Raw genomic sequence first — 70,764 nt, forward strand, 5'->3', positions numbered from 1 at the left:
TATACTCCCAAAATACAACATGTCCATATTATTCTTATAAAACTGAAACTTTTGTCACAAAAAATCTTATTTATTCCTTTTAATTCTTTATTTCTTTTGTTCATTATTTTTCATTCTTTATTTTATTTCTTTTGCTTATTTTTTTTCTTAGTATTATCAATGATAAAGCTAAATATTATAAACTCATCAGAAAATCAATTTTGTAGTAGTGTTAATTGACAATATGATAATTACTAATCAAACATACAAATTATATCATACACGATCCTTTAATTTTAGACGATAATAATATGTAATATAATATATATTAAGTATTAATATTTTTTTAGTTTATCTTGATATTATTATTAAGATATATATATATATATATATATATATATATATATATATATATATATATACATGTATCTTAATATGAAATATATTATTACTTATAATATCTGATCTTAATATATTAGTACAACTATCAGCCTTCAAGTCTTAAACACTAATAAAAAAAATCAATAAATAACAAATTTAATTATTATAAACTTTTAAATTTATCACCTAATTAATTAACAATATGATAATTACTCATTAAATATAAAAACTATATTATACGTATCATTTAATTTTAGAAAATAATAATAACATGTAAATATAATATTTACTTTAGCTTATTATTATTAATAAAATATATATATATATACACACACATAGAAACACTTTTTATAAATATATGTTCTTTGGATACTTCTCGGTAACTCCAGTATTTGTCGATAAACCATGTCGGTAACGATAATTTCATAGATATAATTTATCCTTACTCTAATTAGATATTCCAGTAAACTATTGATATCTTCCACTAACCCAGCAAAATTTGAGTCTCAGTACGATAACGATAACGTTATTTCGATCCTACTATCGACATATTTCTCTATGTAAACGGAGCGGGGTTGAGAACTATATATTCGCTAACTTCATTAGATCTCTCTCTTCCCCTACACGCTTTTCTTCCAAAAATAAAGTGTATGTCGTACGGGATTCAGGTCCAATAATAACTACAAACGTTCGATATTTCTACAATATAGATCTTGTGATATAGTTTTGCAGTTTTTAACTAGATACTGAGCACCCAAGAAACCAGTCGGCATGGACAACCCAAATTGAGACCACGTCTAAAGTACAATTCTGGACCATACATGTTCGTCCCAAAGTCAATCTAAGATCATGGAGATTAAAAGGCCTATATTACGAAGTCGTCGATGAGAGATCATGTTGCAACTGTATAACAAATTCGGAAAATGCACATGTAAATTTGGAACTGGTAAGAGGCTTATATAATATAGCAAACTACACACGACAACTTACGTGGTCCCTCATTCATCATAACTTGAGGGGAAAAAAAGGTTAAATTAAGATCAACCGTATAATGTTCATCTAATTTAGTTGCTCTACTGAAAACGACATTAAGTTTCCATCTCCCTTGAAATCTACAGTTGGAAAAATCATTATTTGATGGTACATCAAATACGACGTATTGGAATCGACTTGTAATGAATAGTCACATGAATGTGTTTCCTAAAATCAGCTCTAATACGAACAAAAAAGCGTAGTCAGCGAAATTCTGACACTTAGAACAAAACCCAATTGTGATCACAGTACTTGAAGAATGTGCAATAGAGCCCAGTGTGTAATGTAATCCACAAGTTGACAGATCTCTGTCTTTCACTTTCATCCATGTGCCACACTTGATCTTTAAACTGGCCTCCTTGATTATTTACTGCTCTTGTTTTGGCTAGTCACATCACATCTCTTTATCTTCGACTTGAATGCTAGAAATCACGACGTAACTCAACTCCTTTGCGAAAAATTTGTTGGATACATTATTATTGGAATTTAGAATACAAGTTAACCACACAATAGGTGTGAGCGGAATATATGAATACTTCATATATTCTTAATTTAATGATTAAACAAAAAATAAATTTAAGTAAAATTGAGACTGCCAGTTCATTAAATTCCGAAAAGACTTGGTTAATATGAATGGTACCTCTTGAGAGAGAGAGAGAGAGAGAGAGAGAGAGAGAGACGCCAATTCCGTTCCTTGTCAAAACAAAATGTTCCGGCCTTGCCAGAACTAAATTCCCATTACAAAAATTTAAAAAATCAATTTTTATATGTTTTTTAAAGGATTAATTTGTTAAGTTCTTTTTTTAAAGGGTAAAATTGAAATTTGGATGATAAAGAAGATGTTGACGAATTATTCTTGGGCTCGTCTTAAATGAAGAAGCCAATATTTTCTAACTGTAAATGTCTCGACCATTTTAGAGTTTAAACTGCATCGTCTATCATTGATAATGCGACCCGAGCTACTAAACGTGATTTGGTATAAAATAGTTGAGATTGGGATAATGAGTATTTCACGAGCCAATTTTTACAAGATCTTAAACATATTTCGGTGTTATGTTTCCGTGTTGCCTCTACCATGCCAAGATGTGAAGATTTCCTTGCATCATGGAACAAAATTGTTGCGAGCCGTATACTGTGATCTCAACATAGACATTGAGGAACTTCCCGTATATTGGAGATGTACTCATACCATGTACATAGTCGTGTTACATCCCATGACTTGTTGATTATTTCATGGTGGGCTCGACTCGGGAGACGGTGCGATCCTCGCTTGATATAATTCCGGAAAATAGCATCAAAACCTTCTACCACCCTACTGTGATCTTGTGTAGTCCTCTCCAGTAAAATCTTATAATAAGTACCATAAAATATGTAGATAACCCTCAAATTGAGCCAATCTCAGTAGAATTTGAAATCCTACCCAAACCTAGTGGTTGAATTCTTCTATAGAACTTCCACTTGGACTTGGAAATCCCACCAATCATGATCAACCCTTGGAATCAACTATCTACAATTATCTCCTCGTGATCAGATACTATTATCAAATAAAGATGCCTATCTTATGCTTCAACATCTTATCGTGGACAGCCACACTATTGAATTGAAGTCCATGATGGAGCAAGTAATGCTCATCCAGAATTTTTCTCAGCTTCTTCATTATCCTTAAAAATCTAGAATTTTTCTCAGCTTCTTCATTATCTTTAAAAAAAAAAAAAAAAACAAACAAACAAACAAACAAAAAAATAGCTAACTAAGCCACAAAATCTCTAGCAATTGCGAGATAGCCAATTTTTTGTAAATTTTTTGTAAATAGCCATTTTGGTGACGTGACATCTTTTTTCAACTTTGTGATTTACACATTTGCCCTTTTCCCATTATCGGTTCCAAATGTTACATACGGCAATTTTGTTTTTTAATTTGAATATTAATTTCAAAAATTTTACTAGCTAGGCAAAAAAAATTTGAAATTTAAAATTTTAAATCGATTGTTTATGTTTAAAGATTTCTTTTATATTAGGAAGTTATAATTGATATTTAAAACTTCCTTATATATTTGAAAATTCTTGTAATGTTGAAATGTGATTTTAATAAAAGATAATTTCCTATTTATTAGCAATTAGTTATGAGAATCAGATTACATTGATTTTCTTCCTTAATTGTGACTAAATTAATGATTTTGTTGCTTGTATTTGTGTGATATCGAAATTCAAACTAGATGACGCTCATTTTTTGGATTCTTTCATTTTTGTTCGATTTTTCATGATTTTGAACAAGAAAATACGTCCTAATTTACATTTATGTTGTAAATTGGTTGTAAATATCCACCGGAATACTGATTTCAGCTGGTTATAATAGATATTTAAGTAATCCTTCATTGTTGTGCATAAGTAATTTATTTCACACACGCACACATTTTAAAATTCAACACAATCAAAATGTAAATATCTAACCAAATTCAACACATTTTGAAATTCAACAGATACAACATGTAAATATCGTTGGTGCCTCCAACCAGTCTTTGTAGCCCCCTTTTGTTTCTTGAGTATGTTTCCTTCCTTCTCATCTGAGATACAATATATAAATTTTTGTAAATATAATGTAAATTTATTTACAAATATTTACATATCATTTTCAACATATCTACATACGTAGTAAAATGAATTACACATACATATTACAAAATATGCAATCAAAACCCAAAAACCCCAATTTTCTTAATCTCGTAAATAAAGCCTTAAAATCAAGAAAAAATTGAAAATTCCAAAAACTCAGTATCATCAACACAAAAATATAGTCAAGAACTCCATTTCAATCTCCAACAACAAAAATTAACAGATTGTTTGATTTACGCATGCCTTCAAAAACTCATAAACCCTAAATATACATAACATTTTCACATAGACGAGATTAAATCTAAATAACACAAATTTACACAACATTCAATTGATTAACATAACCTTGGCTATAAGGTTTGGACAACAACTTTTGGGGTAGATCCACATGGAAACATAAAACTGAGTCCAAAATGAAAATTAAATCCACATGGAAACATGAAACTCAGGAAGAAGAAAAAGAGAGGCCCAAAATTGAGAAGCGTTACCGTTTCCATAGGAAGCGAAGCGTTTTGAATCGCTGCAGGGTTTCGAAATCATCATCATCCTCGGCCGCGGCGTCATCGGAAAAGCCTCCAGGTGGGGGAAGAAAGTAGAGGGGTTGGGGCAAGAGTTGGTCGGAAAAGGTCGAGAATTGGCAATCGTTGTTGGTTTGTTTTTTTTTTCAGTTTCAAACATGGGTTTTTATAGTGTGTAAACGGTTATTAGTAGTTCGACAATTTATCCTCATTTTCAGGATTCTAATTAATGCACGATTTTTTTAATATTTGGGGTGAAAATGCAAGAGTTATTTGAGATCATTCAAGTTTTTTAACATGCTGTAAATAGATTGTTGTGGCTATTACAAGGAAATTAACAGAAAGTTGGCTAAAATCAAAATCTCTATATCCGTGTGGCTATATACGGATATACCTATATAATAAAAAAAAAATGACACTTTTATCCAAAAAAAAAAAATATGACACTTATTTTCGTCACTCCATATTTTTCCCCTCTACAAAATTTTTGAAGTTTCTGTAACTGTAAATTTGATAGGAGTGCGTGTGTGCAACTTTCATGTATAACTGCAACGAGAATCATAGTCCGACACAAAATGTCTAGTTGGTAAGCATGTCTCAAGCCATTTAACAGCACTTTTGAAGGCACATTGGGATCGTATCTAAACTCACATTGCCAAAAGCATAGCAGAAAGTAAAAATAAAATAAAAATAAAAAATATGGTTTTATGAACAGAATTATACATTTCGTAGTTGGTTATAATCGTCTCAATTTCTTTATAAAAGACAATTACATAGCAATGGCCTAAACCTAGCCTACATTAGTTGATGGAAGAGAATGTTTTGAGAAACGAAGCCAAGTAAAAATAAGACTATCTAGTTGAGATTGTGCTAACATTGCAGTATTACAAAAAGACCACACAAGCAGCAGATACATAAAATTAATAGTTCTCTAGCTGTTCCACATCTGGTAAACTTTCTCAGCCAATGAGAACAAGGATCCGTAACTCAGGTTCTGGGGTGTAATTCAAGAACCGGTGTCGTTTTCTTGGGGCAATAGATCAGTGTCCTCTGGGAACGGCGAGTTCAAATCAACTCGATCTCGTTTCGGCGGAGCGGAATTCGCCCCCGGCGATTTGGTTTCCTCTGGACCCATCGACTCCACAGTGTCCTTCATAGTGGCAGGAGCGGTTTCCATTTGATCCTCGGCGGCCGGAGAGAGACATTTCTGAGTTTTCTGCTCGGCGCTTTCGTATTCCGAAAGAAGATCCAAAAACTCGTTCAGTAGTCGCTGGACTTTCCTATTTGTCGCCATTGCCGGAAGGATATCGTCTCTCAAGAGTTTATGCTTGTTCATACCCTGCGGAGAGAATCGCAGCATTCAATGAGAACCATTTTTATTTCAAGTCAAAGACGGGAAAAAAAATAATTTTTTTTTTTATAAACACAATCTCACAAGAGCAGAAGGATCCCAATCCAAATGATTTGAAACTAAAGAGGCTTCTTCAGCCGTCCAAGTTGGAGGTCCGAGAAAACTCTCGCAAACTTCTCGTAACCGAGACTCGTCCGCCTCTCTGAAACGAATGCACACATAAAACATAAAAGTCAACTCATACCCAAGAGAAAGGGAGAATGGAAATTGTTCAGTGATTCAGCTTCAGACCATCTTGATTGTAAAAGCCAAAACCCGCGTTTGGAACATTGTTTCTTCTAAAGAAAACAGGGATATAAACATCTCAAATGGGAATTACAAGAAATAAAGCACCTTGCAAGGAAGCGGATGTATGAGAGGAGACACTGTCGATATTCACTAGGAGACTTCAAAGCCAATGCAGACGCCACTTGAGCTTCCAAATGAGCTCGTGTCTGAACTCCATCATCGGTCACCCTGAAGAAGCATGTAACATAAGATGTGATACAGAGTTTTGAAAGAAATCCACAAAGGTCATAATAAATAGTAAATACAATTCAAAGCCACAAAATGTAAATTGAGGATTCTTTAATAGACCACCCCTTGAATTTGTTTAGTCTACTCGCCAAAAATAATCACACATCGTTGATGGTATAATAAAAGCTCTTTCGGGAATCGTGAAAAAGAAAAGAAGCAGACACCATGTAATCTGTAAATACAGACCTACTCCAACCAGGCTTTCTGGCCAAATATTTCCTAACGTCAATTTGCAAAGCAGCCAGTTCGCCACTCTGAATTGAACTTAGATTCGAAGAGCTTGCAAAATTTGATGCCGGGAAACAATCATCGGCAACCCTCAGCCAACATTTGAGGCTCATGTCAAAAAGGAAGGCGTGGTGAGTGGCAAGAACAACAAGAGGCGATCCAGATCTTGACAATTTCGCAGATATGACCTTTATTGACCCTGAACGGAAAAAGAAATATCAATGTAATCCAAGAATGATACCCCTAAAACACTATCTTTTAGTTGACCAAAAAGTTCCGAGCTTTCTGAGCTACCTGTATCTTTGGTTGCCGCATTAGGGTTAGCTGAAAGCAAAGATGCTAATGAATCGTGAAGAAGACAGTTTCGGTTGCACAGGTCCCATAGATATAAAGAACCTTTCTTTGTGACCAACAACAATTTCCAGCTCTCATCGCAATCTATAAATGTTGCTGCCGAACCCATCATCATGGTTGGCATAGCGCGTCTTCCACATTTTGTGTACACCTTCTCAAATGAAAATGGAAAAATAAATATGGAATCAAATTTCCAAACAGTTGCATTTTTTTTCTTTTTCTTTTTTTACGGATTCAAATCAATGAATACTTACTACGTATAACTACTTCTGGAGTTAATTTTCAATTTCAATTTGCAGAATGCTTATCCAGATGCAATATACCATTAATTACACTTAGCCTTATAACTTGAATTTATTTTCAGGAAAGAAAGTTGTCGTGTGACTCCTAGAAAAATGTGAGAAAGACTTCTGCCACGTGCAATACTTAAATCTTTCAAATCCAAATCAATTTATAAATCATTTAAACAATTAGTAAATCTTGTTTTAGATATCCATAAACCAGCTAAATGACGGGTGGTTAAATTGGCTTTTGTTACGAACTCGTACTCGGAAATTGCAATTATTCTAACTCTAAAAGAAGACAAAACAAAAAAGAATTCGGTGGCATACCTGAACGCACCCATCTTCACACCCGACAGCCCAGAAATTGGTGTTTCCAGCTAACACATTTACTTTACCAGAGATCCTATCGGACCAAAGAGTTTCGGAACCCCTTTTGCAAGTAATATCTGTTTCCTTCAAAACGAATGTCTTTCCCATTCCAACAATGTCATTCATAGAGTGCTCTCTTGGAGATGCTTCTAAGAAGGTCGGGACTGTGCTGTCCCCTTCTTTCTTGTCGAACACTCTGATCAAAAGAGTATTATTGTTAGTAGAACCACAAGCCGCCATGCTTCCCGACTGTTCCACATTGAAGCACCCATCTCTACCGGCGGCAACAGAAACCTTCTCGATTACAAGGCTATCTATGATCGTAGCCCTGGCAGTGGCCCCAGATCGCTCATTCAAGCCGGAGCTTTTTGCTAGCCTCGCGGAATTTTCTCTAACACCGCCATCAGCGACAACCAGCATATTATCTTCGTTTCCGTTTACGGAAGATGCACGAGGAAATTCAGTTGCTTGGGAAGAAATGTTTTCCTGCTGAAGAGGCACTCCAACTGCTTCGGGAATAATCCTCTTTCTACCGTCGGGGCGTCTGTACTCCCTCTGTTTCACGGGACTTGTGACTCCAGAAGATTTCGGGGCTTTATTTAGCCCGTCACCGGAAGCGGCGAGTTTCTTTTTATCGTCAACTTGAGTCTCGGAAGCTTTGGACGCACTGGCGGACGGTTTTGGGGGCATCGCACTCTGCTGAACTTCGGGAACTGCTTTCTTGCTGGGAATTTGCTTGGCGGAAGCCGCTTCCAGCAATAGTTGCGCAGGGCTTTCAGCTAAATTTGCTTGCCTTCCTCCTCGTACATCACCATAACGACTCTTTTTTAACTCATCCAACTCCGCTTCTGTTAGCCTGGTGCCAAGTTCTTTTGCTTCGAAATGGAAAGTGGCCACTGTACCATCCAGCGAACAAGCGAAAAGAGAATACCCATCGGGACTCCTGTATTCGAATGGGGAAATAAGGGGACATCAACAAAACCCCCCTTGAGAAGATAAATTCACAGTCAATAAGAATATGGTACAAACAGAGTGGCGTATATCCACCACACTTTGACATACCAAGACAAGTCAACCACACTTTGACTGAAGAAATGCTTCGCCACAAAGAGAGGACGTGGACTGCCAGTAGTCCAAACTGTTATTGTCCGATCCTGACTGCCAATCGCAATTACGTTATACGGCTGAGGTTCTTTGGCCCCTGCCTTCGAAGCCTTGTTTGCCCATCCTGCAGATACGGCTTTCAAATCTTGAGAATTGGTGACAACCCTTCTGAACATTGAGTGATTGAACTTCACAACAATTATCGGGGCATTGTGTCCCAGAAAATCAAATGTGGCAGACCACTCTCCCCTCTCCAGAACCGGCGCAGAGTGCCTAGGCTTCTGGAATCCATGAGTTGTTGTGATAAAGTGACCACACGGAGACCACCCTAGTCTCCTGAAAAAAGTAGATCCCAGCTGAGAGAGAGAGAGAGAGAGAGAAGAAGAAGAAGAAGAAAAAGAAAATCGTCAGAGAGCTTTACATAAACGTCATTTCTTCTTAAATGGAAAAATAAAACAGCAGTATGATATAAAATGCATACTGATTTCGCCCAATGGCCATCAGTCCGGTGAGCAAGACTCCAGTCACTCGTCCGCCAAATAATAACTGTCTTGTCGTCTGATTGGCTTGCTATGAACGAGCCTATGGGGTCCCAAGTCACGCCTTTTACAAGGCTAGAGTGACCCCTAAGAACAGCAGTGCAAATTCCATTGGTCATATTCCAAATATGTACCGTGTTGTCGAGGCTCCCGCTAGCCAATGTGGAATCATCCGGGGACCAATTAATATCCACCTACTTCAGGCACGCAAAGAAAACTCCGAGTTAGACAGTACCCACAAGGAATAAAACATTAAAAACAATATAGTGAACTAAAACAAAGTGTCATCACCACATCCGCTGTGTGTCCTCTTAGAGTGAGAACCACTTTCCAATTCTCAACATCGGGCGGTTCTCCGCTGCCAAACTCAGTCGTCCCAGAGCCAGGCTTCCTCTCGTGGACTTGAATCACTTGATCATCAGACCCCGACGCGAGATATCTGCCGTGCTTGGCCCACCTAACACAGTTTACCGATCCAAAATGATCGCGCAGAGTCGCAAGAAGCCTCTGTAACGTGTCTTCATCCTCCAAATTTCTGCCAAGAGATTTCATATTCCATATTCGAACCTGAAATCAACGATGAGACGTTGGTCCTTAAGCAATAGATCGATTCAGTTCAAGGATGTAACATAAACCCGATCAGTCTGACTAAATTTGTTCTAAGAAAGTATATACTCATTCTTATTACGAATCAAAAGCAGGCAACTTCCGTTGAAATTTCTCAACAAACCAAGAAAACTAAAATACTGCCATTCAAAAATAAAATAAAAATTACTTAAGACGCTAGATATCAAACTAGCAAATCAAAAAACCAACTTAACCTCAAAACAGTCGTTCAGAATAAAAAATAAAAAAAAAATAAAAAAGGAGTTCGAAATTTAAATTCGCATTACTGAAAAAATCTTACGAGTCCACTAATGGAAAGCGGCCAAAAGAAAAGAGGAAAAGCAAACCTTGTGATCGCCACCGCCAGTGGCGAGTCTGAGGCCACCGGGCTGGACATCAACGGAGAATATTTGCATTCCCTCATGCCTTATCCAACTCGGCTTCTCTGCAATCATCTCTTTGCTTGAAATTACTCGAAATCCCGGGTGAGCGAGCGCAAGAAACACAAATGGTAATCGAAATTTTCGAGAGCCCTCAAAACCCTAGGGTTTGGGTTTGGGTTTGGGTTTGAGCGATATACCAGAGATCAAAGATGACAAGGGCCAAATCCCGTAGTGAACAAGATCTTGTGAGTTTTTGCTTTTCACGGCGACTGTAAAAAAGAAAGATCATGTGCGTTTATGCTCCTTATAGGGTAAATAAATAAAAATAAAAAGATGACATCCTTGAGCATTGGAGGTTTAATTGTCTATTGTTGTAGTATATGTTTTTTTATGTTATTCTCGTACTAATATTTCGTAGTACTAAAAAAATAAATATTAATCTGAGAACAAACACAAATGTAGCATAAAAGCCTACTTCTCAAAACAAAAACAAAAACAAAAACAAAAACAAAAACAAAAACGACAACTAAGTCCAAATTATGACATCATAAAGATAAAAGTAAAATGAAAAAAAAGGATTTTAACATATTTGTCCTATTATACAAGTCAGTCATTTGAGATTAAAAAAAATAAGTCAGTAATTTGTATGACATATGCTAGGTTTGTTGTCAAATTTAATAATTAAATTTGAAGTTAAATTATATCATATTTAAAAATATGTAAAAATGTAGGTATTAATAAAGAAGAAACTATATTTACTAGTCAAATAGATACTCTCCATTAAAATTATAGTCAAATTATTTAAGGGTGATGCAATTATCTAGCCATTTTTAAAGTTTAATTTAGTAAAATAGCCCAACTTTTACAAGTTGAGGCAGAATAGCTAAAATTTTATAAACTTCAAAAATACCCATATTCTTGTCTATTATTTTGGAGATTTATAATTCTTCTATGTTACTGGATGGAATTTCCATGACCCAAACCCTAGAAATCGTCATGAATGTACCTTCGAAGCTCCGGGTAATGTGCAGTTATGGCGGGCACATGGTACCACGACCGCGAACGAAGTCCCTCTGCTACGTCGGTGGCGAGATCAGAATCGTTTCCCTGAACCTGATATCTGTTACAAACCTCTCATCGTTGGTCTCTCACCTCAGCTCAAGCCTCAAGATTGCTTCGTCGTTCGCGCTCAAATACCAGTTACATAATCACGATTTCGACTCTCCATCTTCGTTCTCACCGATGAAGATCTCATGATCTTGCTGGAAGAGCTCCCGCGTCTCGATTCGAGCTCAGGATCTCGTTCCATCTCGTCATCATCCTCATCATCATTATTGATTTCTTCGTATCAATCACGAAGCAGTCTGTTCGTGTTCGATCGTCGTCAGAGATCGAAAGTCAGAGATTGTCGTCGAGGTTTTTTACATCTTTTTTTCTTCTTCTAATTTATCGCAGAGTAGATTAAAAATTTTTAGAGCAGGATTAAACTTTTTGACATCTTCTTCATCTTCTTTTTCTTCTTCTGATTTATTGAAGAGTGGATTAAATTTTTTTAAAGCATTATTAAATTTTTTGACATCTTCTTCTTCCTTTTCAACTTTTGGTTTATCGAAGAATTTTAGATAAATAGTCACTTTCATATATTTACAGACATAAATCTTAGATAAATAACCACTTTCATATATTAGGCCACGTCATTATTTACGGCTATTTACCTAAGATTTACTATACATTTGGCTATCTAGCAATGTAAAACATTTAAGTTGGTTATTTTTCTAATTTTTTTGTTAAATTTTTTGAAAGCATAATTAAATTTTTTGACATCTTATTCTTCTTCATTTTCTACTTTTGGTTTATCGAAGAGTAGATTAAATTTTTTGAAAGCAGGATTAAATTTTTTAATATCTTCTTCTTCTTTTTCTTCTTCTGGTTTATTGAATAGTAGATTAATGCAGAAAGTGCAGTCGATTAAAATTTTGGAAACTTAGATTAATTATTTTAAAAATGATTAAGGATATATTAGTACTTTACATTGTAAGTGGATAAAATTCACAAACTTAGGAAACTTTGACTATTTTGCTAAATACTAAGTTTGAAATTACTAGTTCATACAAAATTTATATTATTTAAATAATTAAAAAAAAAAAAAAAAAAAAAACAGGCTAATGTTTGCCCATGTCTTCAATATATAATGCATACAACACATTTTAGTTTTGGTTACTTTATTAATTTTTTTTTAAATAATTTTAACGTAGAGAGTTTGAATAGGTTATATGTCTAACTCTCTCATTAATAAAAGCAATACATAGGAGTACAAACAGAGGTGGCGTGTATTTATTTGTGGACGGGAGGTCAAATTTGATTGTTGATATGAATGTTTCTTGAAATATTGATGGCGACTAAAAATGTCATGATTGTACAGTCAGGGGTTGGACTTAGTGGAACTTTGGTTTTTTGCCACGAAAGAATTTTGTAATACTCAATCATAACTCGAAGAATGGTTTATGGAGTGATTTTCAATGGGTGAAGGTGGTGAGCGTTTCTTTATGGAGTGTTTAATGGTGGTGGGTAAAGTGTTTCTTGAGCAACTATGTCGTAACGATGAAGAGATGGAGTGTTTTCCTAAAGTAGTGTAGTACTCTAAAACTAATTGAGAGCTTATGATTATAAATAGAGATTAAGAGATAGAGATAAATTGAGAGAAAAGTCTGGAAAAAAAAAATTTGGGGTTCAAGTGCAAAAAGAATTATATACAATCGCCGTCGCGGTGGTCGACGCCAACGCCATTATCGCCAACGGAGATAGGCTCTCTCAATGCGCCGACAAGTTCGTCTCCATTCCCGAGGTCATGGACGAGATCTGAGACCCCGTTTTGTGCCACCGACTCGCCTTCGTCCCCTTCACTGTCCAGACCACCGAGCCCTCGCCGGAATCTCTTAACAAAGGTCAGTCTTCTAGGGTTTCGGAGATCAAAATCTCAGCTATTGTTTTAATTGGTCGTGTATTTTGTGAAAATCTAGAATTCGTTAGTAAAGCTTTATGACTTTGCATCAATTAATGCTTTCAGAATATAGATATGAATTTTTAGGGTTTTGGAGCTCAAAATCTTATAATTTGCAAGTAAAGTTTGTTAATTTAGGTCAATGAGCGGTTTTAGAATATTTTTTCCAAACTTATGTAGTGTGGTAAATTTGTACTAAAGATGAAATTTCGGTTAAATAAATAATTTTGATTTATTTTTTAACCAAAAATATTCGGTTAAAATTAACCGGACGGTTAAAATTAACCGAATTTTCGGTTAATTTTAACCGTCCGGTTAATTTTAACCGGTTAAGTTATAAGTTAACCGAAGTAAACCGAAAAAAAAAAGAAAAAAAAACTTTAAAATATTAAACACTTACTCTGCCATAAACTGCCACAATTTGACCATGTGAGTGTGTACAAGAGATAAATATTTACAGCATGCCGAATTTGACCAAAATCCACAAGATCACAACTTTTACTCTGCCATGTTCAGACTCAATTCCCTTTTCAATTTTTTTTTAATGTAAAAATCTTTGTTCTTTACCAAATCAAACGGTAATATTACCGTTCAAAAGATAAAACGGTCAAAATTTTTTTTTACAACTCCACACAAACACACGTCTATAAATAAACACATACACATATTCATTTTACACAAACTCACAAAGCCAAATATCATCAATTATTTTCTTCCTCTTTTACACAATACTAAATATGTCTTACCATTCCGATTTCGAAACTCAACCACCCGATGGCTATGATGTTGATAATTTTGACATCAATGCTCCTATTTTCCAAGACCCTTTACAATTTATGAACACCGTTGATGATATCAATACCACTATGCGAAATTTTCCTCACCTTGCCAATACCCAAGAGCAAGAAGCATTGGCACAAGGCATATTTCAACGTAGTCGTTCTCGAATGGCAAGGGCACAATTGTTTCCACCAATTTTCCACTCCGGTATCACAACCAACCTTGGCGCCGGAATCACAACATTCTCTTCGACAACAACCGCCTCAACAACAACCTCAAGAACAACCCACACCACCCTCTTCAACGGGATCTCATCAAATCGACACCACCGCTCCATCAAGCTCTCGCCGTAAAAAGAGTAAAATTAGCGGAAGTCAACGGTCCGATGTTCTTTGAGAAGGTCGTCACGACGTACCCCGATGGTTCTTCGTATGTCCATGAAGTGAAGTGCAAAATTTGTACGCATACCCTTGCTTACTCCGGTGGAGGCACGTCATCACTACGCTACCATATCAATTCACATGAGAAACGAGGAGAGTCAATCGATCAAGTAAGTACAATTTCATATGATGAGGCAAAGGGTAGACGAGCTATAGCTAAATTTATTGCATCTACCGATCAACCACTAGGGATAGGCTCTAACCCCCACTTTGTACAAATGGTTAGAGACGGTTTCAATGCTAATTACAAACCCGTGTCTCGTCCTACGGCTACTTTAGATTTAATGAATTTATATGAACATGATAGGACAATATATATGGCAACATTAGCTAGTATGCCCGAAAACAACATTGCATGCACTAGTGATATATGGAACTCATATAACAAAAATGATTATTTGAGTGTTATCATTCATTATGTCGATAGAGATTGGTATTTTCATAAAAAAATTATAGGATTTGAGCATATGAACATGCGCCATACCGGAAAAAATATTAGCGATCGCATCAACGAGGTATTGGAAGAGTGGGGTCTCGTGAACCGTATTGTTGCTATTACGATGGACAATGCATCGGCCAACACCACGGCAATAACGGAGTTGAAGAATCATCTTGGGAACCATGCCGGAGGAGTAATTCTCCACCAAAGATGTGCGACTCATATTATCAACTTGATGGTTCAAGCCGGTCTTGCCCTTCTCAAGCCGCACATTTCACGTATCCGAGAAGCTGTGGCGGAAATGAACAACCCAAACACACGATGTGACCGATGGAAGGCATATTGCAGAGGTTGTGGTGTCGAGCCACGCATCATTGCGCAAGACATGCCCGTCCGATGGAACTCGACGTATGTGATGTTGGAAAGAGTCATTCCATACAAAGATTTTTTCACTTCATTTTATCATGCTGAGATCGGACGTCAAGTGATCACAAACGATGATTGGGATGTGGCTAAGGCCGTTTGTGAATTTTTAAAAGGATTTTTTGATGCCACAAACTACCTCTCCGCTTACAAACATCCTACGTCTCCTATCGCCATACACAAACTGTACGAGATGAGTGTCATTTTCAAAAAATACGAAGTAGATGAACTGTTAGGCCCCGTCGTCGCAAAAATGAAGGAGGTATGGAAAAAATATTTTGTTCCCATGCCAAACTTATATTGTTATGCATTCATTTTAGATCCACGCATTAGATTTAGAGGTCTTAAATTATGGTTTCAAATGCTTAGCAATAATATAGGATTTGATTATAATTCTAGTTATGATGGTGTCTGGGAGAGTATTGTTCAATGTTACAGTTATTACGAAAACAAGTATGGAGGACCGGTACAAGAGATACCAAACTTCTCAAATTCACCGGCGGGGAAGAGTTGGACCGATTTCAACCGTTACCGAGCTGAGGCATCTTCGTCCACAACCTCTACGTCACCAACTACTCCCACCGATACTAACGAATTGAACCTGTATATCAACGCACAATTCATTGACATTCAACGAGCCAACATCGACTTGCTCAATTGGTGGAAGACGCATCAAACACAATTTTATTGTCAATGGTGCCCACAAGAAGAGTAGTAGTGTCTATTTATGTACATTTGATGTAATAAAGTCTCATGAAGACTCTTGCTTGTAATTGCTTATTCATTAATAAAAAGTTGAAACGTTCATTCAATCTTCCTTGTTTGAAGCTTTATGATAAAACCTTAGTCTTTTAGTCCATAAACAAACTTAACAACTTACGAAGAGACAAATGTAGATTTGCATGAACAAACTCTTCGTAGTTTGCTTAAAACGATATATTCGCAATCTTAGGGTCAAAGGACTATTGACCTCAGTATGATTGTTAGGAGAATCTATGATGTCTGGTTATGGGGCATTGAGAGTTGGAGACTCTATAGTTCTTCTAGGTATCTTCCGAAGGTACTGAATTGACCAGTGCACTTATAGAGACAAGATAAGAACAAACCATTTAACCTCTTATGTCTCGAAGTCACTATGTATGAATTGCATCATGCTTACCTTAATCCTGAAATGAGACATGTCATTTCACGCCTTAGTATTCTCATTTGAGAAAGTCAGAGTTCGGACTCACTATGTGATTCCGAACAGGGCCTATTGGTGAAGTACTAAGTTGTGAGTATGTCATGAGTAACTTTGTGAAGTTCTCATAGATATGGAATTCATGTACAAGATTGCTGAAATGCAATGTATGTCACCTCATGCTTTGTTCCTTGGAGTGTGAATAAATGAACTGGCCAGTGTCCAAATTGAGTCCTGACTCTTTTGGATGAAACAATGTGACTTGTTAGCTCCTCGTCATATACATTGTTTCTAACTTATTCACAAGCGACAAAGGAGTTGATGAAATAACAGCTAGAAGGGTAAAATGGTAATTTAGTAAATCCCGACTAGCTGATGACATTCATGAATGGTAGCATAGATAATATTCAGTGGATCCGCTCATTATAATTAGGTGAATTCTTGAGTAGAAAATAAATTCATTTGAACCGAGAGATTTTCAGTGTCAGCTCTTTAGTGGAGTCCGTTGGCATTAAGCTAAACTTGGAAAAGGTTTGTGAACTTTTGAGTCCAAGTGTTTAGCTCAAGCTTTGTTCATTTGGGTCCATGAGGTCACTGTCACGAATCACATCGAGTAGGAATAGTTAAACTGAAAGCTAAGTCAAAACAAGAACGAAAATAGTTAAAAGGGTATTTTTGTCTCTTGAGACAAAGGATGAAATGAATGTCAATAAATTTTTTGACAAGTTCATTTGATGACTTAATGTCACTCGGCCATGACTTGATCATTGGGCCTTGTGAATTAATTTCATTTCATAAGAATTTTATTGAAAATTCTTAATGGGCCTTTTTCATGTTGTCATGAACAAATGGAAAAGCTTCTAGAAGGCCTTTCTAGAGCATAATAGGCGCCCACTACCCAAAGAGAAAGAGAGTTCCTTTTGTGCATTAATGTATGAAGATACTTGCCAAAAGAAAAAGAGGAAACAAATTTCCTATTCAAGGCAATGGGAATTTCGGCCAAGACAAGTCAATGGAGAAGAAAAATAAAAGAGGAAACAAATCCAAGGTGTTATGAAGGCTTATGTGGCCGTGTGACTTGGATAGGAATGGGAAATAAAGGGTTGCTCATAAAGACTTGGAAAATAAGAGGAAACTACTTCTTTCCAAGGCCAACCCTTCTCCTATAAATAGGACCCTCATTCCCCTCATTTTATTCATTCCACATAAGTTAGAGATTGAGAGCCTCTCTCTCTAGAACTTGTGGCCGACTCCTCTCTCTCTCTCTAGTTTATTTTCGATTTTTTTGTTTTGGCACCTAGGTCCTCATTCGACCTAGTGTTTAGCTCTGCGACTTCAAGACTCGTTCTTAAGTCGTAGTGTTTAAAAGTGCCCACTCACTAATTCCTTTTCTCTCGAGTGATTTAGTGATAGAAACTTTCGTGGTTGCTCGAGGTGCCGAGGAAAGAAAGAGAGACGTGCTGCGAGGGGAGACGAGCGTTGCAACTTTCTAAGAGCTTCTCAAAGATCAAGCTTCAAGAAAGGTTAGTAAATTTCTTAGCTCATATTAGTTTTTAATTACATGTACTTGCACTTTGTCTAGGTTAGTAAAAAACTGTTTTTACTTGTAAAAGAAAATTTTTAAAATTCCGCCGCTTACCGAAGCGTTAATTATTTTCTTAAACCCTAGATCGGTTCCAACAAATTTCCGATCTTATCCATCTTTGCTCGAGATATACTCACCGTACCGGTGTCTAGCGTCTCGTCCGAAGCCGCTTTTAGCACCGCCGGAAGAATTATGGATGACCGACGTGCGCGACTTAGGCCAAAATTAGTGAAGATTCTTACGTGCGTCAAGGATTGGGAACGTGCCAAGCTAAAGATGCCGTCTGAGCTATCGCAAGATCACGAAGATTTTGTTGAAGCATTCAACGATTGGGGTCTCAACGAATAATTTTGAAGAAGATTGTGATTGTGTTTAATTGTATTTTGATTTATAGAACTATGATAAATGTTGATGTTTTCATGTCCATGTTTTAATTGTGTAATTTTTTTTTTTTAAGTGTTAGTGTGCAACTTTTTTTTAAGAGAAATTTCAATATAAATTTAAGAAGTCATTTGAATTTTTAATGTCTACACCATTTGAAAGTCACTTGCAACATTTATTGTAAGTTGTAACATTGTTATGTGCCACTATTAAATTTAGCCACTATAACACTTTTTTTTTTGTTTTGTTTTCTAGTCTCAGTTTTGTTTTGTGGATTTTGGTCAAATTCGGCATGCTGTAAATATTTATCTCTTGTACACACTCACATGGTCAAATTGTGGCAGTTTATGGCAGAGTAAGTGTTTAATATTTTAAAGTTTTTTTTTCTTTTTTTTCGGTTAACTACTTTATTAAAGTCTGAGCATTTAATGCACAAAGTCTGAGCATTTAATGCTATCCGTTTGGGTAATATTACCGTTTTGGGCACTTAATGCACAACGGTTAATTCGGTTAATTGCAATTAATTGAGTTGATTTTTTTTAGGTTAAAGGTTAACCTATGACCGAGAATTTTGGTTCACAGTTAACTTCGGTTAACCAAATTTCCAGCTTTAATTTGTACTGAAAATTCTTGAAGCAAGTGTTCATAGTGAAGTAAGTGAAAAACAAAGGGTTTTGACGTTGAACTTAGAAGCATAGTTCGCAGTGGATTACTTGAAAAGCTTGAGTTTTTATGTCTAGATGTATATATTTGTGTAGTTGGTTTTACAATTTTCAATCTAATTGACTGAAATTTTATATAGCTGAATCTTAGTTCATAGTGATGTAAGTGAAAAACAAAAGTGTTTTGATGTTAAAACTTAGAAGCATAATTCTCAGTGGATTACTTGAAAAGCTCGAGTATTTATACCTGGATTATAATTTACTGAAATTTGCGTGATTGATTTCATAATTTTGATTATAATTTACAGAAATTTCATATAGCTGAATCTTTAGTTCATATGGATTGAGTGCAGCGACAAAGTTTGCACGGGCGACGAAAGATTTACAGACTCTCTCGGACGTGGACATTAAGCTCATAGCCTTAACACTAACTGAGTTCAATTATATTGAGGATAATATATAGTATAAGCTATGGGAATCTATAGGAAGCACATATAAGCGTACATAAAACCTTAAACATAAACATAATAGTCTTTCACGTAATGTACTGACATAACTTACTTCCAACCTACAGAGAGACTTAAAAGACTTGGCAAAGTTTAAACATAGCAAACTGTCTATAGAAGACTATGTACTACAAAAGGCTAGGTACTACAAAAGTGGGACTTCACTGTTTCTGCTCATTTTAGTTTGAGCTTCTTTGAAGAGCTTGACTCTACTCATCATAGTGGTCTGTAATGTGAACAGCTTCTTCATTAGGAACGTCAAACACTTCATTGATTGTATATTCTTCATCTGGTGACATTGATGTAGTACTACGATGGAGATGAAAATATTTGACACTATCCTTCTGAGCTGTGAAGATAGTTTGAAGTGATGGGTGAAATGCGTCTTGAAATAGCAATATATTGTGAGATTAATGATGTTTATCTAACAGATGTATTTAGATCAGTCCAGAAGCAAAAGACTAACATGAATAGATTTCAAACAACAAAAAGCTTCCAAATTGATTTCTTTCAGAGGAAATATCATATAGTTTTCATTTCCATTAAAGCAGCTTGAAAATATTTCATATATAGACGTCATAGTAAAAGAAACTGCATACAGTTATAAAAATTACTATTTTTTCAAGGAAAACTACGAAAACTCATTACTTGGTCTACAAGTGCTGTAATGTCTGTAGCTTGACATAAATACAGTTTCGATGCGATTTGAGAAAAAACAAATAGCAGTGATAGAGTCGTCATGATGTTCATCGGTAAGAAGAACTCGAATTATTAACCTAAATCAAGGTTGTTGTTATAGTTTTTGAAGAGAACAGAAGGTAACGACATATAATGAGAATAACAAAACAAGTCTACCATGGTACAACTGTATTTATATCGGTATTGCAATTGAAGCAGTTGAAATATCCAGTAGTTTTCATTTTTGTTCCTTTTTGCAGTTGCTGCAATTAGGGTAATAGAAGCATTGATCAAAATTGATCACAGATGCTTTTGACTTAATCCAATGATTGCGAAACTTGATATTCTGGAAAAAAAAAGTATATAAATTAAGCTGCAAGTATACTTGTTGAATGATTGTAATAACTTGCTTCACCTGTTGGCTTAAAGTAGGGAATTTGTTGAGGCAGAGGGTATAGTCAAGTGATGGATGAGGAAGTGGTTGAGATATCGATTTCTTTTTTTGCTTTTGGCCCAACTAAATAAGCTCTTGTTATTTCTTGTCTTCCCGGGCAATGATAGTGGTTAAAATTAATAGTTAAATGAAGAATTATAGTTAAATAGGGAATTGGATTCAAAGCAATAACAGAGTGACAATATAGTTACTAGACTTCTAATGACATTGCAGCAGTGAAGTACGGCTTAAGCAAGATAGAGCTTTTTACATTGGTCTGTAGAGTGACACAGCCTATAATGCAATAAGTTAAACTTAGAAAGTTTTGCATATATATTATTTTTAGTAGTAGTTTTGTAAAGATTAATAATGTGGAAGTTTTTAGCTCGTAGGCCTATGCATGCGATGACATGGTATGTATTTGCAATGGCTTGGATTATCATGCCTTCGTTTTTGGCAAAGTTATCCCATAATGTTAGCAGAATGATTTCATGGCTATAAAAAAAACAGTGAATATGTTATGCACAATGTTGTTTATATTTAGAACGTAAATTATGTGCGTTAAAGAGGGTTTATTGTTCGTTAACTTAAGTTATCTGCTGGAAATCAGTGTCACTTCTAATTCCTATGTCTGACACATTTATCACTATACCAACAACATCTGTCAAATGGAAGAAAAACGTTAAAATTATTCGTGCAATGTAATAATCTTATATGAAACGCGAAAAACAAATATTCACATAGTAATGCTTTTGGAACTGATGAGGTAGTTACTACACATTTTTATAGGAGTGAACGTGTAAATCTGATTAAGCAGCAATATCGTGTCCTCATGAACCTCTTCAACATGTGTGTCTCCTATGAGCGTGAGGTAAAGATTTGTTTGGAAAATTTGGTGGTCTGGCTTTTCTATATCCACTAAAGCATTTGATATTTCATACGTTCTTCCTGGTTTAAGTGTTTCTTTCAATGGTTCGATGTGATGATTGAAAACAGTCCCTCTTATTTTGTTGCCCCAAAAAATCCAAAGAAAAATTATTTAGGATGTGTAAGAAAATAAATGAAATAGGATTCGAATGAAAAAATAGAGTATTTAACAATATTATCGACCAATTGAGTATTTCATTAGGTCTAGGATAAAATATGAAGTTTTATTATGCAATAATTAGTTAATATTATCGACATTTAGTAATACCTTGGAATCAAGGAGCACCATATTTTGGTGTGTTTTTGCAGGAGCATTCTCTGTTTTAGGGCTTTGTTTCTCTGCCACGATGAACTTGCATGTCCAATTCCACTCTCTTGGCTTCAGATCTGTTATGAGCTTTGTTTCTGGGGGTGGAGCTTCATCAGTGGCTTTTGGTGATGATGAACTACATACAAAAAAGACGATGAAATTAATATTTTCGAAGCATGCATGCGTATTTTTGTACATACTTGCATGAATGACTATGTAAGCTACCTCGAAGATGAAGACATTTGTGAGTTTAAGTTATTTTGTAAGACGTTGTTGCTTAGCAATTAAGGGAGATAATAGATCTCTTTTTATAGTTAAGACGTGCGTAATTCATAGTTAGTGGGGTTAATTTACTAAAACAAGACATGTGTGTCTAGTATTGTTGTTCATGCAAGTGATGAGAATCTAAATTAGTGGATTTGAGTTTCAGGAAAATGACCGTTGTCCCGCAAGTTGTTATTCATGCAACTAATAGGTGAATGAGCAAGTTAAATAAAATGATAAGAAGGAATTATATCAATGACGACATAGTTAATATAGTTAGTTAGTCATTCTGTTTTAAGATCATGCATACTTTTGCAACTAAGGTAGTTATCTGAATGGAAATAGATAGCGGAAGCAGAGAAAAAGTTATTAACAGGGTATTCTATCATAAATTCAAAAATAGAGGAAAACTAAATATGCATTACCAAAAAAAAATAAGTACAATTATATTGTGTATAATGATAACATAAAAAATAGAGGACAACTAAGTATGCATTACCAAAAAAATAAAATTATATAATATAAACGATATCATTGCATGACATACCTACTGGGTGTTTTTTAAAGGAGCAGAAATGTTGACAGATAGAGGATTGAGAAACGGATGACATATTAGTAACCGTAATAAAATAAAGAAAGAAGATTGTGTTGGCGTCTTTCTACGGTAGAGAAAACGTGATAAAGTATGAGATTTTAGAGAGCAGATAATATTAGCAGAGTAATGTAGAAATAGGTTTAAAGATTTTCGTAAGTTGTATGTGAGAATATGAGACCTTATATATAGAACTTTGGTGTGTGAAACGAACAACCTTGATTCGGCCTAAGATATTAATTGTCGACGTATATGAGTCAACAAATATTGGAATTTGATAGTATTACATTTTCGGAGTTATTGCGTATTTAAAGCGATATTTGGGAATCGATTAGGCTTTATTATATGTAATTAGTTGGCGGAATTATCTCTGACCATTGGGAAAGATTGGGAATACAATATCTCTGCGCATAAAATTGGTTGATATTATTGATTCTCATTTAATTAATGGTTTAGTTTGGTTTAGTTGCCTCATAGTCTAATGTGCGTGAATTGTTTCATACGAATATCACCTTAATATCCATGGGGAAAAGTTAAATGCGTAAACGGCTTCTAATCTTCGGTAATGAACTCATAGTAATGATCATGAGTAATAATGTAAAACATTGAAAACTGTTTATACAGCTTGGAAGCTGCCTATGAAAGACTGAGGCATGGTGTGATTGTTGATTTTCTATTAAAGGTGCAATTACTGATTATAGTTATCGGTATCTCTATTATGGGGCAAATCAAGGTTTCTTCTGTATCCTATATATATTTGTGTCTTTTTAGCATTTTTTTTTATTTGGCTTGATCATAATAGTATTTTCTTCATTAAAGAACGAAATTCAAAACTAAGGAGAATATACTCAAAACATGAAATATTGAAAAACCATTGAATTGTATTGAACAAATAAAAATTTGAATCATGTTAGGATATTTCCAATTCGAATTTATAGTCAAGAACTTTTTGTACTCCATTTAGAGAATGGTTACAAAACAGTTGACGTTAGAATTTCGCAATTAATAGTAACTTGGCTGGCGTATTTAGTTATGCATTTAATAGACGACATTTAAATTGTGTGAGAGATATACGACAGTTAATGATTGTCGGGTTTCATATAGTGATAATTTTGTAATTGTGTTATGCAAAGCAATCAATTCAGATTGATAAACAATATTTTTGGTGTATTTCTGATCAAGATTTGGAGATGTTGGTTGTAACAAAACTTTCACTGTGGATTTCTTTTTAGCTCGCGATAAGGCAACATATAGTTGACCATGAGAAAATACAGGTTATGGTAAATATAAACAAACGTATTCTAAAGTTTGACCCTAAGCTTTGTTTATTGTCATGGCAAAGCATTAGGGAACCGGGAATTGAGTACGTCTAAATGAGAATGAATTATATTGTGCTTTCAATGGTAAGAATGGTATTCTTGGTAACAAAACAGTCTTCCCTTTATTTTGGTCGTCCGAGATTTCAGCTTGTATCAAGTTTTTCATGAAATTCCGACAAATAAGTCGTGTCCCATTAGATAACACTTCTGCGGAGTTTATATTGCGTAATAACATAATAGGAAAAAAAAATTCAGAGTTATGTCTGTAGTTTCAACGGGTTCGTCGAAACTGAAATAAGTACAGACGGTTCCTACAAATTTGGAAGGAAAAAAAGAGACGTTAGACGACATGGTTGTAGAAAATGTGCGAAATAATTTAGTAATGATATAAAATGTAAATGATTGTAATACCTGGAAATGAATCGATTAAGAGGTTGTTTATGAGATCAACATACTCGTTTTTTGGTGTCGGAATGACACGGTTGATGAAAGATGACTCGAAGTCCTCAGTATAGAAGCAAGGAAAAACATATGTTTGATCAACTCGTCTAATGAAGTTTCATTGTGAGTGAATGAAATGCTCATTTCTACAGGAATAGAAACATGTTCGTCGTTGTCAGCATAATGACTGCCATTCCCAATTTGTAATAAAAAAATCAGAAAATTCTTGATCAGAAGTGGCTCTGATATTATGATAAAGCTTATACTTAGTAAAGAAAGGCCATAAGTAAGAATTAACCAAAGCAACATTGCTTATAATTGCTCGTGAGCATTTAACAATAACAGGATGCAATTGGCGAAAATCACCTCCCAATACAAATATCTTGCCACCAAATGGCAAATCAGAACCTGTCAGATCACGAAATAAGCGATCAACTGATTCAATAATAAATCGCTGCGTCATGGGTGCTACATCCCATACAATAATTTTTGTTGTACGTAATAAAGTAGCCAGACTGGACTGTTTGCTAATATTGCATTGCATTGACTGTTGGACTTCAAGAGGGATTTTAAAGCGAAAATGTGATGTTCGACCACCTGGTAAAATTCCCGTTGCTACTCCAAAAGATGCAGTTGCAAGAGCAATAAAACCTTTTTTCCTAATATTTGCAAGTAAGCAACGATACAAAAAGTTTTTCCTTGTTCCACCAGGCCCGTCCACGAAGAACAGTCCTGGTTAATTTGAATTAACACTTTGCAAAACATGGTCAAAACACATTCGTTGTTCTTCATTAAGTTCAAAATATGATTGCACGTCTTGGTCATCAATCGGAATTTTGGCTCGTCATTAATGATTTTACTGCTCTGCTCGAGGAAGTCCACATTTATTTCAAAAGGGAAAAGAGAATAATCATTAATGTTTTTTCCCAACATATCTAACATGTATTGTATATCTTTAAGAGCTAGTAACTTCACTACTTCTGCTAAACCTCGATGGTGAAGAAAATCTGAAGAAATATCGTCTTTGTATTTATTCCATATTGAGGCTGGGTTTGCAACTGAGCAGTATGCAAGAATAACGACAAATAGATGATGCTGTTGTGAGGGCATACGAAGAGAACAAGCTTCTTCGAAACAACAATCATAATGATCATCTTCTTGTAACAGACCCCGTAGTAAACATGCTTCTCTAAATGTTGCAGCCACGTGGGAATTAACGGTGTATAAATCTTTGAAAGATACTGGACCTTACAATGAGAAATTAATATTCGCAAATAGTATCATTCCCCTTCATCGGGATTGACTGAAATCATTCTTCCAATCATAATTTTCTTTTTCCGTTCACTCCATATCTTTCCTTGCTTATTCCAAACGAAGTTTTTTGGAATGTCTTTGTATAATAATGATATTGCTTTTGCACTGCGAGTATTTAATTCAAAATAATATGTAAGCATTGATACAGACGTACTCAGATGATAAAATACATTGAATATCTTGAGTGGCTGCGAAGGAAACAAGGTGTTTTCCTGGAAGATGTATTTGGAGTGCCAACACACATGGTACCATTTCATTCAACATAAACCCAAATATTCTCCATGCTCCTTCTGATGGTGTTACACATTGTGCTTGTTGAAAATTAGTGATTTCGTCAATATTGTGAGGGTATGAATTGCTTTCCAAAGAAAACATAAGCCGATCATGTCCTTTGTAAACATATTTATACAGATACTTGACAGCTTTGACAGTTTAACAGACTTCGACATTTAGATGGCAGTTAAATCTGGCTAATAACATAGGATTATATGGAACAACCCATCTGTTATCCAATTCCTTTCTTCGAACTATAACACGGGTGCCCAAAATAGTTCGCTTATAAGTCGGGTAACAGTCCTCACCTAATTCAGTATATTCAGAAAATTCTTTAAGGTAATGATTTTTGCTTTCCTTTTCTGATTCATACTAACATTTTTTGGATTTAAAAGACCACAAGGTCCGTGCATCATATGTTTAAGTACCAAAGAAAACAAATACGGTCGTTCAATTTCTGAAGGTATTTCTGCACACACATATTTGTCAACTTGTTTAGGGAAATAAATTTTGAAGCTTGTCTTTAATATGACTAAGAAATGAACATGTAGTAACCCTCTCTTTTGAAATTCAATAACATACACATAAGTTGCGATCGGTCCAAATATTTGATCGGTGATGAGATCTTTTTTTAGTTGCTCTAATTTAGCCTTGAAATTAGGATTACAAGTCATGGCTATAAAAAGAAATGGCTTTCCGAATGTACGAACTAAAGTCATTGCATCCAAATATTTTCTTTGCATATCTCTTGGCCCACCAATAAATCGTGTTGGAAGCACAATACGTTTTCCAATTTCAGACCCTTTACGAATTCATATTTCTATTGAGTCAACGAGACCTTGATATAAATCAACACGAATATGTTGTTGATTTTTTCTGATAAAATTCAAACGATTTGTTTCTATTTTAACGTACATATCAACAACGTATTGTTGAAACAAGCGACCACTGTCGTGTAAAATTGACTGCTCATTCGGTCTAATTTGGAGTTTGTAACAATAATAATCACGACATGATACTCTAGGAGTTGGCTGTTGATTAGAGCAACCTAGCAAAGAAGATGAATATGGGAGGACATTATTACGTTGGGTGAAGTATATTAATCTCATGTTGCAGTGAGTGAGTTGTTTGTAGCACAAGTAAAAAATTCAGACGGAAAGAAAAAAAAACATATATAATATTGTGTAGAATTTACTATTTAAATATAGTACTGACTATTTAAATTGGAGAACGAACATCACCTGCTTGCTCTGCAAGAAGTAAATCTTGAACATGAACATTATGAGGCGGCGGTTGATTTCGACGGTTTAATGTGCGGCCAATGTTAATATGCCAACCAGTTTCACTGTACGAAAATAGAAGAGGATATTGTAGTGGATCATAACAATCATAATCATAACCAATAGTATGTGTTTGATTATCTAGGCCATGAACAATGATGTCTCTATAGGTACGGTTGCCAGAGGATATTGTAGTGGATCATAACAATCGTAATCATAACCAATAGTATGTGTTTGAATATCTAGGCCATGAATAATGATGTCTCTATATGTACGGTCGCTGGCAGAATTATCTTCGACCCAAACGGCTGCTACTTGAGGAACAGATGGTGCATTAAATACACGTTGATCAAGTCCAGGATTATCTTTTATAATTATTGAGAAGTCGTTTAGGTCATAAATATTTATCAATGTCCTGAAAAACTTAGCGTATGGATTCATAGTAAGAATTGAGCGTAGTTTCTCAAGCACTTTCGTTAAAAACAGTCCAGAAAATCCTTGACGATTTTGGATCTCGTAGTCAATATCATGAAAATACAATTGTAGTGCAGATAGAAGTTGGTTTTGAGGATTCAATGGTGAGGTGAGGTGAGGTGAGAGAGGGAGGAAGAGAAAGAGAGCGGTGAGGTGAGGTGAGGAAGAATGGAGAAGAAAAAATGTCCCATTTATATAGAGTATGTGCTCCATTAGAGAAAAAAATAAATCTATAACATAGATAATAAAGAGCAAAGGTTATTAGCTCTCCTCCTCATCTTGCGACACTTGGCAGCTTGTGTGATAGACACATGGCAATTTAAGTACTTAATAAAACTCTTCACATTACCATTACCATGAGCAAGTGAATACCAACAGCCATATGCGTCAAAATTTAATTGTTCCAAACTTTATTTGTTTGTCATAATATTATTTATTTATATTTTTGTACATAATATACCATCAACAATTAATTAACGTCAACAGTATTTAAAAGACTATTAGAGCAACTTCAATGGGGTTGCCCATGTTTAAATGAAACTTAGGTAGAAAACAACTCAAGTTACTATTGCATTATGAACAACCTAAAATGCCATAATTATTATGGGAATATGCTCATATATGACATTAATGCTCACCAATACTTTATACCAAAATAATATAAAGTGGATATACAATAAATAAAAAAAGAAATAATATGTCTTAAAATAATATTAGAGTTGACTACTTTTATGGATGCTCACATTAAAGAGAACCTTTGTTCCCACTTTCATCCGGAGTCCGTCACGTGGCTTCGCCAGGCGGCGACACATGGCGGCTTTTAGTTTTTTTTTTTATTTCTTTTTTTCTCTCTCTCCAAGCTTTTTCCCCTCTCTTTTTCACTCCCTTTTCTCTCTCTCTCTCTCTCTCTCTCTCTCTCTCTCTCTCTCTCTCTCTTTTGTCTTCTCTCTCTTTCCAACGCGCCGAAGCGCGTATGTTCAACTAGTGAAGTTTAGATATTAGGAATAAGCATCAAACGTGTCGACCGTTCATGCTGTTTATGCTATGAGTAAGCTTACAACTGTGCGACAACTGGCAGTCTTTCATTTGCTCAGATGAATCAATTTGATTGGACAAAATAAGGTAAACAATAAATAACGATACGTATTTATAATATAGGAGAGATATACATATATAACAAAGAACATGCATTTATAAGAAAATATAATTTTGGGTTAATAACAAGTGATTTATTTAATAGCATATACAATGGCACCGCTTGACTCCAAATTTGGTGTATAATATAGTCCAACCACACTGCATAATAATCATCAAAAATAGTGTTTGAAACAGTGACACGGTATATTTATTGTGTGACTATTTACGCGGCAAAACCTTTTCTTTTTTATTATTTTTTTGTGCTTTATTTAACTACTACTTATATATATACTCCATATAAATTTATATAAAAAAAACCAAAATATGGAGAATAGTGTTTTTTTAGTGTGAAATTAGTATTGTGATTGGAGTAGAAAAAAAAATGGTGTTATAAATGCACAAAAATTGTGTGATTTCAACACCAAATTTAGTGTTAGGGTTGGAGATGTCCTAACTATAAACAGCTAAATAGAAAATCATATATTTGGACCACTTGAAGATTACCAATCTTCAATAAATGTTTTTTTTAGGAGGGCTTTATAAGTAGCCAATGATACAAGATAAGATATTTACAAATATGAGGGGCTGGACAAAAATAAGTATCTATTTCTATAACCACACAAACACACCCCAGAAATTATTAAATGTGGGCATTGCGCTCGTCGGAATTCGATCCCACCTGGCCCAAGCAAACTTGGGTCTCAATAAATGTCTTATGTACATATAGTTTGTACACTCAAAACCAGCATTGTAAACTCCACCTTGGAGGCTAAGTAACTTAGTCGTTTTAGGAGGGACTATAAAAATCTTTTGACTTAAGAATGTCTTGTTCAGATTTGAAAATCCTTTCAAATCAAGTACTATCTTTTGTCACCAATGGTATGTCAATGATGCTAAAAAAAGCCTCAGAGCCACACAAAAAGTATGTAGGAAGCTTCATATAAGATTTCGTTCATGAATTATAAAATATGAGCGGTCCTGTCACGATAATCGAAACATCAAACGTTGGATAAATCACATGAATTATTAATTATAGCCAAGAAATTGTATGGAAAGTTCTTAGCAAGCATTAAAATACCGCTTACCGCTATCGTACTGCAACTTCAATTTTACTGATTTATCGCTTACCTTCCATGATAAGTGTCAAAAATTTGCCGCGTGATATAACATAAAACTAATAAATTTAAATATAAATAAATAAATTAATATAAATGATTTATGCGGAATTTTTTAAATTATTGCAATAAGTGCGGTATTTATAATAAAAAAAATTGCAGTAAGGGTGGTATTTACTAAAATAATTGCGGTATTTGTGAAATTCTTGCGATAATTACGAAATTTGCGAAAAATGAAGCATTTGCGGAATATGCTCGAACCTCTACCTTGGGCCTGCGGTAAGCGGGATTTAACGCGAAAACTACGCGCTATCTACGGAACTTTAAACTTTGGCTCTTAGCAACAATGAGAATTGGGAAGGTCTCACATCTTCTTAAGTAAAAAATTTGAGATTATTGGAAATATTTGCCCACAAAAATGATTATCATAATTATTATTGATTGCGGTTTACAAAGTAACCAGACATATTAATTAAACTCTTTATTTAAGTATATGTTTTATAATAAATATTCGTAAAATGTATAGGTTTCTATATCAGCTAGATTAGATGTTTGTAAATTTGGTGATTAATTTGAGCATGGATAGTTGGATATGATATTATATGTGTTAATCGCGTATTTGGATTAGCATTCAGAACCATCCGTAGTTCGATCTAGGGTCGGACCCTATGACCGTATATAGGTTGGTGTGGTGAAGTTCTTCTATTATCGTCGTCTTTGCCTCACCGAAAAGTTTTTTTCGGCGCTTCGTCACTTTGCCAATAGTCGGCCTTCGTGCTCTTCGCATTCTTCGTGTTCTTCAACCTGAGAATCAAGAAACATTAACTAGGGGGAGCAAAGGGTTTTCCCCCGACGCGCGCTCCGATGCTCAACATTAGTAGATGTGGGGGTCTCATCTCGTCTCTAGAGGGTAGAGAGTGGAAATATTTCTCTAGTGAGACAAATGCAAAGGATTTCAAGTCAAGAGGAATCTACCTTGAGAGAGAGTTGAGATGGGTATTTATAGATAATTGAGACTTGTCTTGGTTATAAGTTGCCACCATCAAGTTGGCGGCGTCATCAGGTTGGCATCACCTCAAGTTGGCAACGTCATCAGGTTGGCGTCACCTCAAGCTGGTGCCACCATCAGGTTGATGACATGGAAGGTTGGCGACACCATCAGGTTGACGACGTCAACAAGTTAGATGCACCATCAGGTTGACGGCATCATCAAGTTGGTGGCACCATCAGGTTGACGGCGTCATCAAGTTAGCGGCATCATCAGATCGGCGTCATCATCAAGTTGGTGTTAGATGTATCGAGCCTAATCGGCGCTGAGGTGACGACTGAAGAAATTTCGATGATGATTTGTGAGCGGACGTAGCTTTCACATCGAAAGTAAACCACTATAAATCTGTGTGTGCTAATTTTTATTCTTTGCGATTTCGTTTTCTGATTTTTTTAGGTAGGATTTGTGTGTCAAATCCTAACAGTTGGCAGCACCATCAGATTGGCGACGCTATCAAGTTAGCGTCATCATGTTAGCGGCATCATCAAGTTGGCGGCAATGATTATATGGTGGCCAAAATATGTTGAATGCGAAGCTTGTATTGTGGCTAAAATAAGTTGGCGCCAAGGCTTGTTTTGTGCCCAAAATGAGTTGGCGTCAAGAGTCATGGTTGACTCGAGGTTTGACCAAAAGACTTCGATTGTGAAGTTGGGATTTACGTATGGGTTTGCCTTATCGTTTTTGCTCGGGGTGTCATTTCTACCTTGAGAAAATGACCCCCTAACAATATGTGTAACAATGTTGACGTGAAAAATTCACATCAAAGCAGTCTCGACAATTCGTGACAAAAAAATGGGTCGATTTAGATTTGTAATGATGGGACTCAGAATTCCGTAACGAGATTAAATTCAATTTCGAAATAATGAATGAAAAAGAACGAAAAGTAAAATGGACAAAAGATGACTCTGGGACTTTTTATTGAATATATATATGTGATGAACAAATGATAAACGGTTGAAAAGCGCTATAAAGCAACGAGCTTGAGGGACATACGATGAAAAACAAAAAATACAGTCTGAATGTAACGTGCGTAAATATGCTCTGTGGTCTCCTATTTATAATTGTAAGAGACTATTGGCGAGCTCCGGTCTTTTAGGGCCGCGTTGCGCTTCGAATCCGGACTCCGTCGATCTCATGGGGCCACATGCCGCCTTTGACGTGGTATGGATATGAACGTTAAAGGGTTTGAATTGTGATTGGTATGCGTTGTCCGGGTTTTTGGGAAAACGGTTTGGCGGATTTACTAAGAGAACTAACCTTCTCAAAGACGATAGATCTGGTTGGCCTTTCAAGGCCAACTCGACTATAAATTTATGTCCCACAATTTTCCTACTAACATAATGTAATTCTTATTTGAACTCATTACTTATTGAACAGAACATCTGATTGCACTCAAAATAGTACTGTTTATTTTTTTATTTAGTGACACAAATTTACATTAAATCAAAACGTTAGGGTATGAGTTTAAAGTTTAAACAACTAGACTTTAAGATATAATTTACATGATTTAAAGGTATGATTTCGGGATATTTCAAAATAAGATAAATTTGCAGAAATTTAAAATAATATATATAATATTGTATAAAAAAAATAAAAAATAAATAGCTGAAGAGTACACTTTCTAGTTTAACTTGCTATAAGGGGGGAACTTCGTATATACCGCAAGGTCTACTGAAATCTGGCTTCGGAAATATATGTCATAAAAGGTGGGTGACAAAATAAAAGAAAATGCCATACAACCAAGGAACTTACTTATATCAGATAGTCATTCTGCATAAACTTCCTACATATTAGCATTTAATCCGAGTCGGAGGAAATTGCCAAGTCTGGACTCAACGTGGCAACCATTTTCGACAAGGCCTCGCTCATCTCCTCCAACTCGTCGTGCGTGAAGCCCCAGCTCGAGAGAAGCTGAGCCCCGGGAGCGCCCCTCGCAATCCCGTAGCTCCGAAGCTTCCCCAACCTCTTTTCAACAAATGGCAACACGGCGCTGCTCGACCGCAGCCTCGCAGCCAGCGGGACCGACTCGACCTCGACGGACGACGGGCTGCCCAAAAGCTCGCCCCGTTGGCCCACAAAGGGGCCGAAGATCGGCGGAAACGGCAGCGGTATTGGGAGAGGAATCTGAGCCACGGAGAGGTGGCAGAACATTGGCCTTGATTTGGCCCGTTTGTAGGCCGTTTCAACTGTGGCATTTACTTCGCGAACTGAGGCACGATCAAGTCCTACGCAACACGGAAATGACGTTAAAAAATTAAAAAATAACTCTTCCGCTTAGTTATGCATTGTATTATCATTTACCTGAACTGAAGGCTCCGAGGGAGGTAATAGACTCTACTGCACGGAGGTCTTCAACGCTGTGTTTTATCTCTGGAGTCAACGTAAGGAAATCATCCAGCAAAGTTGAGTTGGCCTGTGTCCCTAGATTTTTAGTTCCCATGAAAGTGAATAATTAGCTCGATATAACCCAGTTTATTACCAAATTCTGAATGTGAAACGGCACTCGAACCAAGTTACCAGCCAGAGAAGGAGCCGGAAATGCAATGTCCATAATTCCCACCATGTTGTCCCTAGATTGAGACGTTAGAATCTGAATGAGCTCATGAACATCCATGGAACCGGAAATGGTATGAGCTTCCGTGGCCGGGCTGAGTTGTCCCATCAGGAAAGGGACGGTCACGGCGTGTAGTGCAGCCCCGTACACCGCGCTGCAGTGGTAAGGCTTTTCACTGTTCACTCTCAAAAACTTAGCGGATTTACCTTCAATATCACAGACGATGCATTGTTACTTTTATTTTTGTACTCTTCTTCAAGAAGTTAGTGTTAACCTTAATAGAGTATCACGGCTTACTTGTGCTTAAGAAAGGTAGGCCAATAGGAATATGAAGTTTACAAAAGGAAGATAATTTTGAAAAGGAAACTGCATCATGAAGGTCTCTAAAGACTCTCTGGTTCCGGCTTTTCGGGTTCAGGTGAGAGTCGGGACCGCGGACTGAATATAGAACCACTGGGGTGTTTCCATATTCATCTGCAATACTCTCTAAGAGCTCAGACGCTACGGCTGAGAAACCTCCCGAATCATCGACGACAAATTGAAAACCCTACACAGAAAAACAGGTTTCATTGATTTGCAGATGAGTAACTTCTTATAGGCTGTGACAACAACATATAGCTGAGGTACAATATTTGTAGTGATCGTGCATACCTGAATATGATCACACTCCTCCACAAATGAACGTATCCTCTCACTAATTTCTTCACCTCTAGAACCACCCGATAATGCTTCCCTCCCAATCCCGTAATTATCAAACTCTTGACCTTCCATCCACAATCCAGTTAATTCGTATAGACTTCGGGGATGGTAGTGAACTTTCGAGTAGTCTGTCCAATGTTGGACAACATTTTCTAGGCACTCGACAATATCCTTATCGTCTGTCTCACGCGGCGAAATTCTCTCCTTGCCGTTCATTGAAGTGGAAGTCGGTTGCTCTTCTTCCCCGTACAAACGTTGCAAGAACAAATTCTTCTTATGAGGTTCAGAAGCAATAGTCGAAACTTTACCACCCCTGCATAATTTTTTTTTTTAATTTATTTAATTTCCACGGTGCAAATTGAGGCAATATAATTTCATGAATTGTGTTGATGATGTATTTTTGTATTTCTTAATATTGAATTAAAACATTATACTGAAATTAAAATACTGATTTTATTTTGAATTAATCCTATTACTTAGACAGAAAAAAAAAAAAAAAAAACTTCCTCTTTTTTTCCATCACATTTTTCTTTCTTCCTTTATGCTTTTCCTTCCTTCCAAAAGCCAAGTCCAAAGGCCCTCATTTTCCTTGCCACCAACATATTACTCAAAAAAGCAAGATGTTGTTTATGGAAACTATCTGTCTGAGGACTACCACTATATCAAATAGTCTAACGTCTCACCATGTCAGAACATTCGCTTTTGCTTCAGAACTTTCTTCGTATAATGTCCCACGTGAACTCATGGATCCAAGTGATCCTACAATTGCCGAAAATCACAAACAACATGCAAGAAGATCTCAGTTCCGTCCAACTTCAATCTTTTCATGCTCATAAGCCTCTTGTTCCTCTTGCGAAACACACTTCTAAATAGACATTTTCAGGTTTTGTGGGGATTATAATTTTTTTTAAAAATTTAGTTTAATTATTTACATCACTCTCCGAGCAGCCTTATCCTTAGAAGAAAAACTTATAAACTTTTATGAGACATTTATGCAAATTCGTGAGGCTCCCAAAATTTATCACTAATGTTTCTCATAAGATCAAAGTACCTTGGAAATCAACGGAAACCATGCGAGGAGTGTACGAAACATTTCCCTGTCGTGTCCAGCAACAACAGAAGAAAATTAAATGAATTCCAAAGACTATGAGAGGATATGTCCAAACCCCGTATAAGAACAAACATATTTATCACAGCCTCAAAAAATGCAAAGTTTGGTACAAGGAGGAAAGAAAACACATGTGTTGAAAAGACTTTTAACTTGATTATTCATTATGTAAGGTTTTACCTGGTGTGTCTCACCGGTACGGTAAATAACATCCATGTTCAAATACCGATTTTGAAAAACAGGGTCCGAATCTGAGTCCTCGGCCAATCCAAGCAACTCATCCTTCAGAATTGAACCCACACAATGACCAACAACAAATATTATCAATGAACATTTCTAAAATGAAAACAGAAAGTAAAAAGAAACCTGGAAGTTCCAGAAATGAGAGCCCATGAAGTTTGCAAAGCCGCCAACTTGAACAGTCACGATTTCTCTCATATTGTTGTTTCCTTTATAACCAACCTATTCTCAATAATCACCAAGGTTTTAAAAAACGTTAAAGCCGTAACGGTAAAACGCCTGGAAAACGCCTCAGAAACGCACGTTTTAGGTCTGGAAAATGACTTTGCTTGAACACCACTTTGCAGATTTGGACTTGGTATAAAGACTTTTACTTTTTCATTTACTTTTATTCAGTTTCAACTAAGAAAAACGCAACCCTAAACTTCTAAGTCAAAACCCAGTACAAAATCCCCCAAAATCCAAATACACGAACAAAAACCATCCTCTAAGCCCTAAACTCTGTAATGCTCTACCTGGTATGTTTTGCTTAGACTTTGCCAAAAACGGAATTTGAATTTCAGACGATTTCAATTCAAGCAATACTAATCAACACGTCAACAAAATAAAATAAAAAACTGAAACTAAGAGTTTGGACATCACCTGGTGGTCGTGACGATGAGACGGTGCGATACAGTGGGAGACGGTGCGGTATCACTTGGAATCAAGTGAATCATATAACTATACATTATATTGAAAAACAGGATACTCTTTATATTAATCAATAAAAATAAATTAATGATTATCTAGACATGGTGAATCACTATTTACCATCACTAACGTAAAAAACACAACTTTAATTAATTACTTTGAAAAATAAATCAAGATAGAAAAATAGAGATCAACTGATATTTTTTTTATTTCGGTTAAATTATTTTTAAAATCATTATACGAAACAACATTTAAGTATATATTGTCAAGAATATATGATTAATTTAAGAAAATGTACATTTATTAATTTACTGGTGTTTTATATTCAAATCGAACAAAATCTGATACATTTTATTAATCTTAAGTAAATAAAAAATATTATTGATACATATTTAATATTTATACTAAATACTTGTAAAAATAAATATGCTAAGAGGCCTCTCCAATGTGATAGGCTTATTCTACGAACATCATCGACGCTATAATTTATTAATTTTTAGAAAATTATTGATCGTTCGATAAGAATCGAACGATAATGCTTATTTTGGACATAAAGCTTAAACTAGAATCGGATATACACGATTTACGATAGAGTAATTCTGAAACCCAAATTATTTTGGGCTATTATTTTTGTAACAAAAATGATACTTTGACTATTATTTTAATTGCCTTATGCTAAATGGTTATTTATTAACAAATCTCTTTAAAAAAAATTATATTTCTCACTAATGGGATCAACGAGTTTGTCCCAATATTCCTATTCTTAATTGAACTAAAGGAGTAGTTTTTTTTTCGATGGGAAGATCCGAAAATGCGAACGATTTTTTTTTTTTTTTTTTTTTTGGGGTAGTACTAGGCTGTAAAGTGATACAAATTATAAAGTCGGGGAAAAATTGCGCCAATACCCAATTCAAAAACAACATAAAAGAAGGCAAAAAAAAAAAAAAAAGAGATTTCTTGTACTTAGATGGCGTGAGCTTTATTAACTGGGAGTATTGAGTGCTATGAGTCTGTATCTCTCTTCGAGGACCCTCTCTTTCTCGAAGAAGTCTATCAAGTCTATATCAACCCGAGCTCATCAAATGTTCGACAAAAGTACCACGAGAGACCTTTCAGAGTCAGAATACAGAACCTTGCTCTTCGAAAACTCTCGTAATGGCCTAAACAGAGAAGCTCTTGGAAGCTTTCTGGGTCTCTCTCGATCCGGGTTCGTGGTCGACGCGTTGACTATTTCCCTTACATTGAAGGTTTGTGGATGCTTGGCGGACCAATGTGTGGGAAAGCAGGTTCATTGCCGATGCGTCAAGTCAAGGCTTTCGGATGATGTCAGCGTCGGAGCTTCTCTTGTCGATATGTATATGAAAACCGAGGGCGTTACCGATGCAAGGAGAGTTTTCGATGAAATGCGGGTCAAAAATGCGGTGGCTTGGACTGCTTTACTTTCCGGTTACGCACAGAGTGGACTGAACGAACTCACAGTTGACTTGTTTTCTCAGATGCATAGAAACGGGGTCAAGCCTAATCCCTTGACGTTTGTCACTGTCTTTGGAGCCATTGCTCACCGAGGTTCGGCTGAAGAAGGTAGTCAAATCCACAATATGGCGCTGAAGAGCGGTTACGAGTCGAGTGCTTTCGTGTGCAATTCGATTATCAACATGTACTCAAAGTCAGGCGCGATTAAGCGGGCCAGCCTCGTTTTCGATGGCTTGGAGAACAAAGACATGGTTACTTGGAACAGCTTGATATCCGGTTGGGTGACCAATGGGGTCGACTCGGAAGCTTTCAAGCTGTTTCGTCTGATGAGGCTCGCGGGAGAGAAGCTGACCCAGCCCGGGTTCGTCTCTCTTGTCAAGTCGTGCTCGAATCTCAAGGAGTTGGGCTTCACGAGACAACTCCATTGCCACACCGTGAAGAACGGATCAGGGTTCGATCGCAACCTCGAAACGGCTTTCATGGTGGCTTATATCAAGTGCGGCGAAACAGAAGACGCTTGTAAAGTGTTCTCCGCCATGCGAACCAGCGGTCAAAGTCAAACCGTGGTTTCGTGGACCGCCATGATCGCGGGGTTCGTGCAGAACGGCGCGAAAGAGAGAGCGGTGCGATTGTTCTCTCAGATGTGCAGGGACGGAGTTAGACCGAACCACTTCACCTATTCTTCCATCTTGACGGCTCAGCCGCCCGAATTCGTGCTGCAAATACACGCCCAGGCCGTGAAGACGAACCACGAGAGGTCGACGAGCGTGGGGACCGCGTTGCTTGACGCGTACGTCAAGCTCGGAAACGTCGAAGAAGCTTCCAAAGTGTTCGAGCTCGTGGACGAGAAGGACGTCGTGGCGTGGTCGGCCATGCTCGTCGGGTACGCCCAAACCGGGGAAACGGCCAAAGCCGTCGGTCTGTTTCGCGATCTGGCGAGAGAGGGAGTCCGGGCGAACGAGTACACGTTCTCCAGCGCGATCCACGCCTGCGCGGGGCCCACGGCGGGGGCGGGCCAAGGGAGGCAGCTCCACGCGGCGTCGATCAAAGCGAGGCTCGACGGCGCTCTGTGCGTGAGCAGCGCTCTCCTCACGATGTACGCGAAGCGAGGGAGCATCGAGAGCGCGGAGAGAGTGTTCGAGAGGCAGCGAGAGAGAGACCTGATCTCGTGGAACTCGATGGTGTCCGGGTTCGCTCAGCACGGCCAGGCCGAGAAGGCTCTCGGGACGTTCCGGGACATGCAGAGGCGAGAGGAGGGGATAGAAATGGACGACGTGACTTTCATCGCCGTGATCACCGCCTGTGCCCACGCGGGGCTCGTGGAAGAGGGTCGGAAGCACTTCGACGCGATGATCGAAAGCCACGGAATCGCTCCGAGGATGGAGCACTATTCGTGCATGGTCGACCTCTACAGCCGGGCCGGGAAGCTCCGAGAAGCCGCGGAGGTCATCGACGGAATGCCGTTCCCGGCGGACGCGACGATCTGGCGGACCCTGCTGGCCGCGTGCCACGTCCGGCGCGACTCGGAGCTCGGAGCGCTCGCGGCGGAGAAGCTGATCTCGATCGAGCCCCGAGACTCGGCGGCGTACGTGCTGCTCTCGAACATCTACGCGGCTACGGGGAAGTGGGAGGAGAGAGCCGCGGTGAGGAGGTCGATGGAGGAGAGGCGAGTGAACAAAGAAGCCGGGTACAGCTGGATCGAGGTCAAGAACAAGACCTACTCTTTCTTGGCCGGCGACGCTTCGCATCCGATGTCGAGCTCCATCGATGCGAGGCTGGAGGAGCTGGGAGGCCGGATGAAGGAAATGGGGTACGAACCCGACACGAACTACGTGCTTCACGACGTTGACGAAGAGCACAAAGCGGCCATCCTGTTCCGACACAGCGAGAGGCTGGCCATTGCTTTCGGGCTGATTTCGATGCCGCCCGGGGCGCCCATCCACGTCATCAAGAACCTTCGAGTTTGCGGAGACTGTCACACCGTCGTCAAGCTGATATCGTCGATCGAAAGAAGAGATATAGTTGTGAGGGATTCGAACCGGTTTCACCACTTTAAGGACGGCGTTTGCTCCTGCGGGGACTTTTGGTGATGCTCTGCTCTTTCCCTCCGCCAAAACCGAACAGGTAGATTTAAATGACTTTAGAAAACAATCGAAGATTTATCAGAAATATATATATCTGTCGTTTCTCATTAGATGTTGACATAAATTGAGAATTTTTCCTTGGTAGTGAGCAAGCATGTACATTTCTACACTACTATATATGTACTACATTATTAGTATTCATTATTAGTACTTATGTCTCTTTGACAAGAAATGCAAAATCATCTACCTGGAATCATCTACCTGGAATCAGGTAGATGATTTAGATATATTGTGATATAGTGATTTTTCTCTTACAACCTTGGGATTAAAGAAAGACTCGAAACATATATAAAACAAGAAACGTGATGAAAGCTCCAAAGACAAAGCTTCCATTGCTACTCTTTACTTTGTGAGCTTGAATTTACTCTGCCAAACCGCAATCTCAACTCCTTCAGGGAGATCCAAAGTAATGGTTCTGTACAGAGACAAACTTTCTTTCGGATTGGGGACCCTAATAGAATGGTAGTTAAAGTTGCAGGTGATTGGACGCTCCGTGATGTTCTTCAGCTGCAACGGAGGGCGTTCGGGCACGACATCAAGGTGCCGGAGATTTTAATTATTCAGTCTCTCGGTCCTGTAATATCGGGCTGCACGTAGTCGGATCGAGTACAACATGGTTTGAGACATGGATTATTAAGAGACATGCTAGAGCTTGCAATTATGTATACATGTATGACCAAAGAAAAATTAATCTTTCTTTTCTGCTTCAAAGGAAAAAAAAATCAAATGGAAAAGACATAGAAGAGGCTGATGAGGATGACCATGCCAACAAAGTTTCGACGATGAACACGATGATATTGGACTAGTAAAAAAAAATCTTTGGAGGAAGATGGTGAGTGAGAATGAGGGAGACGACATAATGGTGTTGATTCGTATGGCTCTGCCCGATAGAGTTGGTGATACCAGCTCTCAAAATGGAGACAGATCGGACTAGCGGTCAATCCCAGTGCCTGAGCTGGCCGTGGCCCAAAAGCTCAGGTGCACGCCATATGACACTTCTCGAAATTTTCAGCAAAAATTGTCAAAAGAAACAGTGATATGATAAAAATATCCACTGCAATAACCACCAAAAAGCATAAAACTTACCTGACGGAAAACCCTGCTCTAAACAAACTACTCAAAAGAAGAGTATTTAAGAGACATTAAATAGTACTCTAATTCCTTGGATATACAATCACAACTGCTTGTTAGAAAACCAACTTCAAATCTAAAACAGTCGAGCCTCCCATGTTAGGCGGCAGCAAAAAACGCTCAGCGGAGCAGTTCTTGTAGATCAAAATATGAAAGAGACTAAGTTTAGGTAAAAAGATATGTTCGCCAAGATGGCGATGGTAATACCAGTCTACTTGTTTGAAAGAAAGTCGAAATCAAAGGCACAGCCACCATTGTAGATGAGAGCTACATTTATATGTGTATGATAAAACTTTACATAATTTCAACAATAATCTCAACTGAGTATCAAACCCTGGTATTTTCAATTCCATCTCAATACACAAAAAAAATATATAAAAAAAGGGAAAAGGGAGGTCATACCGCTTCCCCCAGTTAAAAAAAAAAAAAAAAAAAAAAAACCTAATAATTCATCAGATCCGGCAGAATACCCGAAAACACAATCATAGTGAGATATGATTTGCATAGATTGCTAAGTGTTGATGAATGAAACCATATAATTACACAGAAAAAATCATATCATCCTTCCTCTCCAAACTCCTTTGTAAATCTCTCGTGTACGCCAAGATCAGATTTGCTCACCGTAGGCCTCTGTCTAGCAAGAACCTTATCAAAATCTACTCTCGAGATTGGAGGTGGACTAATCTGCATTGGCGATAGTCAACAGGTCAATAGATATACACGTTCTCGATTAGACAGAGCTATTGATCAGCAACTTCAACTATTAATACTAGTTTCCAACTTTAAACGAGGAAATATGTGAATAAGCTTGAAATTACACACAGAAAGGAAAACATAAATAAAAAAAACTAAATCCTGGAAAGAGATTTAAGCGAAAAATATAACCACAAAGAATAACCAATGCTCACGAAAGTTATACCTTTGAAGCTTCTCCTCTAGCTGCCAGCTCATCCATGGATATCTGAATCGCACCATGTTGCTTTGGCCCACATGGCACCCACAAACCATCAGAAGTCTTAATGAAAAACATGGCGTCTTGTGTTTTACGAACAGGCTCAAATAGAACATCTTTGACCTGTAAGATTTACAAAATAGAGCAATGTGAATTTTTTTTCTTCATCTATACCAATAATAAGTACAATTAGGATGCTCCTGTGCTTACACAAACAGCAACATCTGATCCGGAAAAACCTTCAGTTTTACGACCTAAATATTCAAAATCACTTTCTGTCAAGTTGTGAGGAGTATCTCCGAGATGTACCTGATAAAGTTTATTAAAACCATATCAGCATAGAACAAGACATTTCTTTTTATTTATCTTTTACACAAGTATAGACGAAACCAAAATTTGACTTCTGTTCCTTTCCTTTAACAAATAGTTCGAATAATAATAAATTAGCCAGCAAAAGGTCAAGTACTTTAAACATATGCTGCCGAGCCTTAGCTTCTGGTAGAGGAATGTAGATTCGCTTGTCAAAACGCCGCCTGATAGCCTGCAATATTGGTGATGATTAGAAACAGTAACAAAGTTGTGTTTAGTAATGAAGATAAGATAGAAAGATTAACACAAAACCGTATTACCTGGTCCAGAGCATAAGGAGTATTTGTTGCAGCAAGAACAAGTACTTTATGGTCGGTGGTCCCCACACCCTAAAACATTTGGAAAGATCAACCAAGTCTGGATTAAACTGAAATTTCATATTATCAGCATTGTTCACGTTAAAAAAAGGCACGCATGTGTATATTGAAAATTCCTAAAATATTGAAACTTACGTTGATTCGCAGAATACAAGCTCTGGTCTAAGTAAATTCAAACTTCCTAAAATATTATTTTTCCTAGAATTTTTTTCAAATGGACAAAAATGGTTTTATTGAAGTTGAAATCATGTTTAGAGGAAAACAAATCATGAGAAAAACAAAAACCAAACAATAATGTATAGCCATAAAGCAATCCACACATAGCATCCAAAGATTGTTCTTTCTCTTGATATATTCTGTCTGTTTCTTTGCCAGCCAAATGACCCAAAATAAATCCAATTTTAAGACTTACTAAAAGGACTATAGGAACCGAACCATCTGAACCACTTAGTTTATTTATTTATTTAACACACTTACTTATAATTAAAAAAAAAAAAAAAAAAAAAAAGGGAGGGGGGGCTGAATAAAGTTTAAAGAAGAGTTGCGCATAAACAGAAACCTATCTAGAATTGAAAGCACAGTGAAGACCTACCTGCATCTGCACAAGCAGTTCTGTCTTTATACGTCGAGAAGCTTCACTCTCATTTCCCTCTCCACGCTGACCACATAAAGAATCAATTTCATCAACGAAGATGATAGATGGAGCGCTCTCACGTGCCATTTGGAAAAGACTAGAAACTAACTTCTCACTTTCCCCCATCCACTTTGAGACCAGGTCTGATGATGAAACACTGCCAACCAAAAATCACGCTATTAAAAAACAAGCTAGGCAACCACCTCTCAGTAACTGCCAATTAAGGCAATGACATTCTTAAATACAATCGATGGTGATTTTCAGAAAGCAAACTGAAAAAAAACTATTGCTATAATTGCATTGAATTTTTTATTCACTTGCACATGATAGAAATGCCATACGGTTCAAATCTCACATAGAAACAGCTCAGAGCTTGTTTACCTGAAAAAAGTCGAATCTGCTTCAGTAGCAACAGCTTTGGCCAAGTAAGACTTTCCCGTTCCAGGTGGCCCGTATAAAAGAAAAGCCCTCCAGGGGCGTCTTTTCCCTGAGAACATCAATTATGGGTTAAACTACAAATGTATGCATGGCTCGATGGATAATACATTGAACAGAAAATTTGAAAGAACTTTATTTCTTGAGACAAGGTATTCATTCCCATGTACGACAAGAATCTTAACCAACTCCTCACTTTCCTCCACACATATTTTAATCGCATATCAGCATGCAACCTGGATACTAGCCTTAATGCAGAACAAGACCAACATAATATCTTTCCTTTTCTTCAGATTTTCATCTAATTTTAAATTTAAAAATGCCCTCATTTCTTTCTTCTTCATTTAGTTATTAATTTACACTTTAATATTTTGCCTTTTTTTGCAAACACTTGTCATTAAAGATATCAACCAATGCTTAAACACCTGTATACTACAAGTTAGACCATTTCATCAATTTTACTGAACTCCAATACTACAAACATATTTTGAAGGAACTACTACCACTTCGGAAAGTGATACAGAGAAACCAAGAGAAGCACTCATATCTCCATCATTCAATCAACAAAGACACTCGACCAAGATTGGCCGTGCATTGCTTCATCGTCGACCGACCCAATTAACACATTCCAAGCTAATACCAAAAAACGCTACTAAATCTAAGCCTTAACAATCTTAGTTCAGACAGCTAAACCTCCAATCACTTAGAAAACACAGCTTACTACCATCCAAATCAAATCCAAAACTAAAAAAAACGCTAAGCCACGACAAATCGGGCAAAGAGACAGACAAACCAACCAGTAAAGAACTGCGGATACTTGACAGGTAAAATAACAGCCTCTTGCAAGGCCTGTTTGGCGCTCTCGAGGCCAGCAACGTCGTTCCACTTCACGTTCGGCTTCTCCCGAATGATAGCTGAGTTCAGCCCCGCCCGGAGCTTCTCCTTCTCGGGATCGTCTCCGTCGCCACCGCCTTCTCCGCCGTCCTTCGGCTTCGTCTTCGGCCTCGTCGCCACCGCCGCGTCGCCGTTCGACGCCGGTCCGGGACCGCCGTCGTCCAGTACTGCGCGGATCTCCTCGGCGCGGCGGAGATACTCCGTGAACTTCTGTGTGATGGCCTCCTTGATCTTCGGATTCTTCTCGTACTTCAAGTGAGTCCGAAAGTATTCCAAAGCATTCATGTACAAAGGAAACGCCTTTGCGTAATTCCCAGCATTGTCTTCTTGCACGGCTTGTTTCACGTACTCTATAGCTTGTTCCTTGAAATTGCTATACATATTGGAGGGACGGAGAGAGATTACTTTGTCAGAAATTGGAGATATTTAGAGATCGAAATCAGAAGAAACCCTAGGATTTGAATCGGCTCATGTTGGGACCAGATCGGAGGTTGATTTCGACGGAGATGAGCTAGTATTCGAGGTCCGAGCCTTAAGTTTTGGGTTTCGCTGATTTTCTCGGCCCGGGTTTTCTATGGAAATTTTGAGGGTTTCTGGTCCGGAAAAGTTGAGGAAGAAAATAAAAAGAGAGAGAGAGATGTCGCTTTGGTCAAGATAGGAGACGCGTTTGGGAAACGTTTCATTTTGCTTCTTGCCTATTTCTAAGAATTTTTTATTTTTATTTTTATTTTTTAAGTATCCAAGATTAAAGGGAAATACTACAAATATGTCGTCCATTTTGATTAGAGCTTGCAATGTTTAACGGATCACGACCACCGAACGACCCACTCACATTTTGACACGTGCAGTGTGCTGCCACGTGTCAAAATGTGAGTGGGTCGTTCGTGGTCGTGACCCGTGTCACAGAGCATTTCCGTTTTGATTAAGGGTAACTAATTAGCTTAACCAACAAAATTAGGGTATGCAAACAAATACAAATAAAAATAAATATATGCTAGCAAATACAAATAAATAAATAAAATCGGAAAACCATATCTAACCACCGTTTGTTTATTAGAATACGTCGGAAAGCAAAAATAATACATTAAACTTTGATAATATTTTACGATGAATTTCAACGAATCTTGATAATCTTAAAAAGAAACATTCATCGAAATATTCAAATACATGAAAAGATAAAAAGCAAAGTTAGTTCAAAATCATAATTGTGATTTTTGAAAGTGAAAAAGATATTAAATAAGATAGATCAAGTGAAAATAAAAGTTAATGTATTTGGAAGAGGTATAAATTAGAAGCGAATTAGTTAAAAAATTAGGAAGTCTATTTTATGAAATTTCTCAAAAGAAAGGGAAAATTTATAATGTAGACTTTTTAAGTTAGATGATATTAAAAATAAATTTATTACTTCTAAAATAACAAAAAATGGATTTTTTTTATCCTAAAAACGGTGAAAAATGTATTTTAAGACATTTAAACTTAATTTATTTTTAAATTTATTTTAAACTCTATCATTTAAAAAATATTAAATTTAATCGTAATTTAACTTATTTCTAAAAAAAAAAAGAGAAATTTCAGACCTCGTAAGTTGCTTTTATAATCGAGAGTCGAGACTCGAGAGAGAAAAAAGTACCAAAATGGGAAAAGGAAGAGAAAAGAAGCAGAGACACCAACCAAAAAACTCTCGTCGATCATTCTTCCAAGAAAACGAAGAGGATGAAGAAGGATTTGATAGCCTTCCCTCCTCAGCCTTCTCTGCTTCTTCAACCTCAAACCCCACTCTCTCCACTGACGAAGAAGAAAACGACAATGAGCTTGAAGAACAACAAGAACACCTATCCACTCAAATCCCCTCAAAGTTCTCTCTTTACCAGCAATCGGTTCAGGTTCGAACTTCCACCATTTCACAACTATATTTGCTAAACCCATTTCCAAGAACATGCAAATCAGTCTTACCATTGATTCTCTTCCCTTTTTTTTTAACTGTAAATCAGTCACCAAAAGGAGATATAAGCTACTTGCAAAAGTTCTTTCTGATGTATGTTGGTGGAAGATTGCCTCTTCATTTCCAAGAAGATTTCTGTGGGACAGCCCTTCTCAGGTACATTGCAATGTCCACTTTCAAGTGTTCTTCATTATGGTTTAATCTGACCTGTTATCAAGATAATTCTCATCAAACAAGAAAACATCATGGTTTCAGTTCTTGATGTTACTCTGGGACCCACGTATCACCATCCCCAGCTGTTTGATAACTGACAAGACCTTACTTCAGGCATTTCAAATTGTGAAAATTATCCGGTCAACGAAAGTTGACTCTCTGTTGAGTTGAAATGCTCACAATACTAATCTTGGGTTTGGAAGCAGTGGTGCTTTTTTTCCCCTTCTTTAATGCTTAAGAGAACACATGTTTCTGTTCTATTAAGACTTCATAAAAACTTCTGATACTTATTTTTTGCTTCCTTATTCATTAAGAGCTGCTAAAAATTATTAAAAGAATCATATTTTTCTTCTTTGCCATACGCTATTGCCTCTTTTTTTTTCCTTCTTCGGAGTCCTTTTGTAAAATTGGTATGATAGTATGTACTAATAAAGCTGATTTTGGGGTGTGACAGTACAGAATGGCTTCGCAGCGACCCAAGAAGGACCGCTGTTGGACTTGATTTGGACTTGGAAGCACTTCAATGGTGCTTGGAGAACAACATCGACAAAATCGGGTCCGACGCGTATTCCAGGATCTCCCTTTTCCACGGGAACGTTTTACGCCCGGTCGAGGCCAAACTAGTGAAACATGACGAGCCCGAGGAGCTGATAAGCAGCGTTTCGCTGGAGGAAGAGGCGGAGGAGAAAGCTGCTGAGCTGTCACAGCCGCCTCGAGACATCGTTTGCGCTTTCAACTACAGCTGTTGTTGCCTTCACACCCGGCCCGAGCTGGTCTCGTATTTCAAGCACGCCCGCGCCGCCTTGTCCAACAAAGGTGGAATCTTTGTCATGGATTTGTACGGCGGTACGTCCTCGGAACACAAGCTCAAGCTTCAGAGGAAATTCCCCAATTTCACGGTAATTTTTTTTTTACACCTGTTTTTAGAAGTCCCAAGGAGCTTTATTATTTTTTTGAATGGTCATCGCGATGTGTACACAGTACGTGTGGGAACAAGCCGAATTCGATATCGTCCAGCGAAAGACGAGGATTAGCCTTCACTTCCATTTCCAAAAGCAGAAGAAGAAGCTCAGCCACGCATTTTCGTACACGTGGAGACTGTAAGTTGTTCTTTCTCTTGCTTTAAAATGATTATTGTGATGCAAAAGTAGTTTCGAACTCCTTTGAGCGTGATGTGTTCGTACATAGGTGGTCGTTGCCTGAGATCAAGGACTGCTTAGAAGAGGCTGGATTTCGGGCTGTCCATTTTTGGCTTCGGGAAATGCCTGATACTGAAGATAACAGAAGCACCGTTGGATTCGGTGCCGCCCGAGATGTCAAGTACGAGGAGATGACTTGCTTTCAACAACAAGATGCTTGGAACGCCTATATCGTGGGCATTGCATAATAAAAAAGTTCATGTTCACTTGCTTCTGGTTGCTGGATTTTTTGTTTTTTAAAGTTTGACCCGGGAAATAATAGAGACCAAAGAAACTAAAATGTTCTTTATGATATCCGTAGTTGAGAAGAGACGTTGACGTTTTTCTTTTTTTGGGTGGTTTTTAGTTTCCACGAGAAATAATGCCAGATGCTTATTTATTTTTTCCTTAATATTTTTCAAAGTCTTATTTACCCTGGTAGATTAACTTATCTTCAGTACACAGTGGCTATTGTTTAGATGATGGATCTATTATGAACTACACATTACTTGTGGTGCAAGTTACAGACAATCAAGCCTTCACTGTTGAACATGTTGTTCTTGCAAACGGTTACTTGTCAAGGCGTGAGTTTTCTTTCACCTTCAGACCGTTTTAATTATACTTTGTAAACAATGATTGATTCGATAATTGACTTTGGAAATGGAAGACATTCTTTTGAGCACCAAATAATCTGAAAAGTAGACTATATTTTGTGGCAAAATGCATAGCCGAAACACCCCTATGCATCAATGTACAATCAGTAGACTTCAATGTTCCAGCAGTATGATCTTGTCAAGACAGTCTTGCATTGAAATATTGACGACAATAATATCATTTACTTGTCAATTATCAAAAATCACCAAAAACTCAAATATTGACACATTTAATACATAATTTGTACAAAAGACTCTTATACCATTATTAGAGATCAAGTTTTTCATATGCGTCGTTTATGTCTAATAAACGATAAGTTGAACAAGTTGTATTTTCCATATTTGTTTCTTTGTTTTTCTTTTATTTCTTTTATGTTTCATGGCTATATAAAGCCTTTTACTTGTATATTTCTCAGAAGATCGAATACAATTTCTTCTCTGGTTCGTTGATGAATAGAGCTTGTTATCTTAAGATTCGATTCTCATCTTCTCAAATCCTAGAAATGTAATTTGGTATCAGAGCGAATTTCCGCATTCAATTTTCTAGGTTAGAGAAATCCACTTCGTCCTCCCCAATTTCCTCGACGATCGGAAAAGATCTCCGACGCGAGCCCGGTGGAATTTCACGAAGGTCAATTTTCTTTTACCTCCGAGTATTCCGGTTATTTGGCGCCTCTTTTTCTCGATTTCAAGTTCTTCTTACAATCGCTTCATCGACGGAAGAAGCTTCATCGATGGAGCGCATTGGAAGTTCGGAGTGTTTTTATCAAGATTCTAGTCCGGCGAATTTCAAGCTGTTTTTATCAAGAATCTATTTCCGGCGATTCAAGCCGTGTTAACTTTCAAGATCTTCTTCCGGCATTTTTCCGCTTTGTCAAGACTTCAAGATCTTTTTTTTCGGCGATTCAACGTCGTATCAACGGGTTCAAGATCCCAATCCGGCGAGTCCCGCCGCGTCAACATTCAAGAGGCTTATCCGGCGAGTCGCGCCATGTCAAAGCTTCAAGATCTTCTCCGGCGAGTCCCGCCGTATCCAAGTTACAAGGTTCCCTTCTCCGGCGAGTTACGCCGTGTCAAATCTTCAAGTTCTTCTTCCGGCGATTTCGCCCTCTTATTACGATGCCGAACCGGCGAAAAAGGACAACAGTTGCGAGACTTTCCACATCACGAAGATCCTCGTCGACGAAGGCCCGGACGAGAAATCCAACCCGAACCGTCCGTACAACATCAGCCCGAAGATCTCCAATTGGGACGAACAGAGATCCGATTGGGTGGGCCAAATCCCTAATTTCCACAACTTCGTCGGACCAAGCAAGCCCAGAGTTCTTCTGGTCACCGGATCCTCGCCGAAGCTGTGCGAGTATCCCATCGGCGATCACTACCTCCTGAAATCCATCAAGAACAAGATCGTTCTCCCCGGATAAGAACAAAGACCAACGGATAAGAACAAGGACCAACCGATGAGTCAATTTGCCCAAATGGATTTTGAATTCCAGCGAGAGATTTACGTTGTTCAGGCGCACAGAGAGAGCGACGCTGACATCACCGATTGTTGCGATCTGCCATGGCCAACTGATCTTGGTCGCGGCCGGAGTACTTTGGAGTCGGAGGTGCACGGCTTACTCTGTAGTGAAACCTTTACTCGTCGCAAACGGTGCTCATTGGATCGGACCCGAACCTTAAATCCCGAGTTCATCAGACTTTTTATTTTGGCTTCAATGTTCTTGACGAACATGGTAGTGCTTTGACTTCAATGTTCTTGGCTTCAATGTTCTTGACGAACATGGTAGAGCGACGATAAAGAATGTGAAGAAGAGGAAACTCCGTCGTTTTCGATCGGGTGAATTTGGGCTCAAGAAGTGAGCTGTGTTCTGCAATGGTCTTTGTTTAGTATATGCACTCAAAGGTGTTCGACAAAATGCCTGTGACAGATTTTTTCCTCAAAACAAGACCGGTTCTTCACAAAGTCAATTTTTTCTTTATTCATTCGGTCGAGGTATTCTTCGGATTGTCTTCTCCGATATTCAAGTTCAATCCAAGATGAACTTTCGGGAAAGTTCATCTTGCGGGGGTGTATTAGAGATCAAGTTTTTCATATGCGTCGTTTATGTCTAATAAACGATAAGTTGAACAAGTTGTATTTTCCATATTTGTTTCTTTGTTTTTCTTTTATTTCTTTTATGTTTCATGGCTATATAAAGCCTTTTACTTGTATATTTCTCATAAGATCGAATACAATTTCTTCTCTGGTTCGTTGATGAATAGAACTTGTTATCTCAAGATTCGATTCTCATCTTCTCAAATCCTAGAAATGTAATAACCATCTATCAAATCAACCCATTTTATGGATCCTTTCTTTTTCTTCTTCTTCTTCTTCTTTCTTCTTTCTCATCTTCTGCTTCTTCCGACACATTTCTTTCATACACAAACCCAAACACAAACACCCAATTCCATTTTATCAGCAAAGTCACCAATACGATTGGTTCAAATTTCATTTTCTCTCCCAAAGTCACAATACGATTGGTCTGAAACATATCTCCCTCTAACAACGACAATATTGGAGTCAAGAGATTCCGTATCATCATCGTCATTGTCGTCGTCTTTGTCCGTTCATGCAAATTTAGAGCTAGAGAGAGAGCGATGACGGAGGAATTTCATGGGCTGTTCGGAACCAACGCGAACTTGGCTCTGCGTTTGGGCCAGACCGTCTATTTCTTTGCACAACTAGTTGATTTTAATCTATAAAAATTATGGGTAGAGTTTGTGTGCTCCATGATCTCGTTGAATTTTTTCTTCGCATGTTATGTGTTTGTGATGATAATTGTTTTTCTTTTGTCGTTCTACAGCAAAAAGAGTCTATTGTTATATAAAAGATGAGTATTTGACATGATGATTAGTGCGATGGTTAGATCCGGCGTTCACCAAAATGTATTGCTTTTCATCATAGCTCGCAAAGTGTGTGGAGAAATGATGTGGCTCTTACAAGTTCCTTCCTTGACAAGGAGACTCGAAAATTTCGGTGGAAGGGGTCCGAGAGATGCGAGATATGTGGCCTCAGTGAGTTGGAGTAATATCTGTAAACCGAAGGCTTGTGGCGGCCTCAGATTTAGAAGGCTTGAGGACAAGAGTTTGGCGCTTCTCGTTAAAGTGGGGTGGCATTTTGCGTCTATGAGTAATTGGCGAAGGTTTTCCGGGCGAGTCTAGAGGTTTGATGGTCTCGAATTTGATGCTCAAGGAGAGTCGCGGATGAGACCAAAGATGTATTTTGGATTTTTGCGACGAGGTGGATAGACAGGATCATGGCGACAAAGATCTTGCCGGCTCCCCGCAATGGAAAAAAAAAGGTAATTAGGTATCAGACACAAACAATCGCTCTGATACCACTTGCTGGTAAAATGCTTACCTTGATAATCATATATGTTGCGGAATAAATTAATTACACTCACTGACATAAGCTAGTTAATGTATGGTTATCTAACAAGATCTAGATTTACTTATTAATTAAATAATGAAAGCATTCAAACATGTCAAACAACCAATAAGAACAAAGAACAAGGTTCGTAGAGAATTAATGGATTGGGCTCACGAACAGAAACTTCAAGTTTTCTCAATCCGTCTTCGAGCGCCTTGATCTCCTTCTTCAAACTTTCAGATCTTCGTACTCCTCTTGATGACACCGTAGTCTTCTGAAACATAATCTCCGGACGAATAAAGAAAGACGGCGTGTGACAACACTCTTTAATCTCACACGATCAAGAAACGATGAGTAATTCCGAGGGGTAGAGAGAGAGAGAGAGAGACACACACACACACACTAGAGAATTAGACGAAAAATTTTGGACTTCCAAAATCATATTTTTCTCTTTTCATGAACCCATGTTTATAGTAGTGCAAATGATATATTCTCGATAGTTTCCAAAATATATTATTTCATATTATTGTGTTCACACTAGTTAATCAAACTTAGCCCTTGGTTCTCATCTAATGAATCTTACTTTCTCTCTTAGCCATCAGATTAATAAATATGAGATTTTATTTTACGTTTAAATAGAGAATATTTAATTATGAGAGAATGAAAAAATATCTTATTTCCTTTAAAATATTATTCTCTCCTAATATTCATAAGAGATAATAAAGGACAATATTTTATTTCCTTTTAAATATTATTCTCTCATAATATTCATGAGAGATAATAAATGACAATATCTTATTTCATTTTAAATATTTTTCTATCTCCTTTATTTAAACAACTAAAGAGAAAATATTGGTAACTACCAATATGGCATGGACGAAATTGTCACACGCCCAAGGGGGAGGGAGTGACGCAATCCATGTGCCCAATACCCTAAAAAATTCGTCAACATCATTTAGTGCAAGGCCAAATTGCCTAAAGCCCAATTAATTATTTATTTACTTGGTCCAACAATAAACAAAGAAGTAATTGATTAATTATTTACTTGATCAAACAATAAATAATTAATGGATCAATTGATTATTTACTTGATCAAACAATAAATAAACAATTCTACTATAAATACTTTATTAATTCAGCAATGACTCGTTTTCTGAATTTAATGCTGTCAATCACTATTACAGCTTGTGAGATCTATAATAATGAAACACATTATTATTAGAGGTTCTTTATTCGTCTTATCGAAGCCGAATCGGGGACTATGGACCTAGTAATAGAAGCTTAACAAATCCGATGAAAAGACGAAAAACTTCTTTCTCTTTTCCACATCGATTTGTCTAATCTTGGTCAAACTCCACCTACGCACTCCAAGACTAAACTCTCCTTTATATTATAATTATATTTACTCATCGTGACAAGTGTCCACTGATCTAGTCAGTACGTGATCAAGATCCTTCAGGTTCAACCCGCATTGAGAAATGTCAATTAATCCGTTTCTTGATACATATATACCCTAAACACTGTTGCTTCCTCAGCGAAAGATTATTCCTAACATACATACTTTGGAAATTCCGACAATCTATCGGTTCTGGAATCAACCCTTAGATGAGTGAACATTGACCTTTTTTCAAGAAGGCTGGATTCCGTATCTGTCAACCACTTCCCACTCGAATCATGCTCCGAAACTCCCAAGACATAAGCTGTGATTAGCATGATAGTAGCCTTTTAGCGAATGAGTCAAAGAGCGCGGTAACATGATCCAGTGTCCATGATCACTTCAGGATTTAGATCAAGTCTCATTGTGACTATCATAGCGACCCCGATTAGTGTATTGTAACGGTACTTAAACGACATATCTACAACCAAAGTCTGTCCGGATCGTGCATTTACCACAAGTGCAGAATGCTAGCACGTCGTGATCAATCTTCACTAGTGTTCCGCATATATGACTTTAGATACAGCTATCCAGGCATGTATCAGTCATCGACCATGTTTTAGATCACCGCTCGAACTTAGGTGCTCAACACGTGACTCAATTTAATACGGAGGCTACGGATGATAGTTGCTATTGATTCTGATATTCAGAGCTCAACTCACTAATCATATGATGCTTATAAAGTAAATCATTATTCTATTTAGTAATCATTTATAATATTTTCATTATCTCTCGTGGGCAAGAATTCCTAACAGAAGATACATCCTTGCTCAGAATTCGTCAAATTACTTTGAACAACACGACATAGCCACGTTGTTAGAGCCCCAATCAAGGTCCAGCGATTACGCTCTTGCGGTGTGGAAGAACCCTGACCAACGATTGCTTAGAATACGGCTTTTCGCGTTGATAACGCAGTGGTGGGGATCATAGCTCAAGACACAAAGAGAAGATGCATGTGGATGTGGAGAAGCCCTTTTATTGCCAACTTAACTGAGGATGGCTGAGATGTTGGGAGTTCACATCGGATTACCCCTAGCCAAATTCCGAGATCTAAAAAGAATTGTGATTGAAGGTGACTATTTGAACATTATGACAAGTCTCTGCGAGGGTAAGACATGTCCTTACTGGTTTTTTTGCCACTTTTGTTTTAGAGATTGTTGATTGTAAGAAGAACTTTAAGTTCATCGCTTTTGCTTGGGTCTTGAGAAACGCTAATATGACCGTTCATAACTTGGGTCACTGGGCAAGTAGTTCTTAATTATGAGGTTTTTGTAATGTGGGGGATGTTCCACTCCTCGTGCTGAGCAATTTTGAGGCGGATGTTGAGTTTAATGCAATGTGTTAAGTTCTCCCCATTTTTTGGATCTTCCTCGCGGAATGATCGGAGAGGTTTTAGAGAGACCTATTTTAAAAAAAAAAAGGAACTTTACATTATTATTAATTATTTTTATATATACAATGAGGACTAATTAGAAAGAAAAAAAAATACTAAAGGAACCGCTAATAAAAATTTGAATAAATTAAAAAGATAGAACACTTCATAATGTCTATATATCTATTGAATTTAATTAAATATAAAAAAAGAAAAAAAAATATAATTCTTAAATATAAACATCTAGTAAGTGATACGGTGATACCTGAACTTGTACGATTAGAAAACCCTCTAGCCGTCGCTCCCAATTGCTCGCCGTCTCGCCTTCTACCACCGTATCGCACCGTCTCATCGTCACGACCACCAGGTGAATCTCAAACTCTTAGTTTCAGTTTTTTATTTTATTTTGTGCACGAGTTGATTAGTACTGCTTGAATTCCCTATTTCATTGCGAAAATATATAATTGATGTGTTTTTTACTCGGAGTAATATTTGTTGTTTTTAGTTTTTGTAATTTGAAATCGTCCAAAATTCAAATTTCGTTTTCGGCAAAGTCTAATAAAGATATACCAGGTATAGCATTCCTGATTTTAGGGCTTAGATGATGGTTTTTGTTCGTGTATTTGCATTTTGGGGGATTTTGTCCTGGGTTTTGACTTAGAAGTTTAGGGTTGCCTTTTTTTTAGTTGAAAATGAATAAAAGTCAATGAAAAAGAAAAAGTCTTTATAACAAGTCCAAATCTGCAAAGTGGTGCTCAAGCAAGGTCATTTTCCAGACCTAAAACGTTCGTTACTGAGGCGTTTTTCGGGCGATTTTCCGTTTCCACGCCTCAGTACGTACGTTTTTAACGTTTTTTAAAACCTTGGCGCTTATTAGAATGAGAGCATCTTCACTCAGAGAAATGTTTTATAAAGCAATACCGTGAAACAACAAAGACTGGTCTCGTTAGAGTTATAGTGGTTATGGAGTTCCCTCAACTTTGTAGTAATGTTGTGTTATTGTAACAGCTTGTAATCTCTGTTCGACAAATTCCTTCTGCAGATATCATTTCATCGCCGGTTCTGACATAGAAATCCGTACTTTATCCAGTTTCAGCATTGCAATATGTCTGCAGGCCTGGGGCTTGAGACTCTCGTAGACCGTATGTAAAATCCTCCATTAATACTTGTGTGCATTTACAGTTTCTGGGTCATTTGACAGTTTATAGAATCTTAAAAGCATTGTGAAAAATAATACGAAAACGTCCCTGTTCTATTATCTTTCTGGACTGTTGGCATTAATGGAATCTGACTTGACCTGTTTTATATCTCCACAGAACAAATATCGGTAATAACAAATGATGGGCGAAATATTTTGGTAAGATTAGTCCTTGGAGCCGTTTATATCATAGATCTTAGCAATTTGCTTCAATAATTTCTTCACTTTTTCTCTCAAAGGGTGTCTTGAAAGGATTTGACCAGGCTACAAATATTATTCTCGACGAGTCTCATGAACGTGTTTTCTCCACAAAGGTTACAAACTTTGCTTTGGTGAAATTATGGACTTTATTGAGAATTTGCAAGCTATATTCTGATACTGTTGTATGTATCAAAAGGCATAATGTCTAATCATTACGATGATTTGCAGGAAGGTGTTCAGGAAATTGGGCTGGGATTGTATATAATTAGAGGCGACAACATGTAAAACTTTTCAAGTTCAATATATTGATTTTGTATTTGCTTGTCGTGTATGTAAACAACTAAACATTATTTTGTAGTTTCTTCTAACAATGGAGTAAATCTTTGCTTCAAATTTTGCAGAAGCATTGTTGGAGAGTTGGACGAAGAACTTGATCTGAGTGTTGACTGGTCAGTGACGAAAGCTCATCCCCTAAAGCCCGTCATCCACTGAGTCCATCATCAAATGAAAGAAGTAAAAAAAAAAAAAAACATTTCAAGGGTTTGTATGCAACGTGAAAAAGAATCGTTTTTGTAGCTATTGATTCAGAGTTCAGGGTGCTCTTTTTGTGTTAGTACTGTTAACATGAACTTCATTTCTGCAGTGATATTTGGAAGTTCTTTGTGAAGCATTTTTTTTCTTTCCTTTTTTCCCTGCATTACCTTTCTTAAACCTTACTCTTAAGGCTATTTTGAATGATAAACATTTTTGGTCCAGTGTCCAGGTATGATACAAGTAGAAGTAGTCAAATTTGAATACAAACTGTTTGTGTCGTATAAAATCATTTTATTGAATTGTGTCACAAGTCAAATGCAATAACTTTTTTTCATACAATAAAGTACAGGTTCAATATATTTTTAATGCAAAAAATAAGATAATCTCTAAATAATATGTTGAAAACGAAAATAAAATATAGAATTAGTCTCGACTCTTGAGTTGCTCTTGTCGATTGCAGTATTCAGCTATTAAAACTGTGTGCTGAAACAACCTATTTATTATTTGTCAAGAATACTTATCCACTGATATGCAAGTGCAACACACTTGTCCCCCAAATGGGGGTATACATTAATTTTTTCGTAGCCGAAAAAAAAAGGACGCATCAAGTTGAAAGATTAAAAGTTGATTGTTTTGGTAATTGTGGTTTGCGCGTATGGAATAAATAATTGCATCACACATTTGGATGGTTGATATTTTCGTATAAAAAAACTAAATCATACGAGTCGGAGACAAGTTGGACTCGGTCGAGCTGACTCACTCACTAGCCGCCAGCCACGCCATTCTCTCTCTCTCAACCCAACACTTGTTTCGTAATTTTAATTTAATTGTTAATAAAAAAAATGGGATTACTAGTGGATGTTTGATTGTCCAACAAATCAACTCAATCAACGAGAAAAAAAAAAGAAAGAAAGAAAAACCACCCTTTCCCCAAAACAGTACCAAATTGGGTGTAGCGTAGTTTCTAGAAAAGAAATTCCCCCAATGAATTAGCCACAGCACAACGCGTAATATATCATATCACAAAAATCGTAATACATTACACGGATTGGAAAGGAGCGTGGAATTTTCCTCCATATATTTCCTTTATATATTTTAAGCAATTTTCAGACATACTTTGAATTATTCACCAAAACCTCTTTTCCTCTCTTCCTTTTCGATTTCCCACACGATCAATTTCTCCATCTTCTTCATAGAATAAAAAACAGAAAAGCATGGCCGAAGAGCAACAGAGAATCCATTGCCAGCCTCCGTCGAAGCTGTGCGCCAACAACTGTGGCTTCGTCGGCGATCCGGCGACGCAGAATCTCTGCTCAAACTGCTTCGCTCGCTCTCTCCCTCATCAGTTCCGTCTCTCTCCGCCGTCCCTAGTCCCTTCCTCCTCGTCGCCGTCCGTGGCCTCGGGTGAGGACCACGCGCCGAGAGCCACTCCTTCTCCGGCGAAGGCGGCGAACAGGTGCGCGGCGTGCAGGAGGCGCGTGGGGCTCACGGGGTTCGGTTGCAGGTGCGGGTCCACCTTCTGCGGGACCCACAGGCACCCGGAGAGCCACTCCTGCGGATTCGACTACAAGGCTGTGGGAAAAGACCAGATTGCCATGGCCAACCCCCGCGTCATGGCCGACAAGCTCGCCAGGAGGATATGAACCTCCAGGGGTCTTCTCGTCTTTTACTTCGCTTTGTATTTTTCTATATATACTAGTAGATTGTCCAGTCATAACTTGTTTGCTGTACTGTACACCTTTAAATTCGTTACATATTCAAACACTTTTTCTCTTTTAAATTTAATATGATAACTACAATGCAACCAACTAATGGAAAGTGGAAACACATTCATATAGACTAAGACTAAGGAAGGAAGCCCAAGAAAGAATGACATTATCACAGTTCGGACAAAATTCTCATCAAGGAAAATTAACAAATATAAGATGAATACCACATAAATTTATTTAAAAACAGAAATCATGTATTTAAAAAATTACATATTCAAAATCAAAAGTTTATGACTTCGGTAGCTTGGCTCTTCTCCTTTTGGCCGACTAATTTTTTTATTTTATTTTTTTTATCCTTTAAATTTGCGTCGTTAATATTGGTGTAGAGTCTCGTCATCTTAAAAAAAAAAAAAAAAAAAAAAAAAAAAGCATTGAATCATAAATTCTCGGGTCAATTATTCAAAATTTAGCCCATGAGCCCAAGCAAATTCCATTGGCCCCGATTCTGTGTGCATCCCATTTTGAGGCCTAAAGCGATAGTTCAAAACAAGGGCTAATTATAATTAATATTTTTTTCTTAAATTTATAATATTCCGCTTGATATTTTGTACTAATCATGATATTTAAATCCAAACTAAGGCATATTGATAATACACAATAATTACAAAAAAAACACAAGTTAATTTAAAGGAAAATTGCCAAAAGTAGGACTAAATTAAGGCCAATTTCCATTTTCCTACTTTTTTTTCAAAAATTTACCAAACTAGGACTGGTAAAAAAAAGTCAAATGAGAGATACACAAAATTCTACCTATTATACCATCATACTAATTACCAACCTACAATCTTCCCCAATAAAATCTCTTATTTTTTCTCTTTCTTTCTATTTTCCCGCTCAGCCCATCGAGAAAAAGAATTTTTTTTTTTACTAGTCCTAGTTTGGTAAATTTTTGAAAAAAGTAGGAAAATGGAAATGTCCCTTAATTTAGTCCTAGTTAAGGAAATGTCCCTAATTTAAATCTAGTAAACAATGCACATATTAAAAGGGAACAAAAACATAATTTTATAAATGAGGATGCGAAGATTTTTTTTTTTTAGTCATTGTGTAAGAAAATGATGTTGATTAATATTTAGTCATAGGATAATGAAGTGTTGCTCACCTAATAAAATAGTCGCCCATGCGTCATATTATAAAAAGAGTATGATTGGGACGACACATCATAAACTTTCATTTTCCAGACATTTTTACATGGGCTTATTATTATTATTTTGAAAGGGAATACATATAGGCTTATTACTGAAACGTATGATAACGATGTCTGATCCATATTACAATAAAGTTTGACGAAAAATGAGCTTATCATTTCTTTTCCGTGGGCTTCCTTAAGCAATTGATTAGACTTCTAGGCTTTTTACAACATAATTATCTGGATTATGCCTTTTTAATTGTGTTGTGTATATGATTGTACATTTTGTATTTTGTAGGCATTCTTCACATAGTGGGCCTAAAGCAAAGGCTTTAGGACCCCTAGAGTTTTGACGTCGATCTTCATGCATAAAGCTTGAGTTTGAATATCTCAACCCGGGCAGCAAGCTGTGGATATCAATCAAACTAAGAGCATATGTTGCAGAAGCCTCGACACATTCAAACTTGGGTCATTTTCAACCACTTCATATGATTTAGATTGATGAAGACACGTATCATGAGTTGACTAAAGAAGATCTATTCTTTTGTGACATATCTTCCACAATACACAAAGCTCGGAGGACACTACATAGATCATATATTATAATCCTAAAACTCCCAGTCGAATCGCCATATAGTATAATTATATTTATTGTTTTTTATAATCAAGATCTTGACTTCACATACTATGTATAATTAATTACTCTTCGTTATAATAAGAATCACTTTCTTGTTACTTTTGTGATTTTATTCATTGCCCTTACTATTACTCCTCTATATCACTAATTATAATCCAAACCCATTGATCGATGCTTAAAGACAAAATTCGAGGCCCAAGTTACATTGAGTTTGTAACCAAAATATCATGGCAGTGAAAATGTGCATTTTTAGCATCAATTGTTTGACGTTAAATGTGGGTGAATACATTAATTTCCCAATCCACTAAATAGTTGCTATTTTGTTTCATTAAAAAAACCAACATATATGGCTTGTTCAGAGAGGTACCACGTCCGCTCCAAGGCTGACTCATAAAGAGCCTGCCACGTCAAACAAGGGCTTCTACTCGGTACAACACACACAAGAAGTAACTTAGCATAAGCTGGCAACAGCTCAGCACGCGCTGACCTTGACTAACTGAATTCAGTTAGGAATATCTTCAGTCAAGTAGAATAAATTGTAATCTATTTCATATATATATATATATATATATATATACACACACACACACTCTTTTGTATAGATTCATACACAATTCAATACAATACGATACACAACAGAGGACATTCCCCCTCTGCAAACCCTCTCTTTATCTCTTCCGTCTAAATTCACTTAGTATCAGAGCGTTCAAGATGACCTTTGAAGTAGTTTCTTCTTCATCGGCGTCGTAGTTCAACGATCCTCGAGGAGCTGTATCGCTTTCTCACTTCGCATCTACGCTGAGCATAGTCATCTTCATCAAGCTTGACAAAGACAACTACTCGGTGAGAAGATCTTAGGTTCTACCGGCGATTATGTCACAATTTCCAAGGCTTCATCAATGGAACCAAGACATGTCTGTTGGAATCGATCTAGGGTTTAAGAAAAAGTTTAACGCTTCGTTAAGCGGCGGAATTTTAAAAATTTTCTTTTTAAGTAAAACTAGTTTTTACTAACCTAGACAAGAGCATGTACATGTAAATAAAAACTAATATGAGCTATTAAAGTTACTAACCTTTCTTGAAGCTTGAACCTTGTAGAAGCTTTTGGAAAGTTGCAACGCTCGTCTCCCCTCGCAGCACGTCTCTCTTTCTTTCCTCGGTACCTCGAGCAACCACGAAAGTTTCTATCACTAAATCACTCGAAAAGAAGGAATCAGTGAGTGGGCACTTTTAAACACTACGACTTGAGAACGAGTCTCGAAGTCGCAGAGCTAAACACTAGGTCGAGTGAGGACCTAGGTGCCAAGACAAGAAATAATCGAAAATAAACTAGAGAGAGAGAGAGAGGATTTTCGGCCAAAGTTCTAGAGAGAGAGTCTCTCAAATCTCTTAAACTTGGATGAATAAAAATGAGAAGAATGAGGCTCCTATTTATAGGAGAGGTCTCACCTTCAATAAGGTAGTTTCCTCTTCTATAAAATGAGCCAATTTCCTCTTTCTTTTCCTTGAGAAGCTCGGCCAAAATAGACTTCATTAAGTCTTGGAATAGTTTCCTATTTTGTTCCATGCCTTGCCTTGTCTCTCTCTTGGCCGAATTCCATATAGCATCCTCATGCAAATTTGTTTCCTCTTTTTCTTTTGGCAAGTATCTTGATACATTTATGCACAAAATATTCTCTCTTGGTTGGGTATGTTGGGCGCCTATGTCCTTCTAGAATGGGCTTCTAGAAGCTTTTCCATTTGTTCATGACAACATGAAAAAGGCCCAATAAGAATTTTCAATAAAATTCTTATGAAATGAAATTAATTCACAAGGCCCAATGATCAAGTCATGGCCGAGTGAAACATGTCATAAAATGACCTTGTCAAAAATTTATTGACATTCATTTCATCGTTTGTCTCAAAAGACAAAAATACCCTTTTCACTATTTTCGTTCTTGTTTTGACTTAGCTTCCAGTTTAACTATTCCTATCGATGTGATTCGTGACAGTGACCTCATAGACCCAAATGAACAAAGCTTTAGCTAAAAACTTGGACTCAAAAGTTCACAAACCTTTTCCAAGTTTAGCTTAATGCCAACTGACTCCACTAAAGAGCTGACACTGAAAATCTCTCGGTTCAAATGAATTTATTTTCTACTCAAGAATTCGACCTAATTATGATGAGCGGATCCACTGAATATTATCTATGTTTACCCTTCATGAATGTCATCAGCTAGTCGGGATTTACTAAATTACCATTTTACCCTTCTAGCTGTTATTTCCTCAACTCCTTTGTCGCTTGTGAATAAGTTAGAAACAATGTATTGACGAGGAGCTAACAAGTCACATTGTTTCATCCAAAAGAGTCAGGACTCAATTTGGACACTGGCCAGTTCATTTATTCACACTCCAAGGAACAAAGCATGAGGTGACATACATTGCATTTCAGCAATCTTGTACATGAATTCCATATCTATGAGAACTTCACAAAGTTACTCATGACAGACTCACAACTTAGTACTTCACCAATAGGCCTTGTTCGGAATCACATAGTGAGTCCGAACTTTGACTTTCTCAAATGAGAATACTAAGGTGTGAAATGGCATGTCTCATTTCAGGATTAAGGTAAGCATGATGCAATTCATACATAGTGACTTCGAGACATAAGAGGTTAAATGGTTTGTTCTTATATTGTCTCTAGAAGTGCACTGGTCAATTCAGTATCTTCGGAAGATACCTAGAAGAACTATAGAGTCCCAAACTCTCAATGCCTCATAACCAGACATCATAGATTCTTCTAACAATCATACTGAGGTCAATAGTCCTTTGACCCTAAGATTGCGAATATATCGTTTTAAGCAAACTACGAAGAGTTTGTTCATGCAAATCTACATTTGTCTCTTCGTAAGTTGTTAAGTTTGTTTATGGACTAAAAGACTATGGTTTTATCATAAAGCTTCAGACAAGGAAGATTGAATGAACGTTTCAACTTTATTAATGAATGAATAGGCAATTACAAGCAAGAGTCTTCATGAGACTTTATTACATCAAATGTTCAAAATAAAGACTACAACTCTTCTTGTGGGCACCATTGACAACAAACTCCCACTTGACTCAAAGAAGGTGTGTGTAGTCCTTCATGCCTAATCCCTCACGATGTTGGTCGAAGACCTTGTTCGCTAGGGCCTTGGTGAATGGATCTGCGAGGTTGTCCACCGTTGAAATCTTCTTCACTTCCACGTCTCCGCGCTGCACGATCTCTCGAATCAAATGGTATTTCCTCTCAATATGCTTAGAGCGCTTATGGCTTCTAGGTTCCTTTGAGTTAGCGACAGCCCCACTATTATCACAATAAAGGGTCATGGGCTCGTCGACGTTTGGAACAATTTCCAAATACTTAAGGAACTTTCTAAGCCATACAGCCTCTTTGGATGCTTCACAAGCAGCCACATATTCTGCTTCCATTGTGGAGTCAGCAATGCAAGATTGCTTAATACTTCTCCACACAACAGCTCCACCATTAAGGATGAACACAGATCCCGAAGTGGATTTCCTGGAATCCTTATCCCCTTGAAAATCGGAGTCGGTATATCCCGTCATAGTCAGGTCAGTACCTGAGTATGTAAGCATCAAGTTCCTAGTTCTTCGAAGATACTTAAGAACATGCTTAACAGCAATCCAGTGCTCGGGTCCAGGGTTGGATTGGAAACGGCTAACTACGCCAACGGCGAAACAGATGTCAGGTCTAGTGCAAAGCATAGCATACATAAGGCTTCCTACGGCAGAGGCGTAAGGAATTTTCCTCATGTCTTCAATCTCTTGTGCAGTCTTGGGAGACTGGTCCTTAGAGAGTGAAACTCCATGCCTAAAGGGTGTTTGACCCCTCTTGCAGTCTTGCATCGAGAAGCGATCCATCACCTTATCAATATAAGATGCTTGAGAGAGCGACAGGGTCCGGTTTTTCCTATCTCGAAAGATATGGATCCCCAGAATGTACGCGGCTTCTCCTAGATCCTTCATATCGAATTGCTTTGCTAGCCAGACCTTAACCTCAGATAACTTACCCACGTCATTACCAATGAGTAGTATATCATCGACATATAGTACCAGAAACACAACTGTGCCTTCGTGTATTAACTTGTAAACACAAGGCTCATCTATTGACTGTTCAAAGCCGAAGCTCTTTACAGTTTCATCGAATCTAATATTCCATGACCTAGATGCTTGCTTTAGTCCATAAATGGATTTAAGCAACTCACAAACCTTGGTCTCTTGACCTTTATCCACGAAACCGTCTGGTTGAGCCATGTAAATGCGCTCGTCAAGATTGCCATTCAGAAAGACTGTCTTGACATCCATTTGCCAGATCTCATAGTCTAGAGCTGCAGCTATGGATAGGAGTATGCGGATGGATTTAAGCATCGCGACTGGCGAGAAGGTTTCTTCATAGTCAATCCCTTCTTGTTGGGTATAACCCTTTGCCACAAGTCGTGCTTTGAACGTCTCGACGTTCCCATCAGGACCCCTTTTCTTCTTGTATATCCACTTACACCCTACGGGTTTAATCTCTTCAGGAAGGTCTACAAGTTTCCAGACTTTGTTGACATACATCGAGTGCATTTCAACTTTCATGGCGTCAAGCCAAAAGTTTGATTCAGAACAAGACATCGCTTGGCTATAGGAAACAGGGTCATCCATGTCGGAGACGGCTACAAGAGAGTCTCCATAAGACATGTACCTGTCAGGCTTTTGAGTAGCCCTCCCACTACGTCTAAGTACTACTTGACGAGATTCTGATGAGTTAGGTTGTGTTTCAGTTGGGGTAAGAACAGTTCTTACAGATGAGGTAGAAGCTTCCTCACCCAACTTTTCTTCAAGCACAATTTTGCTTCTAGGTTTCGCATCCTTCATAAAGTCCTCCTCAAGGAAACGAGCATTCGTGCTAACGAAAGTCTTATCGTCCTCGGGACTATAGAAAGTAAAACCTTTGGTTTCATTCGGATATCCTACAAACAGGCACAATTCTGACCTACTAGCCAACTTGCTAGTCTTTTGCCTCAGCACGTGTGCAGGGCAACCCCAAATTCGGATGCGGCCAAGATTCACTTTACGGCCAGTCCATCGTTCATAAGGAGTACCAGGAACCGTTTTGGACAACTTGGTTCAGAATGTAGGCGGCTGTTTCGAGGGCATATCCCCAAAAGGAAAGCGGGAGTGATGAGTAACTCATCATCGATCTAACCATCTCCATAAGAGTTTGGTTTCTTCTCTCTGACACTCCGTTTTGTTGAGGTGTGCCAGGTGCGGTAAGCTGAGAAGCGATACCTTCTTCTTTAAGAAAGTCATCGAACTCTCCAGACATATACTCACCACCTCGATCAGATCGAAGGGTTTTGATCACTTTGCCAGTTTGCTTTTCCACTAAAGCCCTAAAGACCTTAAATACGTTAAAGGTCTCGGATTTGTGTTTAAGCAAATAGACAAACCCATATCTTGAGTAATCATCAGTGAAGGTAACGAAGTATTCGTATCCTCCACGTGCCTGTTAGTTGAGCGGACCACATACATCAGAATGTATTAGTTCCAGCAACTCAGTGGCTCTTCGACCCTTATCGTAGAAAGGTCGCTTAGTCATTTTTCCTTCTATACAGGATTCACAACTAGGTAGTGAACCTATTGCAGAGGCTTGGAGTGGACCATCCCTCACAAGTCTCTTAATCCTATCTAGACTGATATGACCAAGTCTTAAGTGCCAGATGTATGTTTGATTTTGTTAGATCGGAGGATTCAGAAAGTTTGATCATCTTTGGCTCCCTTATTAGATCATTATCTATTTCGGTGTCTAAAAGAGAAGGTTTAGTGGGATAGATGTAGAAAAGAGCATTCTTCATACATGCATCAGTGACAAAAGAATTATCAGGAAACGAAATACGAATTCCATTCTTAATGAACTTTAAACAATAATCTTGCTCACGAAGACGAGCAACGGATATTAAGTTCTTCCCAAAGGTAGGAACAAAATAAACATTATTCAAGTTTAAAGTGCGGTCTTCAAAAGACAGCGTCACGGATCCCATAGTCTTTGCAGACACCAGGCTCCCATCACCCCATTTGAAACAGAACTCGCCTTCCTCTAAGCTTTTGGTTTTCTTGAAACCATTTAAGGAACAACAAATATGGTTAGTAGCAGCGGAGTCAAGAATCCACGTTGATACATTATCAGCTACTAAGCATGCTTCGGTAACTAGTACAATACTATGTTCCTTTGCTTTGAGATTTGCAAGACAGTTCTTTTTATCGGCCTTGTGAGGTCTCTTCTTAGTTCTAGAGGCGGAGGATTTTTGCTCAGTAGCATGTGCCTCTCCTTGTCCTCTTTCTCTTAGTGAGACCTACAGCAGTGTGAAGTTCCTTCGTAAGCTTGGTAACAGTGTACTCTAGCCTGTTTATGGAGTAGTTCATCTTGGAGGTATCAAGAGATGCGGGGAGAGTTTCTAAGATCATATCTATGACATTCTTCCCATCAGTCTCAGATCCTAGGATTTCCATTTTATTTAGAAAACTAATGATCAGTATCATAAAGTCTCTAACAGGAGTCCTAGCCTTCATATGACAGTTCATAAACTGTCGGACTGCTTGTTGCCTTGTTTGATGCCCTTGCCCTCCAAACATCTCAAGGAGATTGTAGAGCATTTCGGCAGTGATCTCGATGTCACGATGTTGCTCTTTCAGCATATTGTTCATAGATGCCAAGATATAGCACCTCACAATCTCATCGGATCGAAGCCAGGCCGCTAAGGCGTCATTGTCCTCTTGAGTCGAATCATCATTTGTAAGAGGAGGACACGGGGTGGTGAGTACCCATTTGTGCTTGGTAAGGATTATGTCGAGGTTATGTTTCGAATCTACGTAGTTTTCGTTTTCGAGTTTGATCGAGGAAAGAAAGATAGAGAGATGGTTGAGAGACATATTGCCTATATAAGTTGAAACAAGTTTATGATTAGTCTTTGGTTTAGGATTTAAGTTTTATTAAGACTTTTATAAAATCCAAAGGTGTTATAAACCAAACGATAATTTACTCCCTCAAGAGAAGGCCGCAAAAAATCTCCTTTTATAAGTAAATGACACATCATTAATTCTAAGCCAAGATGTCAATACATCTATTTTGACTAGCCACCTTGTAAATTGGTTTGATCACTCACATCCTTTCGCAGGGCCTCGAGGGAGGATTACTAGGGATTGAGCCTAAGTGTGCAACCAACCACTTAGTCCAAAAGATCAACTTTGAAAAACAATCCCCCAAGGGGAGGCCTTGCCATCATCGTCTCACTCTCGGACGTAGCTCATTGAGCAATGATCAGAGCAAAGCGCCCTTGAGTACTCTCATTTAAGAGAGGGCCACGAGGGTGACTCTTAGTCCGGCGACACTTGCACTTTTCATTAGTGTTGGGGATCGTGGGTTACAAACAACAAGTATAACCCTCCCACTTAGTTTTTGGAGTTGGTTCATCGACTCTTATAAGTTCGGAAACAAATTTCCTAGTTAGAGAGCGACAGAGCGGACAACTAGAAGAGAATCCTAGATCGACATGTTCAGAGCAGTATTAGTGCATAAAGGCACAAGGTACATACTCGATCTTTTCCTATTTTCTATTTCGGGAAAGTGCGTGAGGGAAGTGTGAACTTCAACTCACTCGAACACTTGAAAGTTTGAGATTACACATCTTTTTATTTTTCGGCTTGTCTACAAGGAGACCTCCCACTCAAATTTTCAAGAGCATATAGATTTTGAACATATGTGATATAGATATAGTTTTGAAAACATTTTGAAAACTTATTTGATTTGGATGACAAAAAATTTCAAGTTTGAAAGTGAAAACGGTTTTTCAAAATTCAAACTAGTTTTGTAAAAATTCAATTTCAATTAATCTTTCAAAAATCAAAACTTTTAATCTTTACACATCATGTTTATAATCATATGAAAAACATTTTTGCTCAAGAAAATTTTCTCATTAGAGTTCTATAACTCATGGTAGTGGGGTTTGAAAATCCGGATTTCTAAAAAACTGGAGTTTCAGACAGCCGCGCACCTCGGAGTAAAATCGCCATATCTGGCGGCTCCGATGTCCTTTTGAGCCGAAACCGGTGGCATTGGACAGAGGACAGACAGAGCTTTAATTTGATTCAAGAATCATTAAATTTAGATTTCGGAGCAGAGAGTTATGACACTTTTAATGCGGGTTTACTCCAGCTCGAAGAAAAAGAAATAAATTAAAGCTTGGTCCTACTTAGGTGCGAAAAAGAATCAAGTGTAACGGAACGTTTTAAGATGTTGTTTAAAGCTTTTATTTGTGTTTTATTAGCAAGGTAATAACAAGGCATAAAAGAAATAACAACAAGCATAAAACGATTCAAGTAAAAATAAGAAACTAGCAAGATAACAAAACTAGTCACAAAATTTTACTCGAAAATTCTCAAACCTTTAAAACACGTTTTTCAATATAAAAAATTAAAAACTTTTAGAACTGATTCTAATGTGTTTTAACATCATCCCAAACTCATAGAAAATCAACATGGTTTTTAATTTAAAGGCATGAGCAATAAATTAAAAAAAATCTAAGATTACAATTCTAACTTGTCACAAAATTAGTAAACTTTCGAAAACGATTTTCAAGCTCATAATTTAAAAACATGCACATGCATTCCTTTGACCATAGCTCTGATACCATTTGTTGGAATCGATCTAGGGTTTAAGAAAAAGTTTAACGCTTCGTTAAGCGGCGGAATTTTAAAAATTTTCTTTTTAAGTAAAACTAGTTTTTACTAACCTAGACAAGAGCATGTACATGTAAATAAAAACTAATATGAGCTATTAAAGTTACTAACCTTTCTTGAAGCTTGAACCTTGTAGAAGCTTTTGGAAAGTTGCAACGCTCGTCTCCCCTCGCAGCACGTCTCTCTTTCTTTCATCGGTACCTCGAGCAACCACGAAAGTTTCTATCACTAAATCACTCGAAAAGAAGGAATCAGTGAGTGGGCACTTTTAAACACTACGACTTGAGAACGAGTCTCGAAGTCGCAGAGCTAAACACTAGGTCGAGTGAGGACCTAGGTGCCAAGACAAGAAATAATCGAAAATAAACTAGAGAGAGAGAGAGAGGATTTTCGGCCAAAGTTCTAGAGAGAGAGTCTCTCAAATCTCTTAAACTTGGATGAATGAAAATGAGAAGAATGAGGCTCCTATTTATAGGAGAGGTCTCACCTTCAATAAGGTAGTTTCCTCTTCTATAAAATGAGCCAATTTCCTCTTTCTTTTCCTTGAGAAGCTCGGCCAAAATAGACTTCATTAAGTCTTGGAATAGTTTCCTATTTTGTTCCATGCCTTGCCTTGTCTCTCTCTTGGCCGAATTCCATATAGCATCCTCATGCAAATTTGTTTCCTCTTTTTCTTTTGGCAAGTATCTTGATACATTTATGCACAAAATATTCTCTCTTGGTTGGGTATGTTGGGCGCCTATGTCCTTCTAGAATGGGCTTCTAGAAGCTTTTCCATTTGTTCATGACAACATGAAAAAGGCCCAATAAGAATTTTCAATAAAATTCTTATGAAATGAAATTAATTCACAAGGCCCAATGATCAAGTCATGGCCGAGTGAAACATGTCATAAAATGACCTTGTCAAAAATTTATTGACATTCATTTCATCGTTTGTCTCAAAAGACAAAAATACCCTTTTCACTATTTTCGTTCTTGTTTTGACTTAGCTTCCAGTTTAACTATTCCTATCGATGTGATTCGTGACAGTGACCTCATGGACCCAAATGAACAAAGCTTTAGCTAAAAACTTGGACTCAAAAGTTCACAAACCTTTTCCAAGTTTAGCTTAATGCCAACTGACTCCACTAAAGAGTTGACACTGAAAATCTCTCGGTTCAAATGAATTTATTTTCTACTCAAGAATTCGACCTAATTATGATGAGCGGATCCACTGAATATTATCTATGTTTACCCTTCATGAATGTCATCAGCTAGTCGGGATTTACTAAATTACCATTTTACCCTTCTAGCTGTTATTTCCTCAACTCCTTTGTCGCTTGTGAATAAGTTAGAAACAATGTATTGACGAGGAGCTAACAAGTCACATTGTTTCATCCAAA

At 37.4% G+C, this 70,764-nt stretch overlaps 7 protein-coding genes across 9 annotated transcripts; 4 read left to right on the forward strand and 3 right to left on the reverse strand.

The window, feature by feature from the left end:
* Positions 1-5,202: 5,202 nt before the first annotated feature.
* Positions 5,203-10,646, reverse strand: HIRA (histone chaperone HIRA-like protein). 2 transcript variants are annotated; one of them, XM_089630781.1, is made up of 10 exons: positions 10,281-10,646; positions 9,619-9,894; positions 9,270-9,521; positions 8,747-9,144; positions 7,643-8,627; positions 6,972-7,182; positions 6,636-6,876; positions 6,267-6,389; positions 5,958-6,075; positions 5,203-5,861 (listed from the first exon to the last, which is right to left on the reverse strand). In XM_089630781.1, exons 1-10 carry the CDS (start codon positions 10,386-10,388, stop codon positions 5,529-5,531), a joined length of 3,045 nt encoding a protein of 1,014 aa, XP_089486907.1. In that variant the 5' UTR covers positions 10,389-10,646; the 3' UTR covers positions 5,203-5,528. The 2 variants fall into 2 exon arrangements, with proteins under 2 accessions (XP_089486907.1, XP_089486909.1); XM_089630783.1 differs by lacking the exon at positions 10,281-10,646 and having other exon boundaries at positions 9,270-9,524; positions 9,619-9,750.
* A 22,339-nt stretch (positions 10,647-32,985) lies between these two features.
* On the reverse strand, positions 32,986-36,642 carry LOC149381243 (plasma membrane, autoregulation-binding site, misato segment II, myosin-like, tubulin/FtsZ protein). Of its 2 annotated transcripts, none has more exons than XM_089601703.1 (10): positions 36,562-36,642; positions 36,046-36,141; positions 35,860-35,961; positions 35,623-35,668; positions 35,255-35,330; positions 34,524-34,884; positions 34,170-34,419; positions 33,836-34,078; positions 33,620-33,739; positions 32,986-33,543 (listed from the first exon to the last, which is right to left on the reverse strand). In XM_089601703.1, the coding sequence occupies exons 2-10, from the start codon at positions 36,115-36,117 to the stop codon at positions 33,116-33,118; spliced, it is 1,698 nt and encodes a 565-aa protein (XP_089457829.1). In that variant the 5' UTR covers positions 36,118-36,141; positions 36,562-36,642; the 3' UTR covers positions 32,986-33,115. The 2 variants fall into 2 exon arrangements, with proteins under 2 accessions (XP_089457829.1, XP_089457830.1); XM_089601704.1 differs by having other exon boundaries at positions 36,435-36,642.
* An 843-nt stretch (positions 36,643-37,485) lies between these two features.
* On the forward strand, positions 37,486-40,320 carry LOC149381244 (Tetratricopeptide repeat (TPR)-like superfamily protein). Its single transcript, XM_089629940.1, has one exon. It carries the CDS (start codon positions 37,614-37,616, stop codon positions 40,170-40,172), a length of 2,559 nt encoding a protein of 852 aa, XP_089486066.1. The 5' UTR covers positions 37,486-37,613; the 3' UTR covers positions 40,173-40,320.
* A 1,291-nt stretch (positions 40,321-41,611) lies between these two features.
* Positions 41,612-45,625, reverse strand: LOC149381245 (protein SUPPRESSOR OF K(+) TRANSPORT GROWTH DEFECT 1). The gene is made up of 8 exons (XM_089630679.1): positions 44,862-45,625; positions 44,011-44,116; positions 43,588-43,786; positions 42,939-43,007; positions 42,776-42,850; positions 42,520-42,618; positions 42,277-42,432; positions 41,612-42,041 (listed from the first exon to the last, which is right to left on the reverse strand). Exons 1-8 carry the CDS (start codon positions 45,337-45,339, stop codon positions 41,916-41,918), a joined length of 1,308 nt encoding a protein of 435 aa, XP_089486805.1. The 5' UTR covers positions 45,340-45,625; the 3' UTR covers positions 41,612-41,915.
* A 936-nt stretch (positions 45,626-46,561) lies between these two features.
* LOC149381246 (S-adenosyl-L-methionine-dependent methyltransferases superfamily protein) lies at positions 46,562-48,705 on the forward strand. The gene is made up of 5 exons (XM_089629904.1): positions 46,562-46,841; positions 46,950-47,056; positions 47,568-48,012; positions 48,095-48,213; positions 48,302-48,705. The coding sequence occupies exons 1-5, from the start codon at positions 46,593-46,595 to the stop codon at positions 48,498-48,500; spliced, it is 1,119 nt and encodes a 372-aa protein (XP_089486030.1). The 5' UTR covers positions 46,562-46,592; the 3' UTR covers positions 48,501-48,705.
* Positions 48,706-55,356: 6,651 nt separating this feature from the next.
* Positions 55,357-57,229, forward strand: LSM8 (Small nuclear ribonucleoprotein family protein). Its single transcript, XM_089600802.1, has 6 exons — positions 55,357-55,530; positions 56,206-56,305; positions 56,480-56,520; positions 56,601-56,675; positions 56,791-56,843; positions 56,964-57,229. Exons 2-6 carry the CDS (start codon positions 56,269-56,271, stop codon positions 57,052-57,054), a joined length of 297 nt encoding a protein of 98 aa, XP_089456928.1. The 5' UTR covers positions 55,357-55,530; positions 56,206-56,268; the 3' UTR covers positions 57,055-57,229.
* An 853-nt stretch (positions 57,230-58,082) lies between these two features.
* LOC149381248 (zinc finger A20 and AN1 domain-containing stress-associated protein 4-like) lies at positions 58,083-58,876 on the forward strand. The gene has a single exon (XM_089601575.1). It carries the CDS (start codon positions 58,311-58,313, stop codon positions 58,737-58,739), a length of 429 nt encoding a protein of 142 aa, XP_089457701.1. The 5' UTR covers positions 58,083-58,310; the 3' UTR covers positions 58,740-58,876.
* The last annotated feature ends 11,888 nt before the right edge of the window (positions 58,877-70,764 follow it).

The sequence above is a fragment of the Urtica dioica genome, chromosome 11 (genome assembly GCF_054948205.1).
Source record: "Urtica dioica subsp. dioica isolate 48M chromosome 11, U.dioica_male_clone48M_v1_H2, whole genome shotgun sequence".
Lineage (NCBI taxonomy): Eukaryota > Viridiplantae > Streptophyta > Magnoliopsida > Rosales > Urticaceae > Urtica > Urtica dioica.

Bases quoted from the DNA above. Each gene is read 5' to 3' on its own strand.
- HIRA (XM_089630781.1), bottom strand. From the start codon at position 10,388: ATGATTGCAGAGAAGCCGAGTTGGATAAGGCATGAGGGAATGCAAATA. The intron at 9,145-9,269 runs GTATGCATTTTA...TCTCTCTCTCAG, and splicing joins ATGGCCATTGGGCGAAATCA to CTGGGATCTACTTTTTTCAG. The intron at 7,183-7,642 runs GTATGCCACCGA...TCATTTGAGAAG, and splicing joins GTGAAGATGGGTGCGTTCAG to GTGTACACAAAATGTGGAAG.
- LOC149381243 (XM_089601703.1), bottom strand. From the start codon at position 36,117: ATGAGAGAAATCGTGACTGTTCAAGTTGGCGGCTTTGCAAACTTCATG. The intron at 35,669-35,859 runs GTAAAACCTTAC...TGGACACGACAG, and splicing joins GTACCGGTGAGACACACCAG to GGAAATGTTTCGTACACTCC. The intron at 34,420-34,523 runs GTATGCACGATC...TTTTCTGTGTAG, and splicing joins AGGAGTGTGATCATATTCAG to GGTTTTCAATTTGTCGTCGA.
- LOC149381244 (XM_089629940.1), top strand. From the start codon at position 37,614: ATGAGTCTGTATCTCTCTTCGAGGACCCTCTCTTTCTCGAAGAAGTCT.
- LOC149381245 (XM_089630679.1), bottom strand. From the start codon at position 45,339: ATGTATAGCAATTTCAAGGAACAAGCTATAGAGTACGTGAAACAAGCC. The intron at 42,851-42,938 runs GTAATACGGTTT...CCAATATTGCAG, and splicing joins CTCCTTATGCTCTGGACCAG to GCTATCAGGCGGCGTTTTGA. The intron at 42,433-42,519 runs GTAAGCACAGGA...TAAATCTTACAG, and splicing joins GATCAGATGTTGCTGTTTGT to GTCAAAGATGTTCTATTTGA.
- LOC149381246 (XM_089629904.1), top strand. From the start codon at position 46,593: ATGGGAAAAGGAAGAGAAAAGAAGCAGAGACACCAACCAAAAAACTCT. The intron at 46,842-46,949 runs GTTCGAACTTCC...ACTGTAAATCAG, and splicing joins TTTACCAGCAATCGGTTCAG to TCACCAAAAGGAGATATAAG. The intron at 47,057-47,567 runs GTACATTGCAAT...GGGGTGTGACAG, and splicing joins TGTGGGACAGCCCTTCTCAG to TACAGAATGGCTTCGCAGCG.
- LSM8 (XM_089600802.1), top strand. From the start codon at position 56,269: ATGTCTGCAGGCCTGGGGCTTGAGACTCTCGTAGACC. The intron at 56,306-56,479 runs GTATGTAAAATC...ATATCTCCACAG, and splicing joins GCTTGAGACTCTCGTAGACC to AACAAATATCGGTAATAACA. The intron at 56,676-56,790 runs GTTACAAACTTT...GATGATTTGCAG, and splicing joins AACGTGTTTTCTCCACAAAG to GAAGGTGTTCAGGAAATTGG.
- LOC149381248 (XM_089601575.1), top strand. From the start codon at position 58,311: ATGGCCGAAGAGCAACAGAGAATCCATTGCCAGCCTCCGTCGAAGCTG.